General features: G+C 33.3%; 1 protein-coding gene, 1 long non-coding RNA gene and 1 other non-coding gene across 3 annotated transcripts; 2 read left to right on the top strand and 1 right to left on the bottom strand.

Annotated features, from left to right (window-relative positions):
• Positions 1 to 10,808: 10,808 nt before the first annotated feature.
• LOC128219823 (uncharacterized) lies at positions 10,809 to 15,344 on the top strand. Its single transcript, XR_008258671.1, has 3 exons — positions 10,809 to 10,912; positions 11,797 to 11,940; positions 15,209 to 15,344. It is a non-coding gene; the product is annotated as an uncharacterized LOC128219823 (long non-coding RNA).
• Positions 15,345 to 28,400: 13,056 nt separating this feature from the next.
• On the top strand, positions 28,401 to 47,670 carry LOC128219821 (uncharacterized). Its single transcript, XM_052927882.1, has 9 exons — positions 28,401 to 28,467; positions 33,511 to 33,708; positions 34,364 to 34,499; positions 34,777 to 34,926; positions 36,071 to 36,268; positions 37,854 to 37,964; positions 38,404 to 38,484; positions 44,505 to 44,595; positions 44,904 to 47,670. Exons 2-9 carry the CDS (start codon positions 33,658 to 33,660, stop codon positions 45,346 to 45,348), a joined length of 1,263 nt encoding a protein of 420 aa, XP_052783842.1. The 5' UTR covers positions 28,401 to 28,467; positions 33,511 to 33,657; the 3' UTR covers positions 45,349 to 47,670.
• Positions 47,671 to 52,291: 4,621 nt separating this feature from the next.
• On the bottom strand, positions 52,292 to 52,373 carry Trnal-aag (transfer RNA leucine (anticodon AAG)). The gene has a single exon. It is a non-coding gene; the product is annotated as a tRNA-Leu (tRNA).
• Between the last annotated feature and the right edge of the window lie 19,716 nt (positions 52,374 to 72,089).

Here is a 72,089-nt window from a genome sequence, read left to right as displayed (position 1 = left end):
TAACTGTTTTTCTCAATTCTTGCGGTTGTTTAACAAGAAAACTCTCAATAATATAAGTGACAACTACAGAAACAAGCCCAGTAGTCGCAAAATCAGAAATAAACCCTGTTTAGGCCACAAGGCAAGAGCTAAAACGACACTGAACAAGAGACACCAACGTATAGACACCACATCCCACGCCATGATCACTTACATGTAAAACATAGAATGTACAAGCTACACGATACAATAATCTCTATTTAGAGGAGGGTATAAAATTACAATAACCATAAGATCCTTAAGCATTATGAACTATTAACGTTAATACGGACAAATCAAAAGTAATGGTATTTTGAAAAGGGGGGGGGGGGGCGTTGCGGCATTATGAAAGATTGTAAAACGGGGAATTTTAACTTGACATGGTGTCATCATATAAGTATTTCGGCTCATATTTAACGCCTTATTAAGAACAGTGACAAAATGCTTTGCTCTGAAAGACCGTGGTAGACTACCAATGCTGACAATTTATTCTAAATGTAAAAGATATTGGATAAAAATTACACACATGACCAGCAATAAATATCCACGTTTGTTTACATAATGCATTTGCATATAGATAAAGTAAGTTGTATTAGTTGGGCAACTGACCATAAACATGTATTTGAACATGGTTTTAATATGCATGGATAGCCAAATATGTTTGCCAACCAAACATATTCGTAAAAATGTTCACGAACAGGTTGAAAATCTGTTCCTTGCAAAAGTTGCATTCAGATATAAAGTCGTCACTAAAAGCTGAACATTATAAACACTATAAAAAATTTCCGGATCCAGAGCACTATTTGTCAAAAGAACTACCATATCCTTTTTAAAGAGGTGTTTTGGAAACTTAAGATACTCAGGACACACGTTTATGATGGAAAACGGACGACACTTGAATATTGCACGGGAACTTCGATTCTGTCCATTGTGCTCGAGAACAGGAAACAGTGTCGTAGAAGACGAACACCACTTGCTTCTTGTCTGTCCTTCTTCTTATGATTTACGTCGTGAATGGTTCCGAACTTATCTTGCTCACACATTCAAGCTTTTAATTGTTCACTAATATTATGTGCACTGATGCTACTAGTGATATTTTCTCGTTAATATGTTATGGTTTGTTATGTTAAGCTATTTCCGAAGCAATACGGAAAAAAGATCTGATGAGCTGGAAAAAAAGCTTACCACATTATATATTTTTATATTATAAAATTAGATATAACTCGAGTTAAATAAAAGAACCATCTACAAATTATAAGAGCATCTACAAATTGACCATAGATACTTAAATAAACAATTCATGGCATAATATTGAATATAATCTTAATAAGGACAAATGAACAATGAATACATATCTTATATAGCATATTAGTATATAAAAACCTAAAAACTTAATTACAAACCTAAATATTTAGAATTCCTAAAAATCAAGCTGTTGGATAAAACTGATCAGGCGGGGAATACGCAAGGTGGTTATTATACAAAGTACAGCACATGCATTACACTGATGTAATATTTAAATGAGACAGGATTATAGCATAATATACAGAATAAATGAGTTTAATACAGACAAAAATCACTAAGCTACATGTAGTACTAGCAAACGCTTATACAACTGGAATACATTGGATGTATTCTCAACACGGTAGTAGTAAAATTAATCATAAATATATAGCAGTAAAGTTGAGAGAAGTAAATACAAAATGAATTGTGTCTCTTTTTATTATCTCATATGTTTACAGATCTAAGAATCTAGTGAAACCATTTTTCGGAAAGGTCAGTTGTAGGATAAACATCGTTACCGTTAGAGGTGACCTGGGGTATCAAGAAGTAATTAAAAAATGCATTTTGGTTAAAAATAATTCAAAGTTGGATTGATTTGTTAATGCATCTCTTTGTCTTCAAATGTATTTTTATCTGGGTTACCGTTCGCTTTGTTCCATTTGGAACAGCAGACTGGCGTTCAATGAATGTCAAACAGACTTCTGAAGCAAGGTTTTAAGCGCTCCAAAATACTTTTTGGTGAATCAAATCTTGCCATACGCTTTCTTTTCGACATTGGAATGTATTCAATTCATACGTAAGATGCTAATATAGCACTCATAATCGCCCCGAGATATTCCGACCCATCTCTGTTTTTTCTGCCACGCACCCCCCTACCCCCCTGTACCTTAAACGGAATATCAAGGATTCTTGTACAAAAACACATTCTTTTTATATGTACATACCTTAACCGTCAGTAGGTAATCACTGTCATATGAATAAACATAAGTTCATATATCGTTTCTTGCCTTTCGAAAGAAAACTTTTTAATATCCATTCTAAGTCTTATGAAATTTCGGAGTAAGTTATCTGAAACAAGAATTCAATATAAACAAAGTATTATCCTTCGATATTATGGTGTACACATAAACCAGTGCTTTGGGCTTCCTTTTCTTAATAGGAAAACTTAACCAATAAATATAACCCTAGTGTACAATAATTATGAATGTCAAATTTAGATACAACACGGGTCGTAACTGGAGAAAGTACTGCGATCTGGTTGTGCTAATTATTGTCATTGATAGAGATAAATAGTTGAGACCAGATTTGTTAAATATTGGATAGAAAATGTTTCAGTTAAACATATTTCGATGTGAATTAATTCAAGGGCAGTTGTCTGGAGTAAATAGTGAGAAATGACTGTTCGAAGAGCACGTTCGAGCTGTTATGCCAAAACATACTGTATCGTTCAGGAATAAATCGGTAAGAGAACGGAATTAAAAGTATGACGGCTCGAAGACGCCGGAAAACATTATCCTTATATGGATATCATACTAGCCTGGCGACATAAACATCTACTGTATGTCTAACTTGTATTGGAAAAATACTGAAACATTAAATACCAGATTTTTGTTATTCAATATTTGAAGGTCTGCATAGGAGCCTGAAGTCAATAAAAAGAATTTTCTGTATGATATTTTGGTATTAAATCATGCAATTAATTGCAAAATATAATAATGACCCAATTCAAAGTGGTACGCTTAATTATTTTATAGTTAAATGAACTGTCTAGCCAGTCTAAACGAGAGACAGTTGAATAGAAATTTCATCTTAACATGTTTAATGTTATGTATCTAAACATGTCTACCAAGTCAACGTGCAATGATATACCAACATTTAAGACGTTTTGTTCACATTTTAATCTAAAGTGAAGTATAAACGACAAAACAAAAAGAAAAACGCATTCCTGTGTGTCTGGTCCTCAGCCGGTTTAATGTAAACACATCTACCACGCATTCACCGACTGATAATAATAGATCCAGTCTGGTCGTCCAGCACACACTGCACAAGGTCCCCATCGTCGACGCTCGTATCGTCGGACACTTTCCTTTGATTTCCCTTCCTCCCTTTGCCCTTCCACTCCTTTTCTGAAACCATTCATCTATCCCTTTCCCAGCGTATTCTCATCTTCTCGGCCTGTCCCCGTCATTTGCCTTGGTATTGCCTTCTGTTATAGAATCTTCAAAAAATATCTGAGACGTCAGTTACAACTAAGAAATACTTACACTAGAATGTGTATTATTTACTGATTTGTATTCTATTTTTACAATTGTTATTTCATACGCCCTGTCCTGTCAATAATAATGCTGTCTTCAAACAGTTAAGCGTTGACTATTACCACTGCCGTCGAATTCAAGTGTAAATGCATTTTCCAATAAAACTTGTCGGCGAGAATGTAATATATTTTATGACATTTAACTGATTTCAATGGGGTTCCCCATTTTCTTTTTCTCTGTGCCTTTGACCTTTCTGATATGATGACCCTGCCTTCGAATTCAAGTGTAAGTACATTTTCCAGTTAGATATGTCCGCGCGAATGTCATACATGACATTTAACTGATTTTAATGTTTTTCCTCCATTTTTTTCTCTATGTGCTTTTGACTTCTTTTATGTGTGTTAGGTATAATTTTCGTAACCAAAATGCATTACAGAACAGAAGCTTATTTATAAACTTCAATAATCAGATTATCAATTATTTGTAAGTGTTCCATGAAGCCATCATAGGAATTAGATTGTGTTGGTTCCATATCGTGAAAAAAACCGTTGTTGTATTTTTCAATTATGAATCATTTAAAAAAGAAATCATCTAAATTCCTTACATTCTATCTGCACCTTTCCAAGCGTTGCAATTCCTTGTTTGTGTTCAACAGCTCGCAAAGAATAAACGCTGCGGGTCAATGATGTTGATCAAACTTTGTCTGATGTTCCGTTTTCTAGAAGTAGTTTTCAATATTTCAAAACAATAGCCACCAGCTCAGAATACGATGATGTCATAAACTGCAAATACGATGTATAGGTTATTGCGTTGTTTGGAAATACATCTTTTTATCGGTCGTATATAGACGATTGCCTAATTTACTGAAATTTGTATTTCAATTTTCTAAGCATGAGCATTATATTGCACGTCCTTTCTTCAGATTGACCATAAATGTTATCATATTTGCATCACATATATATTCAGATTAAATTCAGTACTTTATTGTTAATAACTTCCATTGTTAGTTGACTTAAAATCATTAAAGTAAAATATGTTTTTCATCTATGATTGTTTTAGAATGTATACATCATGATTTTTTAGAATGTTCTAAAATGTTATTTATTCCATGTTTATTAATGACCATTTCTTATATGATAATGAACTTGTTCCAAAACCACCATTTTACATATATATACGAGTATATATATAACACATACTTTTGAGATAAAGGGAATGCTCATTTGTCGGACATTGCTTGGTCAGTACTTGTCACAGATAAGAAATATCTTAATGCATTTGAGTGATTGTATAAACATATATCACCTTCTTTAAATACATACAAGTGGTGCTTAGCACATTTTGATTAGTTTATAAGTTGCTTAACATGCATATGTCATAAAATGAAACACGTACTTAACCAAACAATGCGTTTACGGTACAATTGCATGCGGCTACTGATACACGGACCATACTTGACTGATATTAGCTTGTTTATGAGCCATATTTAATGCAATGTTCAAACAAATCGTAATTTTAAATACATGTGATTATATATTTTAAACAAAAACTAACTAGTGTTAAATACAGAAAGAGCTATGCACAAACACAAATGTAAATGCAATAAATATATTTAAACACCCAAAAAGCTGTGGGAATTGCAGGTCAAATGCATATTGTAGCAGGAAAATAATACATAAAATCATAAACAAAGTACAAATAGATAAAAAAGTACAAAGACGAGTGAAAATATAACTACAGATATTCCAGCATTTGATAATAAATAGGCAGCAAGTTAAACATCGTTGTTTTGACCACAACTTATAACTGAGTAGAACGTTTGTTCGTTGAAGTACAGGCATTGCTGATCGGGTAGTCTTGAACTTGTAATGCAAAAACCATAACATTTTGTATCAATGAAGACACTTCCGAAAAAACATGTAAAAACACTGATAAACTCTTTTCATAAAAGGTGCTGAACTTCTTTTTACACCATCACATGTTGCAACGGATTTATAAATATTATGCTTCCTAAATATGTGACTTCAAAACAAAATTAAAACGAAATTTTGAAACTTTTATGTTTTTATTTCGAACTAACTTCTGCACTGTGGAAGGCCCTTAAATTGCTACCAAAATACTGTTGTATCATGAATAGAAAAGCAGTAAAGTATCCAAATTTGATGCAAGAATACTTTAAGTGACACTAAACAGATAAACAGATAACAGTTTCCATTTAAACCCTCGAGGTCTTATCAATGTATATAACGTGACTACTCTAGTATTTAAAGTGCTCACAAACACGGAAGTTTACAACAACCGATCAATGTATGCTAGTTTTTACCTGAGCTCGCGATACCAGGTTTTCATCTTTCTGAATAAAGTTATAAGTGATATGAAGTAACACAAAATGAATCCATTGGATTTTGTAATTGTGACAATTTTATATTGTTTTGGAGATATTTGCAAAGGTACTGTGCTATTTCAATATAACAACTATTCATCTGAAATATCAATTTGAATAAATATATTTATTCATATATTTAAACTATTTAAAGGATAAACATAAACTAATGTATTTATCATGAATGTCGTTTTATTATTATGACTTTTAAATAACAACTCATTCTTAATATAGGAAGCTTATTAGATATAAGTCGATATTAAAATTCACCTTACGGTGTAAAATTTACTACGATTTTTAAGATATGAAAGCATACAAAAACATTATTAAAACACGACAAGTAAACTGTTAAAAAAGGCAAGAAATAATCCATGAATGAAACTCTTTAGTATGTTGTTTTTAAACCTTTGTAAAAGCATCATGTGTTATACAATAAATGAATCAGTGCTGGAAATATGATTTGTTTGTCAAAATAATTATATTGATTCAAAAGTGATGTTCTAAAGTCTCATCGGAATAAGTTAAAAGTTATCGTAATTACTTAAATAAAAGATGCAGTCTCGTTTCAATAAGAAATGTCTAGATCAACATAGTGCTAAAAATGAAATAAGTTTGACTGTTTCATAACATTTAGTTTATAGTTTTCAATCAGGCACTTTCGAATGATAAACATTATCACTACAAACACTAGCAGATGACAAATAATAAAACATAATATTTATACCCCCTCAAAAAAATTCAATTGTGCCTTTTGGCCGTTTTTCATACTCATGTGAGCGAGCGTGAGCACGGCGTCATTTTTCCGTGATTAACATTTTCAAACTTTAAAGATATTCTTTTCTGAGACCGCATGGCTAAGGGTTATTTGGTATGCAGCCTCTGGGGTCCAAGGATTTCAATGTACTTATATAATAAAATTTTGAAAATTATTCTCTGAAATTGCATGGCCCAGCCTTACGTAGTGGTCTTTTACCAAATTTGTTCTAGTTATGTCCATGAGGTCATAGCTGGCCATGCCCCGGTTGTTTTAAGTTTTCTATATATTTTTATAGTATAAAATCTTCTTCTCTTAAACCACAAGGCCAAGCTTTTTTATAATTGATATGTAATTTCATGTAGTTGCCGTTGATCATCCTTTATTTCCACTGACTTGTCATTTTAATCTGGTGAGCGATATAAGGCTATTTTAGCCTATCGTGTTTTTTTAAGTTTTGACGACTTGGCGCGTCCCTATAGTTTTCACTGTATTAAAACAAATAATGCAAAGTGAGGAAAGAGCAATGCATGAAGTCATAGACATTCTTTAGTGTTATAGTTCTTAACATGTTAAAGTAAAACTATATTTTATAAGAGAATACAACGAAATGATAACATGTCATATCTCTATCGATAGACAACTTCTAATCAATAATACAATAAAAACTACAGTGAAAAACAGGCTTTTCTTTAATTATAACGTTAGTATAATGGAAATGTATTCATTCTTCAATTTGTTTTTATTGTGCTATAAAAAAGTGTACAAACTGTTAATTCCTATAAACATATTCTGGCGGTTTAGTGTTCCTATAAACATTATTTCGTGGTTGAATGCACACACTTGTTTTGCTATTTAAAAATGTTTTAAATTGATCAGTCACTATTTATACAAGATAAAGATGAGTATTTACCTAATCATATGGAATTTTCAGGTCAGAGAGTTTTTATTTCACAAGATGAAACGAAATGGAACGAGTTTAGATGCACCTTGGCAAAACCAAAGGTAGTCTGCGGGGATGATGGCTCATGCATCGTTAAGGATGGTTTCGAATTTCTTACCAATGTAGATAATCAAGAATATGGATTTTGGATTGGATATGCCAAAACATGGATAAGTTATGCTTATGTTGGTAAGTACATGCACATGTTTATAATAATATACAAATAACCAAACAATATGTTTATGCAAAACTACAGAAACAAGCACAGTAGAGGAAAGTTTAAACGTTAAACCCCGTTTAATGACACATGGTCAACCCCAAAGTCATAAAACACAAAAACAAACAATTAGGTACCGCCTTGAAACGGTCAGTAAAATGTGAATATACTGGGGGGGCAGGGGGGTGGGGGTAAACTAGTTTGTGTGGTGCACAACATCACTCTTATCCTAACAATCCCGACTAAAGTTAAAAAAACGTAAATGGTAAATCTTATCAAAGTATGCATTAACTTAGGAATCTTAAAAATCAAACAAATAATAGTAAAGTAATAGGTAAACCCCAAGTACAACTATGATTAGGGATTAGGAAGTCCGATTTAATAAGTTTATCTTTAATTACAAGACAAGTTTGTTTATGAAACGGTTTCAAAAAACATAATATTATTAATATATTTGATATATTTTATGTATTTGAGTTCCCGCTTCTGAACGGTCACTGAAACAAGAGTTCACTGAGGATTCATGCGCAGGCAACCTAGCATTTGCCTCAACATTATTCCATACTTAACAAAATTCATATCAAAGGTAACATCAACAAGTATGACAATAAAAACGAAATGCATAAAATAAATACAATTGATATAAACTTGTATAATATATATTATACAGTTATACAAATAACAGATACAGACTTCACATACAAACACATAAATCCAGTCGAGACGACAGTGATATCTCTTCTAAGGTACGATTCGGTCATTCAAACACAGCTATTCGACATAGTGAATGGAGTTTATTCAGGTTTGAACTTATTTAGTCTGATAACTGTATAGGCTGCCGAGTGTGTGTTTTTCGAAATCAAAATAAATGACAGTTTTTATATTAAGGACAATTCTTAAAAATCGTAAACATCAAATCATACTATAAGTTGAATAACACTACTCAACAGGTAGATAATGTATTACCGTAACCAGCGCCAGCTTTAATATATAAAAATAAAAGCAATGTAGTTGGACTCGAAATGAGCACATTATATTGCGAACGTGACTTGAAGCGTCTGGCCGATGCACGTTCGAGCAATCTAGCTTGGTGGACAGAGTGGACTATTAACAGAACTGTCATAGGCAGAACATATTTTGTGCAAACTACACAAATTCATAGTGACAGAACTGCCTGTTTTTATCTCAATCGATATTTAATTAACGTTTTGGCATTATTAATATCATATGTTTTTGATTAATTGAAGATTACCTGCCGCCTTTAGGTACTCTGTTTTTCTATAGTTGGGGTTAGTAAACTGCTTATTTAAAGTTTTATTAAAACGTATTGGTCACTACGGTTGGTTTGATTTGACAGTAATAACTTCCATCTGCAAATGTCTTTGTTTTGAAGGATGTTTCCAATTGAATGGTGAAGCCGAATATTCTGTTTCAACTCTGGGTGAATGTAGACGTACAACAAGATGTAAAACATTCGGTATACAAAAATCAACAGCAGTGAGTAGTTCCGGGACGAGTTAACAAATATTGCTAAAGACTGCTAATTCAGCAACTACAATAACTAGAAGTTTAGTCCCACAACTTTTTAAATTAAGACAAGTTTATTGTGTTGTAGCCTTCCGTCTTTTGTGTGCGGTTTGTTTGGCCTTAACTCAGTAAATTGGATTTGGGTATGTCCCTGAAGATTATGTTATCATTTTTGGTTTGTTATTTAAAAAATGAACATATGATCAGCAATGCGAAACGAATTTTTGCCTTGACAGCCTCCAATGGGATCGTTTGTTTTAAATAAAGTTTCTCAAAATGGAGTCGTGAAATGGTCAGAGTGACAAATGTGGCTAATACTGCATTACCTGATAAACTTGGAAAATATACGTTGTGTGTTTGTCGATAAATGATCCATGGAATGTAAAAACAGTAATATTGTATTAGCTTGTTGCAAGCGATTTCATTATAAAGTCAATCAAACCTCTTCGCAGACGTTTTAAGAACCCGAGTCCTTCGTGAAATAAGTTTTTAAATAAATAGAGAATCATAAACTATTGGGGAATTACACACGCTCCGAAAAGATAGTGTTTTTTTTCGGCATGATTTCATTTTCATTTCATTACAGGTATTTGATATATTTTGTCATCTTTGTTAGCTTCTACTTAGTATAATTGACGAAAATATATCTTTACAATAAGGTACTTTCGTCCATTGGAACTGAAGGTGGGCGTTAACGATCTGCGTTTTTATATTAAGTTGTTTCATGGTCATGTCCCTTTAGGTCTCATTTTCATGGCAAAATGCTTAAAGACCTATTTCTGATGCTTTTACTTTTCGTCCTTATTCAATGTACTTTATGGGTATCAGTTTCATTGTTATTTATTTGCTTGTAAAACCACCGTCATGCTTGAGCCTCTGCCTATGAAATGAGGCCCCTTCTTTCAAATTACTTGGAAAACTATCAATAGTATTTGTTTTGGATAAGAATTTTATAACTTTGTTTCAGGTCCCACAATTTAGGTGCAATTTCATAAGCTATAAATATAATTAACTCAATACACATATACTCATCTTGAATACTTCAAAAATGGTACTATTGCCTATTAATTTCAGTTCATTTGAAATAGTAGAAACAGTATGTTACATTTAACTTTAAACTCTAACTTTGAAACAGATATAACGAACATTCAAGGTTTCTTTCCGTTGCTTTAAATCTTAAATTACATCTTAAATTACATATGTAATTTGCGTTACATTAAACATTGTCAAAACATGAATTTTGAATGTTTGTTATCAATAAGTCTTTAATTTCATATAGAAGAAATAATGACGTCTTTTGACGCTTAAGTCTTGTTGTTGATTGATCGGGCATTAATTATCCTGATGGCCAAAAGAGGCTCGGAAATAGTTGTTTAAGTATGAATTCTATTTCAGGGTTTGCGATGTAAATGTGCCAGTGATAACGCCCCGCGGAAAAAGTCGTGCAAAGAAGAATGTATAGAAACTGATCAATATCCGTGTGGTGACACAGCAAAAAACAACATATTCTCAGTTTACACTGTTGAAAATGGTACTAATTATATTGGATTATTATGTTTGCCTCCATACGAAACTTACAAACGAAGTATATGGTAATACATAATTACAAGATAAATGCTTATTGTACATTTAAAACATATTTATCGGAAATCAACACAGAAAAGTATGTTAGTTTACCGAATAAGCTAAACACATTCTGGGTGAAGGACCTTTTCTCTCCAGAGGCGCAAATAAAATAGCGGTTTGATAGTTATTAATGAATTATTGCATACAATATGCATATCGGTAGTAAACGTGCGTAATTCAGTAAATTCACGTTCCGCTAACGACCGGCTTTTTGGTTTACGCACGCGCTATCAGGGCCCGCATCATAACAATGGACGTTGAGCAACCTGGTTGCTGGCCAAAAATGGATCAACTTTGTACATAAACGACAAAAAAAGTGTATTAGGTTCTTGACATAGTTGAAGTGATATTATTCTAAAATAACCAATTCCGAAATCATGTATCTAGTCAATCCACACTTCAGCAACCGCGAAAGTGTTTTGAGATGAAAAGAGCATCGAAGCAAAAATTCAACTGTCGAGTGCTGATGCGGTCCTGATCGAGCGTATTGATAAACTTTGTCAAAATCACCGCTAATGACGTCACACAATTACCTGTTTAGAAGGTTTATATATTATTTTTTTGGAGTTTATTTACATTTGACAGCTTTTTACCATTAAAGAAACTGATGGTTATATTTTATGTAAAAACGGCACTCGGGCTGTTGACCGATTTATGAGCCCTTGCAGATGGTAACGACCTCAAAAATTATGTATTTACCGTATAAAAAAAACTTTTATAATATTTCTTTGAAATAGGAGATTGCAGGTGTACTTTTACTTGGCTGATATACCAACCTTTATATTTCAGTTCCTCTCAGCAATAATTCACAAGACATTCACAGAAACTGCCTCCTGTTCTACTATCATTACAGTCCTGAAAATTATTATCATTGGGAGAAATGCAATATAGTCCAGTATCCAGCGCTATTATGCAGCAACAAATATTTTTCAGGTAATTCTTTCTATTTTGTATGCCAACTAATATAAAACAAGATGAACCAATTTGCGTAGCCTGACTTTTAATAGCGCTCACTCAACAAACGGGTATATTGGGTTCACTTTACGGTTTATCGGCAGGTTCACAGTTTAAACCAGATGATTCTTAAACTAAAGTAGTCGTTTGAATATTCATTTCAAAAAAATGTTTTATTCGCTTGCAAAAGTTCAATAACAACATAGTGGTCGTATTATTATAATTGAGGTACTGAAAAGAGGCACATGCTACGGCCTTACTTACACTTAACGAGAGAAACAACACAGCAAGACCACACGGTCATTTAGATATTTGTATGTATTAATTTTGTGGTCACCGCCTTGTAACGATCGTCGAAACAAGAGTATATGGGTCCCAACTTCACACCTGGCCCAACACCCATAAATAATGTTTATTTACGATAAAACGGCCTGAAATGAAGACATCATGACAACCCAGTGCGACAAAGGAACATCATAATACATTAATGGTAAAAGCTGTCTATTGAGTCAGATTTTGGTAGCGCATTTGAACAGCCAATAAAACATGAGTTCACTGACAGGGATGGGACGATATGGTCACCTCGCGATACAGTTACACTCGATACAACACGATATGTAGCGAAATTCAAAATACAAAAACAAACACTAGATAAACCATAACAGTTATCATTTGTATAGCCATTTTGTTTCCAAAACGTAAATCTGATAAAACTATTTGTAACATTATTGTGACATCATTGTGACCAAAATAAATATGTAAACAAGTATGTGTTTAAAAAAAGGAATCCAAAGTATTTTATTTGTATTCCTTTATCTAGGTCTTTGTGACTAAGACACATGCTTAATTTACAAGATTCTTATCGATTTCATGTCTTTGCTTCGTCTGTTAAAAGTGTATATTGTCTGCCGGCTTCGTTGTGACACTTCGCTGGAATGTTAAGTTTCCCGCCGCCGTTGTTTATCCTGCCACTTACATTCAAATCGTAAAAAAGGGGCCTTGTAAATGTTAGTTTATTAGGATATTTGACTAGTAGACCACGTTATGTTTATTTACAGTAAGGTGGTCATGTGACCGCGAAATCGAACGTCTTTCCTATTCTGAAATGTCAGAGGAAAAGCTCAAATACTGCTTTAGAATGTTATCAATAGTTCGAGAACAAGCGACCTTAACAACAACTCACCAAGAATATTCCATCACTCTGCAGGATAAAGACATTGGCAAAATATCGGCCAGAAAATCTGCGCCAGGTTCAAAAGTCATGTGCACTTATCCAACCCGCAAATGCTGAAAACGTGCAGTATTTACGATAGTGAATTCCATTTCTGTGGTGAATGACAAAAACTCACTTACAACAGAAATGAATTCTCTCTTTACCGGTGCAGTTTTAAACACCCAACACTTTATTCTTTAATATCAAAATAAATTAAATACATTGAACATGTGGCGATTGTTAGTGAACACTCGTGCTCTTGAACCATAACCTGTGTCGTCTATGACTTGTGGAATAATTGTAACATGATAAGATAATGTTTGGTGACTGATCCAAGTTTATTTACTTTTGAAAGCTTTTTATGTTTTGAATTGATATTGACGTATAAAAACGCAATTACTTTGACTATAAACGTATTGAAAAATACGAACGGTTTTGAGAGCTATTTTAGGGGCACATTTAAACAAGGATACCGAGTGTGCCGATGTCAATAAGGAAAAAAGTTGTCCCCTTTATTTTTAAACATACTTGATAATTTTAAGGTAATTTATAGTGTTTTGATAAACAAAAAAACAGGATAAATATAATACTAGGCTAGTGCAGCAGATGGAGAAAGTTTATATGGCTCGGCTGCGGAATTTAACGGGTGAGACAAAGGCCTCAGTCTTGTCAAATAAACTTCCTTCTTCCACGATACTATCCTAGTAGTCTCTATTCATATTCCAGTGGTAGCCTGATAAAGTTGGGGATTTTTGTGAGCATGATATATTCAAATGTTATCATTAACGTTACAAGTCCTGCAACAAATACATATTGTCACGTACACAATAAGCTGTTGTAAATTTACGGTCTATTACTGAGGCAAAGGCATGACTTTAGTTTTAAAAGTACAAAAAATTGAAAACGTTAATTATTTGTAGGGTGAAATTGTTTTAGAATTTATCTACTATTACATAATATTTAAAAAGAAAACTCATTGGCGCAACCTCCAACCCTCGATGTTCAAGAAACGGTCTAGTCAATGATGTGTGCACGAGGGAAATGTGCGGCTTTACTGATCGTCTTTGGAAAATATATATCATTATGTACACCGTATATAAACCTGTAATTTCTATTTCCAAGCCATGTCTATACCATATTTGCGCATGAAAGTAAGCATACCAACATTTAAATATTGGACTGTAATAACAAATACTTGATTGTAATAACAACAACAACATAAGGGGAAATAAAAACGAAATAAAGGATGACGCTGACGACAAGGAAGTAGAAACAACAATGTATATGCGTAGTGTATACCTATATGATTGTCGTCCTTAAAAAATATTTATTGATGTATGTGACTGTGTTGTCTCCATTAAAAGAGAGTTACTATTATTATAATTATTATGGTAGAAGTACATGTAGTAGTAGTACATGTAGTAGTAGTAGTAGAAGTAGTAGTAGTAGAAGTAGTAGTAGTAGTAGTAGTAGTAGTAGTAGAAGTAGTAGTAGTAGTAGAAGTAGTAGTAGTAGTAGTAGTAGTAGTAGTAGTAGTAGTAAGTAGTATTAGAAATAGCAGTGGTAGAAGTAGTAGTAGTAGTAGTAGTAGTAGTAGTAGTAGTAGTAGTAGTAGTAGTAGTAGTAGTAGTAGTAATAATAGTAGTAATAGCAGTAGTAGTAGTAGTAGTAGTAGTAGTAGTAGTAGTAGTAGTAGTAGTAGTAGTAGTAGTAGTAGTAGTAGTAGTAGTAGTAGTAGTAGTAGTTGTAGTAGTAGTAGTAGTAGTAGTAGTAGTAGTAGTAGTAGTAGTAGTAGTAGTAGTAGTAGTAGTAGTAGTAGTAGTTGTAGTAGTAGTAGTATTAGTAGAAGTAGTAGTAGTAGGAGGAGGAGGAGGAGGAGGAGCAGCAGCAGCAGCAGCAGCGGAAGCAGCGGAAGCAGTAGCAGTAGTAGTAGTAGTAGAAGTATACGACTATTATGACCAAAATCGAAAAATATTGATGCTTACTTAAAAGTGATTTTTGTGTCACCATTATGCAAACACTATTTTGTTATAGAACATAACCCGACGGTGGAAGTACACTATCAAAGTAGCGGAAATTGGGCTCAGGCTGTTGAAATCTGCGTTGTTGCAGGAAAATTCCCTTCATCATTACGAAGTATTAACAATGGGAATTTTACAGACACGGACGCCCAGAACCATTGGACAGGAATAATAAAAAAAGAATCTATAATATCTTTGAGCGAAATGCATGGTATGTACATCATTCTTTCTGGGTAAACCATCTTATATTTTCATAATGTTACAACGATTTGAACGTATGGATGGATGCAGCGATTTATGTCTGTGATTGTAATAAGAGCTGTCCTGATGAACAACTACCATGGTTCAGATGTTGTGGGCTTTTTTTCGTTGCTGGCCGACCGACTGTATGCATATTGTTCGCCAACGTTCCCTTTAGGGAAAAAAATGTTTCCCACAACTGCTTTTCAACAAAACGATCCTATGAAAGTCATTTGACGAAACTTTTCCGTTAAGCACAGATAGAAAAAAGAGTTTTATTTAAACTTATACAGTACTTTGCAAACCGTATTTCCCTTTCAACCGGAGTTTAATGTACCTCTTCCATAATAAATAACGTTTTAACGCTAATGTTTCTACAGTGCCATACAAAGAGGATATCTATAAGAGTGAATTAATTAATATTAATCGAGTAAAATTTTTACTGCGATTTTGTTCAGACGTAATTGAAAAAAACTTTTTGGATCATTTTAGAAGTGGTTTAACAAATTATTGCGATTACAAGATTCTTTAAGGACCTTTAAATATTTTACGTTTTTAGAAACTCTTTTAGGTGCATTTTACTTACATCTAAGAAAAACATTGAGTGTATAGTATCAGCGCACCATGACAACAATGCAGATATCATGCTCAACTGAGGCATCATTTATAGATACAGTATATAAGGTGAATCATACAGTCTAGGCGGGAGTAAAACGGTACAATACCTTCGCTTCAGACATTGACTTAATGAACACCTGTTAACGGTTATAAAGAAACGATATGCAACATGTTTCTTTCCAATGGTGACTTTCTTTTAAAGCTACACTCTCACAGATTGAACGTTTTGACAACTTTTTTTTATTTTTTGTCTCGGAACGAGCCAATTTTTGCGAATCCATGGAAACCAGTTATATAAGACTGCTGACAAAACATAGATCGCAGATTTTTATATTTAAGTTAAAAAAATAATGTTTTATGCATTTTTCTTAAACCGTAAGTAGCGGTTTAAAATATAAAATATTAATTTTCGAACGGAAATATGAAAATCTACGATCTGTTTTTTTTTCAGCAATCATATATCATTGGTTTGCAGATATTTACGCAAAAAAATGCTCTTTCCAAGGCAAAAAAATTAAAAAAAAGTTGTAAAAATGGTAAATCTGTGAGAGTGCAGCTCTAAATGTTATTTAGTTCACGATTCAGGTTTTCATACATTAACATTTTCACTCTGCACGGTTTTCTACTTTATAACTTGTCTTAGTAATTATGTATAATATAATGGCAGAATCTCGTGAGCTATACAACATGTCCGATGTGTGTAAAACATATACAGTGTTAGTTAAATAATAAAATAGAACTACAGGGACAAGTCCAGAAGTTTAAGCGAAGACCCTTTGGCTACTTGGATGATTTAGAATTGACCTTCACCTTATAGAACATAGGACGTTTGGGATAAATAGCGCTGTAATATTTTCTTTTGAAATATCAATAATTTGGTATGCTTTTGTTGCGTAGTTATCTGCCTGCCGTTCGCAAATTTTGTTTAAAATGAATTTTAAAACATATATTAGTATACTGGTCAGAGAGTGCAAAATTATTTAACTCGTGGACACTAATGCATTATTTTACTTTAATACCTATAATAATGCATAATAAATTTGGCAGTACTGCTAAATATTATAAAATAAAGAAAAGGTTGGATTATATAACAATGTAAAATGGGCCAAAAAGCAATACTACTAATAATTTAAGCAATAGTTTTGATTCATATGCCTTAAAGGTAAGCCTTTATTTTGGGTATATATTGGGTTTGTTTTAAAAAAATTGTATGATTTGTTCTGCTGATATTTGAAACATAATTATTTATGTCATTATTATTTGAAATGAAAAAAGTATATGTGTTAACTTTAGAAAGTTTTTATATATATATTGGATCAAACGTCGTATAACAGTTACTGATCCATTAACTTACAGATATTAGAACCAATCCTCCCTTGACGTTTGCATATGTGGAGAAGAATAACCAGACATTTCACGTCAGTTTTGCTCAAGAAGGTGACTTGAGAAAAAGCTTGTGCACAGGAGGTAGGTATTGATTAAGCATGAATATCATTCGTAAATACTTAATGTTTGTGTAAGTGTGTGGTTGTTTGAATTTTGCGTCATTGCACATGTTTTGCATTTCGGACAATATAGCCATTTTAACTTTTTATTTATAATATCTTTAATTTTGGGTCAATTTGGAAGTATAAAACATTACCCGGAGCTTGATTGTTAATACGTTTAAAGTCATAGTCTAAGTCTGGTCCTGATTGGAAATCTAGATGTTCTGCAAAGTGGTTAAAATCTGAAATAAAGTAATTGCGTTTAATCTTGAGGTCTACAGCCCGCGGCGAGGAAGTCTGCTTCTTGTTAGGATTCTTGTTAGGATTCTGATTCTGGTAAAGATCTGACAGTCATCTTTGCTCTCGTATAATAGAACAAGATAATTGACAATTAAGAAATAAATTATTGCTAACAATAAACTTTTTTTCATCGGACGTGGTTGTTTTCACTTTGTAAATATATGATTGAACGGCTTAGTGTATAGGACGCGGATTGGAGCGAGTGTGTAACAATTGCGTTTTCATAATAACATTCGAAGCTATTAAAACAACTAAATTGATGTTTTGGATTTCTAGTTGTGAAGCAATGGCAGGGTCAGATATTTGAGATATTGACATTTTCGGAATACACTAAACGCTCATCATATTTCTTGATAACCTTCTTGCACCATTCTCGTATTTTGAATTTGCTTTGATATATAATCGTACAGAGAATATCTTAAAGATCAGTTATTCAAACAATTCTCGGAATATATTAGTTCAATAAAGACTAAATTAGTCATGTCATTCTTTATCAACCTTTAATTGCAACCCGTTGTATTTTTATATTTTATAACCTCATGTATGTATTAATCAAAAGTAGAATTCGCCTTTCAATGTTCTTCTTCGGACCGATTGCTAGTTAAAGCACATTAGAATAAAGTTATAGTTTCATTCTTTAAAAACAAAATTAGCAAAACGCGGCTGGTGTGGTACTCAAACCAACATAAGCAACACCACCACAGCATGCAAACTATTGGTTAAAAACGAAACCAGTCCTTGCCGTTTCTATATCCAATATTCAATATCAAAACCGAGGTGTACAGATATATGGTGGATAATGCAAGTGGCATACACGGTCAAAAAAGTCTAAAGAAACAAACACACTTTCGTATTAAACAAAACCTCACTTAAACATTCCTTATGTAGTCATTAGGTTGACTACAATTAATGTATTTGGTACAAGAAGTATTTCAATTTGTAATTTCGACTTTAAATGTTTGCCAAAAAATAACGCGGCTATCACGATAGAAAAAGGCGTCTTACATTTGTTTTAAAATGAATTCATTTCCTATTTTTATCTTTATTGCAAACAAGCAGTTTTATAGATACGCAAATCCAGAAAATCTACACTGAATATATGCTTGATACTGCGTCATGGTAAAGCTGTTGATACTCTACATAGATGATATTTTAAATTGCTCAAACATGCCGTTGTTTTTTGTAATATTTTGATAATTTTGATATTGTTTCAATATATATGCAAAAAGCTACAGAAACATGCTCAGTAGCAAAAAGTTTAAACATAAACCCGGTTTAGTGGCAATGGGCAACGCCAAAGTCATAGAACACAAATTCACAGACAAGAAACATAGAACAGCACACAACTCTACAAACAGCACAGTGCAGAAATACTATATGTATATATATATAAATAATTGGTATGTTTATCAGGAATTGTTAGGTACCGCCTTGGAAAGGTCAGTAAAATGTAAATTTACTGGGGGTTTAAACCAGTTTATGTGCACAAACCACACTCTTATCCCAACAATTCTTAATAAAGATAAAACGCAACAGATAAATCTTTTCTTATCTTATCAAGTCCCCTTTTAGCTTTTTTTCGGAGATGGTTTGGTTTGGTTTAAAAAATGCTCAATTATTGACGGACTAAACTAATAAAATATTATGTTTATAATAAAAATACTACTTTAACATTCGACTTATGGTTGACAATACAGGTAAAACTATGACCTTAATGTCATCTTAAACAATAAGTCATATTCAATTAACTTACCAATTTTCGACGAAATCATTGTCCGGGATGGATCACTGGTAGACGTTGCATCAACTCACCTCAATATTATGTTATTATATTACAGTTTACATTTAAGTAAACACATCTCAAATCTCAATTTATTACATGTGGACACTGTGTAAAGAGGGTGAAATAGTGCCTGTGGACGTTTAAGACAGTTACAGACCAAAACACTATAATTTAAAAACATCCTTTCTAATTTATCTCTTCTTACAAACCTGATAAGTAGTAACTTTGCATTAGAACCCACTGATACAAGCCTACTAGCATTACATTTTACCGAGATCCTGTTACACAGCATATGATTTAGCGTGCTTTTTTAATTTTTAGATGACCCATCGGCAGGACCCACTACAACGACGCGACAGACACAATCTTCTTATTCGAAATCAGGTTATAACTTTTCGATTTTATACAGTATAAGTTATTGTTAAGTGTCAAATGGCACATCGGAGAGACCTTCAATATCGGCACGAGAGACACAACCAATTTATTATAAATAAATCACAACACCCGTCAATATATATAAATTATTTTGAAGTCATATGTAGAGCAAGCAAATAAATTTGAACATGTCTTCGCCGAGTAAAAAATAAGTCAGTGGTTTTGTTAATACGGCCGAGATTCTTAATTAACTATATATCATGATACATTTGAAGTATACTGGACGCCCTAAGAATTCACATATGGGAAATTGTTATACATTTTTTATATAAACAATGCAATGTATATACAGAAACAATAGTCATACTTTAAACTATTCTTATGCAACAAATTTAAACGAAACATTTAGTGTGGTGTTTTTTTCAAAACTCGAAATGTTAAGGTAAAAAGGATTTTTGAGCGTTACATTCGATTACTTTACTTAACGAAGTTATTCCAAAAGCAATGGTTAAGTTTGTAAAACAATTAAACGGCATTTAAATACCTAGCAAAGTGTCCAGCAATGAGAGGCAATACATATATGTCGGCTTTGCATAGGTCCATTAAAACGCCTCCGAAAAACATTGACAACACAATTGAATACGGGGCGCGATATACCATTCTGTAACAGGCATTCAATCTGTATGACATTTTAAATGTATTATTAACTTTTGAATTTTTCTATCTAAGACGCTTTAGCACGTTAGAAAAGCAATTGAATTTGGTGAATTCAAGTGAGTGTTTTGAATATCAAAATCTGAGTTCACGAATATGTATAAAGATAATGTTCTAAAAAATAAATAAAAGAGAAACAACCGACATGTGAAACAAAAGATCTGCTAGATTCATGAGCACTCCGCATTTGCTGAGTCTACTTTTGGTATGAATCGAATGTATAATGAGCTAATCACACATCAAGCATTTTGAATGCATCATTATTATTTTTGAATACAACTCTATATTTATATATTGTTTCCTAAAACCAACAATAAAGAAACAAAAGGAGCAAAAAGAAAATATGGTATGTTAAATTTGAGTTGATTGTGCACGATTTAACTCGCACACTTGGCAATCACAAATGATTGTGATAACATAAACGCCCAAATGATATTTTATATTTAACAGGATCAATGGCAGGTCTTGCTGCTGGTTTGTCCGTATCTCTGGTAGTGCTTGTTGTTGTGACGATCATTGTGCTGGTGTTCTTGAAACGAAGGTCGGTTTATTTAGTATATTTGTAAATATATATATATATATATTTAACCAGATGAATTAAAACACGAAAGTTTAAAATATTGTTTCAAAACACCACGGATTATAGCTCAAATCTTCTCAACAGTTAAAGCGACATGTCTTTATCTTGCTGCTTATATGTTTTAAAGGTCCTAATCCCTTGCACTTTTCTAAATGTTGCACTAAGAAGAACGTAAACATCTTTCTCTTAGTTGTGACACGGTTATAATTGAATGAACAAATTTTAAACATAATGCAATGAACATGGATTTTAATCTTGTTAAATGATCCAACGTATATTTGTTTAATTTCCATGCTATAGACAAATTATTTCCCTCGTTTAATTTTCGAAGAAAAAGACGTGTCTTAAGTATCTTTGATGTCGTCGTCCGCAGCCGCGTTGTTATCGTAACCTTCGGTCATAACTCAAAAAGAGACTAGAAGTCGTCAGATGTCATGAAATAGTCTATATGATTGCTAAAATAAATTTATGTATCCGACTGATACCATATACAATCATAAATGATAAGTAAATGCTGACTTTGTTTGACTTTAAAGGGGACTTCTAACAAAGTGCTACACACCAAAGGATGAAAAAGACAATCACAACGAAGACCCAAGAACAGAAATTTCATTCGTGTCAACACCGATATTTGAATCTACTACAAACACAATGAATGAATTAACAGACTCAATTCATTCTTATTTTGTGCTTGAAAAAACATTTAATAGGGAAACCAAGGAGAAGACCGAACACTATGCAGAGCCACATGCGACCGATGTTGACCATTATGATTTGACCGAAATGTCGCAGAAAGATAGTAATAATGATTACGACACAACCGATGGCAAAAAGGGCCCAGCCAAGTCTGGAATGGCTAAGCCAAATAACAATTATAACAAAGTCACGTTACATCAGACTAATGAGTACGATCATATTAGTGGAAGACCGCCAAAGTCGGACAGACAAACTGAAAATGAATACGACGTATCGAATAACCTTATCGACGGAAAACGGAATGATAATTTTGGAGATGACAGTGATACATACAACCACTTGAACAAACATGAATCGGAGAGCTCTGGCACCGATAACGTCTATGGAAAGTCACTAACGGATGGAGATAGTGGATATGATACTTCCAGTGCTCTAAAACCTAGTAGGAATAAAGATGCAAACGATCAGCAAGCTGATTATGCCGTGATAAAAAAGAAATGGTAGATTTATGTGCCAGTTAAAAGCTATGTATGTACATGACATAATCAGATTACATGAAATATTAAAGAAATCAACATTGTCAACTTAACCAGGACATATGTTTCCGACATATACTAACCAAAATGGGCTCCTAATGCCTGTTTGGAACGAAGAGACAGTCAATTTTTATCGCCTTAATAACAGCTTCAGGCATTCAGTTTCAACTCTTCAAAGGGTTTCCGTTTATACCACGCGGATATTGTGTATTTTAACGTTTCGGTTAAACTGTTGGCCTGAAGTAAAACCAATGCAACGTGGTCATGTATGGACACCTTATGTTGTAATGAGTCGTTTCTTTAGTTGTAGATTCCGCGTTATAGGTAACAGAGTATGCCAAATTGCTGACGGCGGCAGCCACTGTTTATTTGATGTTGATAAACATGCCGTATATGTTGCACTTGTATAGAAGTTAACATCCTGATTTTCGGCGGAGATAAATTTGCGATCATTTAATGCTTTAGACGTTCTAAGTTTATTTGTAAAGAGTATTGCATCGCTTTTACATAATTGAGATTAATGCTTTATTATTCTATCCAATTTTGCATTTGTGTTTTTTATCGCATGTGTGCATTCTGTGTTTTAATAACTGTTTCTTATAGCCATAAACACTTACGTCAATTATTAGCAAATAAAGTAATGAAATTGTTTGTTGGATTTAACCATGTTGCTGCCAAGTTAAAACCATCAACGATGAACCCATTCGTCACCATCTTTGTATAAGGTGAATGACTTATTGTTGTCATTTCTGAAAAATATACGAATTAGATTTCTTTCTTTGGTCACCGTACATATTTAAGTGACACTCTTATTCAAAATCATTACATACACATGTATTACGAACATAAATTTTAACTTATAACCCTTTAACTATTTACTAAATAATGCAGTTATGGAAATTATTAATTACTGATAACAAGATTGTAACCGTGTATTCAATAGCAGACAGCCCAAAAATATTAAATGATTGGTAAATGCTAAAAGATTTACAGTGGTCTACTGTAGTCCCATAAGATAGTAATTCTGTGTTTGCTCATTTCTTTCAAATTAAACTCGATATCCTTCATAAGAACCATTGATATTTGACATTGATTTATCCTTTTTGGAATATTAAAAGAATATTATTCATTGTGGTAAATCTTTTTTGGGAGTAAGTGTTCATCTCTAACTATTAGCGCCTATGTAACTATGCCAAAACGAAATGCCCTGGCCCTGTTTCTATAAGATACCTTAATCATATACCTTATTCTGCTATAGCGTGCTCGGGAACACCCGTTACGTTACAGGTAGATTCTACACGATGACTGTTTTATTGAAACGCAGTTTACGCCAAAAACGGGTTGCGTCTAGAAATTTGCGATCTTAAACCATATGAGCTACGTACTACAGGTCATGGTCGTAATGTCCTCATTCTGATTGGAAACAGGCATAATTAGATGGAGAGCGGCCGGACGGAGTTTAAGAAAACAAATGTTAGTTTCTTATTGATATTCCGTTATCAGTTTGCTTTGTATTATTAACTTTATTATTCATTGTTTTCAAGTCGATGCTGTCTCTGATAAGGCATATAACATTGAAATATGGATAAATAGACAATACTAGGCCTTGGATGGAGGAAGTTTATCTGGCAAGGCAGAGGAATTTACATTACATTACAATGCGCTTCTAAAAGGGTTTATTATTATATTTTTCTACAATCTGGATTATCCTTGTATCATTGTATTATTAAGTTGGGCAGAACATATTAACAGGAGTCATCCTAATCGGGTCTAAGCACTTTAAAAACAAAAAATAATATCATGAACTGGATAATCCATGTGACCTAGATTAAAGGGCTAGGAAAAACTCTGCCTACCAATAATTTAAGGATTGACATATAATGTTTAGATAGTCTAAAAATATTTTCCTTAAGAGCCTTCATAAACACAACTGTTTCAGATGAATGGGTTACCTCAAGACTCAATAACCTCCAACGTACTAGGTATTCATATTGTGTCAGAATTAAGATTATGAACAAACTGAATTTAATGTCCATAAATTGTCTTTATTTGTTTTTATTTACATTGCAAAGTATTAGATTTAGGAAAAAAAAACGATAATCATCCGTATGAACCGATCGGCGCTATTTCGGATTTTCTTTTTTTTAATTTCATTGCTCCATTCTTATTGGACAACCTCGAAATCATTCGGCAAATGGTAAACAATTCACTATCAGTCTAAGCCAGAGATAGTGGCGTGATATCCACAACGCCGAGGAGGCCCTGTATCTGAACTTATTTGCAAAACATATTTGCATTCTTGGTTTCGACATGACCGTTCGGAAGGATATATATATTTTGCTGATAAACAAAAAAACTGCAGCACAACAACAATCCCAATCCAATCCTTCATCGAAGTTTCAACGGCTGTTTTACAAACAAAGGCACATTGGAGTTCATCTTGTTTCACGAAATAATACTTTAAAGAAGAAATGATTTTTTTCTGGGTATTCCTGTATAAACAAACAACCAAAATGGCGTCGTAGATTTGTCTAAGAGACGTGACGATCCTTTGTTGTGCTGACGGCGAATGTTTCGTTGGCACTGAAGACGATATCTGCGTTATATTGTACTCGTTGTTAAGAGAGTAATCAGCGGTTAAATTGCGGCAACCAGAAGGGGATTGTGTATTCGTGGGCAGGAAAAATAACTCGGGGGGTAGGATCAAGCGTTGGTAACTTTGCAGTGGTGGCTGGTTGTGATAAGGGGTTCTGAGTGACATTGTCTTTTGATGTTGGCAGTTGGCACACACCAGTAGATACAGTTATGTGATTCGAAGACGCATTTTTACGCTCAATCGTTGAACGCGGTGATTTGTGAACAGTGACGTATAATCAAAGATTTTCTTCTGTTACGCAGAGGAACGCAACCAGACCGATCAGCCCTGGCGACATATTCATCAGACTGACATTCTACTGTGATGATATCTGTCTTGTCCTATTTAAGTGGGTGGTGGCAACCTTGTTCTAGATACGTAAATAATTCCCAATACAGGGAAACGAGCCGTTTTGTGTGTTCAGACAAGCGTTCAGACTTTCTTATGTGACGATGTCGTATTGCTTCTTCACAGTCTGCCATTGTTTTCCAAAATTTAAGTATCGTGACGAATTCCTTTAAGGACAACATGTCTCTTAATTAACAAACACACTTACTATTTGAAAATGAATTTAATGAATTGAGTACATTGTAGCACTCGGACGTTGACTTATACATATATGTCGATATACAATACTGTTTATCATTAATAATATTCAAACATCATATTAAATAAATATATTAGTTAATAAACGTCAACATGTTCTTCCATGAATATTATTCTGTGACATAATCAATTCAAGAAGCAAGTAAAATTGGCTTATACTAATTGGCACACAAGTTCACAAAAACGATAATCTTAAATAATACAATTTGCTGACCCAGACAATATATAATATCGAAATTACTACAACAGTATAATTTATAAAATTGTATCATAAATTTCGACCCATTCAGTCAAACCTTCTGACACTGAATGACTATTTAGCGCCTAAAACCACCCGTGTAGAATCAATTATGAAAAATACATTATATTCTATGAAAATGATAACGGAGATAGCCTTTCGCCTTGACGGACACCGTACTGAGATTCAAAGACTGCAATTTGTATTGGTGTTTAACTCCTGAATACACATTTTTATACGAAACCTTTATTACTGAAAAAAGATTGCTCTTAATCTTTATCTATACAGTTTATTCCACATATTGTCTCGTACTATAAAGTCAAACGTTTTTTGTAAAATCAACAAAAGGCAAAATAACAGCTTGTTTTCATTAAGAACATGGTAAATTAAATTTTGCAATACAAAACTATTATATTATCACGGCAACATTTTAGCTCTGAATCAAGCTAGTGCCTCGATATATATATGGTAATATCCGGCCAAAGTTAAAATCCGACTATTAATTATAGTTATGAATAGTTTTCCAACAACATTTAAAAATATGTTCACTCGGAAATGCCCAACTTCATTTAATATATAACCCTCGGTCCACTTTTCCGGAATAAACCCGGTTATCAATGCTGAAACTAAAGCTAATTTACAAACTCCAATAATCAGATAATTGAAGTTTTCCATGAGTCCGTCAGAGAGAGTAGTATGTGTTGGTTCTATGTCTTGTAAAACAAATTAACGGATGCTGTAGTTTTTAATTCATGAAAATGAGATATTTTAACCATCTTCCACCATTATATCTGTATTTATCTATTTTGTATAAAGGTTTCAATTCCCTTGTTTGTGTTCAACTTTTAGCAAAGAATAACCGCTGTGTGTTGATTAAAGTTTGTCTGATATAGAAGTAGTTATTTTTATGTTTCAGAAAAAAGCCACCAGCTCATTATACGATGATGTCATAAACCGAAACGCATAAACTAACGCGTTGTTAAAAACTGGATCTTTTTGGGGTCGTATAAAGACGATTGCGTAATTTTCTGCTAGTTGTATTTCGATTTTCAAAAATACACATTACATTCCTATCCTTTCTTCATTTTTAGCCAAAAATATTATCGCATTTGATACATGCATATTCATATTAGGTTCCGTACTTAATGTTAAACAATATAGTGCCATGTTTAGGTGATTTAGATTCATCATTAAAGTAAAATGTTTTCCCTCTATTACTGTATTAAAATATATTCATAGTGCTTATTAAGATTTTCTGAAACGATTTATATATTCCATATATAGAAGTTTCAGAATAAACAGATTCCTACTGAAATTGAGAGAACGTTCTGGTCCAGAACGACCATTTCTTATATTCTATTCAACCTGGTCCAGAACTCACAGAAGCACCATTTTACATAGTACATGCATAAATCAAAAAATGAAACTCATACTTAAACCAAACATTGCATTTACGGTATAATTGCATTCGCCTACTGATACATGCACAAACGAACCATACTTGACTGATTTCAGCTTGCTTATTAGCCATAGTTAACGCAATGTGCAAACAAATCGTTATTCCTAATACATGTGCTTATACGAAACATGGTAGGCACAAACAAAAACTAACTTCAATTAAATACAGAAAGATTTATGCAAAAATACAAATGTAACAGCAAAAAAGCAATTAAGCACCAAAAAAGCACCGCTAGCGGATGCCAACGCTCGTCTTTTTACCTCATTTTTTTTAAATATATCTGGGAGTTGTGGCTGGAAAAAAAATAACATGAAATCATAAACAAAGTACCAAAAGATCAAAAACGTACACAGACGAGTAAAATTAGAATATAAATATAGATTCCCTCATCATTTGATAATAACATCAATGTTTTGATCACAACTTATACCTGAACAGGCCGTTTGAAACGTTGAAGTACAAGGCCTTGCTGATCGGGTAAGTCTTGAACTTTTGATCCAAAAATATATTTGTTTTGTATAAAGACACTTCCGAAAAACATGTTAATGCTTTTGGGTTGAAAATCTTTCATAAAAGGTGCTCAACTCATTATTACATCTTCACATGCTGCAACGGAAGTGCGAATATTACGCTTGCTTCGAACTTTTGCACTGTGGAAGCCACTTGAATTGCTAACAAAGTAATGTGGAAGAATGAATTAAATTCCAGTTAAGTTACCACATTTGATGCACAGAAACATCTTCAAGTGACACTTAACAAACAAACAAAGATTCGCTTGAAGCCCTCGAGGTCACGTCGATGTATACAACATGACTACTCTAGTATTTAACGTGCTCACAAACACGGAAGTTTTCAACAACAAGTCATTTTATATTAGTTTTCTCTGACATTGCGATACAGCTTTTCATCTTTAAGAGGTTATAAGTGGTATGAAATAAAACAAAATGAATTCATTGAATTTTGTAATTGTGACAATTTTGTATTGTTTTGGAGAGATTTGCAAAGGTACTGTGCTATTTAATATATAAATAACAATATAAACTCATTCATATGAAGTATCAAATGTATATATATATTTATATTTTGATGTATTTTAAATATTAAAACATAAACATACAAAAATGTATGCATGAACGTCGTTTTATGATTATGACTGTTAAAAAGAAAAAAAACGTTCTTAATATATGAAACTCAGATAGAAGTCCATATTGCTAATATTTAAACTGCCCTCACGGTCTATAATTGACTATGATTATTAAAATATGAAAGCATACAAAAAAGACCATTTAAACACGACATGTTGTTAAATGTTAACAAAAGGCAATAGTTATTTCATGACTGAAAACTCAAATATTAAGATATATTTTTTTTTAGAATTTCAAAGTTTGTTGCTAAATTTGTTTGTAAATGTGATACAGACCATCAGAATTTCTAATTTTATGAACCTTCAAATATCTGTGAACTCGATGAGTATCATATACATTATTGAAATCAAAAAAATGAATCAGTGCTGGAAAATGCATTGCTTCTCAAAATAATTATATTGATTAAAAAGGAATGTTCTAAAGTGTCATACAAATGTGACGTCGATATTGTAATTACTCAAATAAAAATATGCAGTCTATATCAAATAAGCATTGGCCATATGAACAAAGGGCTTAACATTAAAATAAGTTTGATTGTTTCGTAACTCTTAGTTTAGAGTTTCCAATCAGGCATTTTCGAATGATAAACATAATCGGTAAGATTTATCGAAAATTCTTTACATTCGGTAACAAACTTCCTTCAAATATGGTATATCATTGGGTGATATAGGTTGATCCATAGTACAGATCGGCTGATGTAATGACTTCGTTTCATACTATATGGCGCATTTTCGTATTTCATTTTTTTTCAAAAACTTTTAGTGGTGTTGATAATTCAATATTTTTGAGCGGAGATTTTAATGCAAGAACAAAAGATTATTTAGACTATATACCTTTAGATAATTTGAATTATATTTTTGGTGAAGTAGATTATGAAGGCAGTTCTTTCAATATGGTCCGTAGAAATTTAGATAGTGTGCAAGGTAATAACTTTGGCAAATCTTTGGTGAACCTGTGCTGTATCTTTGACGTTCATATTTTAAATGGCAGGTTGGCAGGTTACAATGAAGGCCACTTTACTTGTGTCTCTAATGATGGTGCTAGTGATTTAGATTGCATGATCGCGTCGTCGGAGCTATTTGAGAAATTAGTTGTCTTTAAAGTACTTGATCGACACGAGTCTGATCATTTCCCGATTAAATGTAAATTTAATATTGAATATTTAGCAGCAAATACTAATGGTGACTGTATTAATTCAAATATAGTTTTATCTTACGTGAAGAAATATAAATGGGACGATAGGCATAGTGACTCTTTCCGCAACAGTATAAACACGCTGTTTAATGAAAATAGGCGTTTAATAACATATCTTATAAATCAAGATATTAACGCGGCGATTGATAAAATAACCGCCTTTTACTATGAGGCTGGAAATAGGATGCTTTTAACACCGAAAAACTTTCAATCATTGCAGCCTCGTTGGTGGGATGAGCGTTGTGATTTTCTTAAGAAACAAAAGTATGTGTATTTACGCAAATTTCGCTCTTCAAAATTAGCGTCTGATCTAAGACTATATAAGAACTGTAAAATGTTTTTAAGAACCATTGCGGTGTAAAAATTCTTGAATTACAGACACAAAATAGACAAGAACTTATTAATAATCGAAATAATCCATGTTTTATGTGGAAGAAAATTAAACAGGCTAAAACGAAGCAGTCTTTAGATACTAGTATAGAAGCCAGAAAGTGGTATGATCACTTTCGTAGTCTGTTATATGATGATGGAGTCATGCCTATTTCTGTAAATAAAGACATGCACAATACTGATATTGATGATAATGATTCCAATACTCTAAATGAGCCTATTACACACTCTGAAATTGAAAACGCGATCCGCAAGTTAGTTAATGGCAAAAGCTGCGGAATAGACGGAATTCCATCTGAATTTTATAAAGGCACAATCGATAGTATTGCGCCTTACTTATTGACTTTGTTCAATATAATATTTCAATAAGGGGATTTCCCAATTTCATGGGGTCAAAGTATAATATGTCCTATACATAAAGCGGGGCCCACACACGTTCCTGGAAATTATCGTGGTATTTCACTTACCAATACTATGTATAAGATTTTTTCAGGTATCATAAATAAACGTTTATACGAATGGGCTGAAAATAATAACAAAATACTTAGATGAATCACAATCCGGATTCCGATCTGGTTATTCAGCCATCGATAATGTATTCTGTCTCCAAGCAATGGTTCAAATATATATATATAAAAAGGGGGGTAGATTTTATTATTTATATGTCGACTTTCGTAAGGCGTTTGATAAAATAAATCACCAGATTTTGTTCCAGTCGTTACAAAAAAGGGTATCAACGGGAAGTTTTTATATGTTCTAAAGCAAATGTATAACACATTGTACTCTTGTGTTAAAGTACCAAATGAGGTCTCTGACGGGCAATCTAATAATAACGCCCGAACAACTATTACAGAATTCTTTAAATGTAATATAGGGAGGAGACAAGGGGATAAGTCAAGCCCGACCATTTTTGCATTGTTTATTGACGATCTATCGACGATGTTACGAGAGAGATGTTGTTCCGGAATATTTATTACAAACGAAATTAATGATATTATATGTTTGATGTTCGCCGATGATGTAGCTAGCTGTGCGGAAACAGCGAACAAATTACAACAACAGTTAAATGTCATTGAGCAATTTTGTGCAAATACTGGCATGGAAGTCAATTTAGACAAAACTGAAATAATCGTTTTCAGAAATGGTGGACCGCTAAGAAACTACGAAAAATGGTTTTTTAATGATAACCAAATAAATACTGTATCTTTCTACAAATACATGGGGTTACTACTTACTCCACAATTATCGTGGAGTGCAGCACATGATAAATTATCTGCACAAGCACAAAAGGCAATTTTTTCAATATATAGCTATAAGAAACACTTTGGAGCTTTCCCAACAAAGGAATTATTTATACTTTTTGATAGCATGGTTAAGCCAATTATATGCTATGGATCGCAGATTTGGGGATATAAATATATTGATACCATAGAGACGGTTCAAAATAAATTCTGCAAGAGACATTTGTATGTTAAAAGAACTACAAATACATGTATAACTCTGGGCGAATGTGGACGTCTTCCTCTGTGTGTTACTTATTTTGTTAACTGCATTAAATACTGGTGTAAGTTATTAACTATGTCTAATTATAGATATCCTAAACACTGCTACAAAATGTTAAAATCGTTAGATGACGCCGGGCGAAATTGTTGGGCATCCAATATTAAATCTTTGTTATTCACGTAGGGTTTTGGATATATTTGGATTGCTCAAGATGTAGGAAATATAGATCTATTGATATATACTTTTAGACAACGGTTGATTGACTGTTTCGTCCAAAACTGGCATAACGACATTAGTGAGTCCTCAAGGTGTCATCATTATAAACATTACAAAACATTATTAAATACAGAAAGGTACCTACATCTGGAAATTCCATTAAAATATAAGATTGCGTTTGCTAGGTTTCGCTGCTCCAACCATAAGCTGAATATTAAACTTGGAAGATATATAAATACTCCGCAAGATGAGAGACTTTGTATATATTGCCTGAATCAACATTTGACAGTTATTGATTGTGAATATCATGCATTCTTTCAATGTCCTAAATTCGATATTATTCGTAGACAATATCTTTTTAACTGGTATTCATCTGGTAAAAGTTTAAATGATTTCTACTCTTTAATGTCTACTGAAAATGATAATACAATATTGAAGTTAACAATCTATGTATACCATCTGTTAGATATGATAAATGTGTAAATCGTATGTTGCAACTACTTTACTATGTTTGTTTGTTTTTGTACATTTTGTGTATTTTGGGCCGGTGGCCTTTATTTACTTGAATAAAATGAATTGAATTGAATTGAATTCAAAAGATATTTCTGAACGAGGTAATACATCATAGAAAAGAAATACGCATTCTATTTAAGTTTCTATGTTTGGTAAAGAAAAATTCTAGCGGTGCTAACAAAGTTTTAAGTACTATTTATAAAACACAATACTTACAATAAGTTTGAGCCCTTGAATTGTACCTCTGAACAGGTTGTTCTAGCTTACGAAGTGCTCAAGGTGAGCTATAGTGATAACTTTATGTATGACGTGCGTCGCCCGTCGTCATTTTTTTTATTAAAATATCTCTAAAAATGCATGGGCTAGACCAATAATATTTATTATACAGTCTCATGCTATGGTCCTTTACAAACTTTGTCTCTGTGGTCAAAAGAGGCCTCACCCCAGGGGTTACAAGTTTTCTATGACCTCATGTAGTGGTCCTTCATCAAAATTGTAAAACATGACTACCTAAACAAACAATGACTTCCTTCTAAATCAATCATTATAATTATCTACAATAATAAAGTTAATATGATGGAAAGGTTATTGATTATTAAAGGAATTCTAAATATATTTTTTTTAAAACAGAAGTACATTTAAACTAGATTTTTGTCTTAGATAAGGAGAACGAGTTTAATTTTAAGTGTCTTTACCTTAGTTATATGTGTATGAACTCCCAGCATCAGTTAAGAAGGCAATTATTTACTCTGTAAGTAAGGTTTACTCAGCCGAACTTTTAGCACACTCATTTTATTTCCATTAAACAAGTATAATTGTTTAAGGAGGGTTGTATGCACTATGTTTATAAATTTGGATCAGTTTTGTGATCTGGCGAGCGGATGTGCATAAACATGGTTGAATAAACAAAGGTTTTCTTCGTCAGTTTGGTAATATTGTGCAAAAGTATACAAACTGTTTATTCATATATTTATACTCTCTTGGTTGAAAGCATAAATTTGTCAGGCTTTTTAAAATTGTTTTAAATGAATCAGATACTATTTATATTAGATATAGATCTACATGCTTAACCTTGTGGAATGTTCAGGTAAGGGAGAGTTTGTTTCGCAAGATGAGACGAAATGGGACGAGTCTAGATGCACTATGGCAGAACCAAGGGTAGTCTGCAAGGATGATGGCTCATGCATTGTTAACAATAGTTTGGAATTTCTTACAAATGTAGAAGATCAAGACAATGGATTTTGGATTGGATTTGCCAAAACATGGATTAGTTTTTCTTATGTTGGTAAGTAATTGCATGTATTTATGTATATATATATACATACATGTATAATAAAAACAAGTCCGAATGAATAAGTTCGGTTTTATGTACAAGACAGATAAGGGTTTGAAACAGTTTAAAGAACAACATAATAGCTTTAATATACTTGGTATTATTTTAATATTTTAATTTAAATAATAAGTATTCTTTGTTTTGGATAAGGACACGATAACTTTGTTTCAGTTTTTGCAATTTTGGTGAAATATAATATTCTATAAGTGTGATTAATATAATACATATACAATCTTTAAAAGGGTGATTAATGATAATTATTCACTGTTAATTTCAGTATCATTTGAACTAGTATAAACATTGTGTTGCATTAAGCTTTAAATTCTAACTTAATAGCAGATTGAACATGTATTATTCAAATTGTATTCCGTTGCTTTAAATCTTAAATTACACATACAATTTGGTTTTTATTAAACTGTGTTAAACAACGAAATTTTAATGTTTTGTTATCAACAATACCTTTGATTATATTTTGAATAAAGACTGGCCTCTTTTTGACATGTATGTCTTGCTGTTTAATCTGACAGATGAGGCATAACCTATATGACATTTCCACGATGGCCAATGTAGCTCAAAAATAGGTATTTAAGTATAAATACTATTTCAGGGTTTGCGATGTAAATGTGCAGGTAACAATGCCTCGCGGGAGAAAACGTGCAAAGAAAAATGTGAAGAAGCTTTTAAATATCCATGTGGTGACACAGCTGACACGAACGTGTTCTCAATTTACACAATAGAAAATGGTACTAAAACATTTATTTATTATGTTTACCTCCAGTTAAAACAAACAAATGGTTGCTTGCATTAAAAGAATATTCAACGGAAATCAGCACAGGAAAGTCTGTCAGTTTACATCATAAGCTATTAACATCCTGGCAGAAGGACCCTTTCATCTCAAGAGGCGCAAATGGAATAGCGTTTTGATAGTTATCAATAAAATATAACTTGATATTGATCATTCAAAATTAGATATTGCACATGATGTACTTCGAACTTGATTCATCAACCTTTATATTTCAGTTCCTCCTAGCGAACATTCACAGGACAATAACAGAAACTGCCTACTGTTCTTCTATAATTACAGTCCTGGATATAATTATTATTGGGATTCATGCAGTGCCACTTTAAATTCCAACCCAGCGCTATTATGCAGCAACAAATATATTTCAGGTAATTATTTATATTTTGTATACCAAATAATAGGAAATAAGACAGGTCAAGTTGCGAAGCATGACAATTTTTAGCACCCACTCAACAAACGGGTTTATTGGAGTCACTTAAGGTTGGTCGGCAGGTACAATAGGTTCAACTGAATAATCCTTTACTGGGTATATAATTCGGTGCGATAATGCCCAAGAGAACCTCGCGAAAATGAATAATTAAAAAGGTAAGATCCCTTTTTGTATTAACCATATGGTTTAATGACTTTAAAGTGTACCTATTAGTGAACAACTGTCGTTTAAGAGTTGTGTTCACTATAACATTTGATTTTTGTGTTAACGGCATGTGATTTGAGCAGCGAACTAGCTCCGTTGTTCGAGTGGTATTACTTTTAAATGTTAGTATTGTTGCAATAAAATGTGAAAAGTCCCTTGGTATTAGGTAAGGCACCAACCATATTTTATCCAATATTGAAAGGATTTCGGCTAATAACATAAGATTTTGTGTTTCGAATACTTATATTTATTAGACCATATCTATCGTTGCACTTATCTATCCTTAAAAGATGTATAATATCTTGTTTTTATTATTGTTCATCGCTTGCATAACAGCCACAAGCATAGTGACAATTCATGCATTATAAATTATGCGTTTGAAAATCTATATCATCAAATATTTTATACGTTTGCAAAAGTTCACTGTGCAACATTGTGGCCAAATCAATATAATTGAAGTATTGTAAGTACTGATGTAGTCGAGTATTGATTGATTGAGCTCATTAGCAGCCAATTAACGAAGACCCAATGAGGCACAAGGCTTACGCCTCATGTACACAAAACGAGAACGACAACGTGCACGACAACACAGAAAGTCCACATGCTCATTGAAATAGTTCTGAAGCGATCCCTGTGAAACTTTCTCCGTCGGTGTTAGTTGATCTTTTGTCATTGATTCGAGGGCAATGTCTGTTTTGTTAGTGGCGAAGTAGAAGTAGCAGTAGTACTGTTGTAGTAGTAGTGTTAGTTGTAATAGTAGTTGTATATACGCCGTATATCACGCCGTAGACCAGTGCATAAAACCCGAATCGTACATATTTATGCTTACTAAAGTATGATTTGTTCGTTTTTATGATGCATGAACTATTCTCTTATAGAAGATAACCCGATGGCGAAAATACACAATCGATCTGATGTTATTTGGGCCCAGGCTGTTGAAAACTGCATCGTTGCAAGAAAATTCCCTGCATCCATACAAAGTATCAAAAATGGGAATTTTACAAACCAGCACGAGCAGGACTACTGGACAGGAATCATTAGAAAAGAATATATTATATCTTTGAACGATATGCTTGGTATGTACATCAGTCTTTATGGGGTAACCTTTATATGTGTATTTGTGTTATCAAATGTTACCAACAACTGCTTTTTAATAAAGGACATAACTATCACTTTAAACACATACAAAAATGCGTTTTTTTATATTTTAAACATGAATACAGTACGCTTCAAAGCTATAGTTTACTTCCAACCGGGGTATATGTTAAAGAACAGAATCGTGACTTTTGTGGTGAATTTTTATATCAGAATATTTGAATATGTAATCCAGATCGTATTCACAATTTCAAATCCCCAAACAAACGAGCAACACAGTTAATATATAAATAATAGAAACATAATAACGGAAAAAGTAACGAACTTGATGCTTAAACAATTTTTTCGCGAAAAGGGTCTCCTTTGATGGAAAAACAATGGCTCAACCTTCAAGCACGTTCTTTTCTAACAGAAGGAAATTTTTAGTAACCAAACCTTTCGTACCTTACATGATTTGTTTCATCCTGAACTGTGTACAAACCTCTAGTTGCACATTATGTACGAGTTCGTGGTTGAGAACAATTATCATGCATCAGACTAATAAACTAGCTATTTTATAAATACATGTATTGTCGTATCTTCTATTCTTTATTTTGTTATATACTACCATACAAGTACATGTTATAGTCTTATAACAAAACCCACTTGAATGTTCGTGTTCTCCGTTTTCAGGCCCTCACAAATTCGTTTAGTACTTTAGGCAGGACTGCCCTTACAAATAAATTAAAATCATGTTTAAAAAAAAATGATATAACTTTCAACATCAGCAAGCCACAGTATATTACTATACATGAGATAAACGTAATTATCGTGCCTTAAATATTTTCTATAGTGACATAGTATTATTGAGATTCTGTACCGTATCACAAATACAGGTATAAAAACCACAAACAGACCATTTACACATCAAAGTAACTATACCGATTTATGATGTAAGATAATTCTAAGGTTTCCTGTAACTGCATTTTTGGGAAAACGATTTCAAACCGTGTGAACTATACATCAAATAATGTAAAAAAATCATTATTTGTAAATATCCGTCAAATATTCAACAAGATACTAATACTATTTTTTTCTATTTTTTTAACTGTAATAGATTTTAAATTATAACCGAACAGTTATAATTCAGACCCAAACAGTGTTCATAACAGAGTCAAGCTAAGTACCCTATTTTTGATATAATTTGTGTTGTCTTCTCATTTTAAAGTGTTCTTATTTTTTGTTATTGTTTCTTTAATAGAAATGTTTTTGCACCTTGATAATAGGGTGTCTAGCTGTTATTGAAAGTGATATCATGTTTCAAAGCGCCATATTTAAGTTGTTGAATACGTTTGAAAGTCGAATTTATTTAAGGAATGAACTGCGAGGTTGATGTCATTATCGGGGTATGAACGCAATTGGAATGGCCAAAGTGTGTGAAGTCTAAAGGACTCCACGCGTACTTCGACCAGCCCAATTGAGTTCATGTTAATGTTTGAAATGAAAGAGTATATGTGCAAATTTGAGAAAGTCTATGATAGTTTTGATCAAACGTCGTTTAAAATATACTGATTCATTACCTTACAGACAAAAGCACCAATCCGCCTTTGACGTATGCATATGTGGAGCTGATAAACCAGACTTTTTACGTCAGATATGCTGACGAAGGTGAATCGAGAAAAAGCTTGTGCGCAGGAGGTAAATATAATGGGATCGTGTTAAGCTCTTATCATATTAAGTTTATACTCAAAATAATTCTTTTATTTTCGACGAAGTTTCACTTTCGGTTGACAATACAAATAAAACCATGACATTAATCACATCTCAATAAATCATATTTAATTACTTTATCACGTTGTCGACGAAATCGTTCAGCGTTGCATTTGGTCTAAGATATATAATTAGTACGTCTGTGACAGTTACATACCAGAAACATTATGATATACATTTTAAAATTCTTTCTAATTTTATCTGTGATAACAAACCTGATAGGTAATAACTATAATGTAGAAACCACAATAACAAACCCACTTGCCTAATATTTTTAACAAAGATCCTGTTCAAAGGCACACGGATCAACGCCAAGTTTTAACACAGTATTTACTTTAACGATAATGTTTTGTGTTGTAATTTTAAGATAGCACATCGGCAGGACCCATGATAACGACACGGGAGACACAATCATCCTATTCGGAATCAGCCACAACACCAACCAAAAGTAAGAAAGGATATAAATTGTTTGTTTTTTGTTACATTAAGTACCAAATAGCGTCAACAGGTTTTCTACAAAATCAAGATTAAATGTCACGTTTAGCTCGTTCAATAAGATGGAACATGAACTTCTTTATTAAAAAAAAATGTTAATTATAAAATCATGCTTTCCGGTGGGTTGTAGAAAATTTACCAGTGAAATGAAATTGATATTTCACTGTTTCAAACAGTAAATATATCAATTCGATATTGTTAACTGTTTGGTAATTTTAGCGCCCTCACGTACAAATCAACTTGAGCGCACATTGGGCTGGGATAGAATTTTAATAAAGTCATACTCGAAATGAGGTTTAAATCGCATACAATAACCGCGGTTTCTGAAAAATGACAAATAAATGTAATTTTATATCATTTTTAAGCAAATAAGAAAACATAGATATCAGAGTAAGACCGCAAAATATCTCAGATTGTGATCACCAAAAATAAATGTTCTCTTGAAATATAACTGTTGATGCTTTTGGTGCTTATTCGGTGAAATATATTGCGATCTTATACTTATTTTTTTTTATCCATATCATGAAAACAAAATCAGGAATAAACGTATGATTTGCTGGAATGATGCTAATCAAGGAAAACAATGTTAACAAGAAATGATACATTTTTTAACAATGTTGTATTCCATATCTGTTATACTAAAAAACGTGATGGTTATATTAGACCGAAAAAAGGTTTAGGATATGATCACATCTTACCTTTGATTTCAAAACTATTTTGTAGTAATAATGCAATGTAAACTACAAGAATTTAGCCCAGTAGCCTTATATTCAACCAAGATCCAGGTAAGAGGCACAAGGATACAGGCTTTTTACAGTGTATATGGCTCATCGAAAAGACCTTAAGTATCGACATTAGAGACACAACTAACACATTCTGAATCAACCACAACATCGTTTGTCAAATAAACAAAAGGTTTACCTAGAAATCTAACTTTATATACTCTATTTGGTTGCCCACATAGAACCTATCACGTCTCGTATATATAGGACACATATCTTTCAACGAGTTGAGGATATGTGGTATTAAGCGAACCATGTTTTATATGACTACAAGTATCAGATTCTTTTGAAACACTGTATTCCCGAAATTTAGTACTCGGAAGATTTTAAAACAATCTTTAATTCCGCTTAAAAATATAATAAATCCTGAGATTAAATCCTTTTATTAAAATTGTCTTGTCTCACATGGTTAAATAACGCCATAATTTTATACTTGGTTCATGGCGTCCTCAAAAAATAAATACATATGGTATTAAACGTCTTTAAAGATGTTTAAAGGAAATAAAAGGAACTGTTTCTTTCTTGTGCTTGAGATAGATATTATACTACGTTTTTTCCATTACATGAGATAGAAAGAAATGAATTACTGGCGCTCCACGAATTTAGCAATTGTTTGTTCCATATGCCTAGTGATATTTTTACCAATATAATTAGATAATGTTTACAACAACCAATCGTAATGGTTGTATTAAAACCTTTACAAGGTGAAGTATGTGATACAATGGTATATTTATTTTACAATTAAATGTGTCTCCGGTAAATTTGTAAATATCATTGTGTGTGTACACTTTCGTCTTTTTGATTTCAAAGTTTTAAATATAATTGATTAAGAAGCCTAAGACATTTCAATGTTAGTTTACAGTTGCATTTAACCAATGAATGTTCTAAATGCGGCAATGCCTTGATTTTAACGATTGTTTGTTTACTAAAAGTGAAAATAATATTGTGTTAAAACTTACAACTTGAAAAGCTTTGGTTCAAGTGGCATTATCAGAATTTCAAATGTTTAATGATATATAAATTTTTGACTGAATTGATATTCATTCTTTTATAAAGATCCAGTAGACACAACAACTTAATATTGAAAGCCATTCTTGAACATTGAAATGTTGGTGAATAAGGATTTGTCTCGAATGTGTAGACGCTTACAACATTAAAACCACTGTCAAGTGTGTAACCAAGAGTTACTTAAAATTTAGTCTTAGGCTTACATCAAGTATAACTACTTGCAAAAAAAGACTTATAATCCGTCCTGAATGGAGTAAAGTTCAAGCTTATGAACATATACTAATACAACTTCCAAGTCTCCACATTTTACTGTTATGTTTACTTTATAATCTATATTATATATTGTTATAATACAATGTTAAAAAAGCACGATATTGCATGCTTAAATGTGAAATGAAAATGTCAAAATATTAAGCATACAGTCGAACCCCGTTGGTTCGAGCTCCCAGGGACAGGCGATAGTACCTCGACCATTGGGGAAATCGAGCGAAGCAGCAGTGCTTAGCTTCAGTATAAAGAAAATAGTCCTTTACATCCAGTTCAAACCAATGAGGAAATTTAGCCAAGCAAGTACTAGCCAATGGGTTTCGACTGTATTTGTTAAGGAAATTTTGTAAAATATTCTTACAGCATCTTAAGAAAAGAACATAATACAAAGGTTATATTGTCGCAACTAATACATGTTTAAATATTGTAGTTTCAACATTGTTTCAACATTCGATGCTGCAACAAACAATTGTCAAGTGTATTATCAAAAGTTACTTGAACTTTAGTCTTAATCTTACATCAAGTATAACTACTTGAAAATAAGACTTATAATCTCTCCTGAATGGAGTAAAGCTCAAGCATATAAACATCTTATACTTAACTAATTTCCAATCTTCAAGTCTCCATAGTATAGTGTTATGTTTATACTGCAATATTGCAAACTTAAATGGAAAATGAAAAAGTAAAAATGTTTAACATTCAGTCGAACCCCATTGGCTCGAGCTCCAAGGGACTGGCGTAAGTACCTCAAGCATTGTGGAATTCGAGCCAAGCGGGGATGCTTAGCTTTAGTAAAAAGAAATCGGTCCTTAACATTTACTTGAGTCAATGATGAAATCAAGCCAAGAAAATTCAAACCAATGGGTTTCGACTGTATTTGTTACGGAACTTTTGTCAAAAAAGTGTTAAAGCATCTTCGGAAAGAACATAATACAAAATATACAATTTCGCCATTAGTACATATTTTAATGTTGTAGTTTCAACTTTCGATGCTGCGAGTTTAATTCTTATTATGAAATGTTGTATGTCGCTTCAGCTCAACTTTCATATAACAAAAACAAAATGGCCCTATGTCGCTCACCTTATTAAAATGACAAAAATAAGTGGTTATTAAGGTTGTTTAGCTTGCAAAAAAGTGAGTGGTTGTCGATAAGTTTGTGAATGATATTGAATACAAAGTAAGTAAGTTGATAGTCGGTCAGTTTTGAATCCAGGAGCATTTTTTAACAATTTTGGAAAGAGCCACTGCAACAGAATGGTCTGGGAAATGTAGTTTTAATAAGATTTTAATTTAAAAAATAAGTCTCTATAATTATATAGAGAACCTGGTAGCACAAGGGCAGTGCCAGTTTAGACCCCAAGAACATAATTTGAACAAACTTGGTAAAGAACCATCCTAGGACCCCCAAGGCAAGGCACACTTTGACCATAGGAACATTATTTGAACTATTTTGGTTAATAGCCACTTCATGGGGATAGATAAAAATAATTAAAAGTCTTTGCCTTGTGATTTAGAGAAAGTTATTGTTAATTAAGTAAAAAGGAACCCAGGGACTGCTTTGACGGGGCCTCTTTTGACCACAGGCCAATTTATGTACAATCTTGGTGAAAGACCTCTACATGAGGCTGCATTGGTTGATGGTCATCGAGTGGGACAAGTGAGTTGTCTACAGTGTTCTCCACAACACAAAACAAGACAATTCTCACGCTTACTATCATTTAAGTGAGAGTGATGAAGTATTCATTTTACATCAAAAGTCCATTTTCATACCATTAATGTCCTATTTAATGTGCATGTCCTTAAAACACGCTGTTTTTATACATGGTCTACTTCTCATTCTGTGCCATAAACAATGATAAAATTAACTCTAAACACCAAAACATGGAAAATAATCCAGTGAAAATCTTTCCTTCGGCCTCTCTTTTAGATTAAAAATTACGCACACTAACACGCGTGGAAATAGTGTAGAGATTTTAAATTCGAGTTACAATACACAGTACAATGAAAACTACAGGTATAATCAGACTATTAGAACCTCTGTTTTTCCTATTTCCTTAATTTACAAAGTTCAGGAAATCGAAGTAGCCATCCACCCCTGTATTGTCACTATTTGCTTTTGATAAACGTTAAATATCTCGAACTCTTGCTTTTACACACTTTTTTTTCAATACATACTTCATTTCATGGACATTAACCATAGACAATTACCTAGTGACTAACAAGAGTTGCTTTGGTGTAATTGTGTACGATGATTACTCATAGTAGTTAAAAATGATATTTTTAAGACGCGATCTGTTTTACATGTTTTATTCTTTTCCATTCAAATGTCAGTTAAAGCATATCGTAAACGAGTAACCCAAACCTTTAGTGATACTTTTTGTACGAATTTAGAATAAGTTGGCTTATTAGTGCATTTATTTATACATTGTGGGCTTATTAAATTTTGTTTTCTTTGCTTTATAGTTTTCGTCAAGTTATTAAAGTACAAAATGTAAAATCAGAAACTACTCTTTCGAGCAGTTTTAACTATTACCAGTTTCTTAAATGTGTCTTAAATGTGCTTACTGACATAATTAATTACTTAATTTCCATTCATACAGTCCATGTCGGGATATTTATTTCGTATTTAATGTTTGGGATTTACGCATAGTTTTCTCAGCGACCTACGTACGCCTATACCACATAAGGTCCTACAAAAAGCGTGACGTCAACCAATAATGTCATAACAACAGATACACATTCGACAATGATGAAGGGGGCATGTTTATAGAGAAAACTATTTTCATGTAGCGACCTTAACATTTTCATTTTAGGGGGAAACATGATTATCTTAAAGTCATATAAAGAGCAAATATCATTTTTAAGCAAAACATTTAAAACATATAATAAAATAATCGAAGACATAAGTATGTTCCAATAAATCTTTACAATCAATACCTGACGTGAATAACTATATAATTTTATGTTATGGCATTCAATTCAATGGTTTTGTTAAAACGGCCGAGAATCTAAATTAACTATAAATCCTGATGCATTTAAAGTATAATGGACACCCTAAGAATTTACAAATGAGAACTCAATTTGTTATACAAAAAGGTAAAATAGTCATACTGTAAAAAATCTAACATAACACATTCTGAGGAAACATATATTTTTATTTTTACAGAAGTTTCGAAATTTAAAGGTATTAAGCACTTTAGAGCGTTTCATTCGACCACTTTACTTAACACAGACGTTCCGGAAGCAATTGTTAAGTGTGAATTTAATATATCTTCAACCATGAAGCGTCTCGATAATACGTAGCAAAGTGGTTAGCAAGGAGAGACAATACATATATATCTGCTTTGCATAGGTTCGTACAAAGGTCTCCGAGGAACATTGACTACACAATTGAATACCGATATACCCCTCTGTAACAGGCCTTTGATCTGTGTGACATTTCATTAATGTTTAAATTTAAATTATATGTGTATCTTAAACGTTTAAATGCGTCAGAAAAGCAATTCAATTTGGTAATTTCTAGTGTTTGTAATATCAATATTTGAATTTACGAATGAGTGTAATAATAATGTTCAACATTTTTTAAAGAGTAACACCCGATATATGGAATAACAGAGATGTAGATTCATTAACAGTCCGCATTTTCTGAATCTAATAACAATATATATGAGCGACCCGTCTTTTTTGGTATGCCTGTAGTGTTTATTGAGCACAAATCAAGCTTTTCGTATAACTGTTTAAATACAACTCGTATATTGTTTCCTACACCAACAATTAAGAAACTAAAAGAGCAATGAACAAAAGTTGTATGTTAAATGTATATTTATTGCGCACGACTCAACTAAGACACTTGAAATCACGAATGAGTATGACCACAATATCATCCGAATGTTGTTGTTTTTATATATTTCACAGAATCAACGACAGGTCTTGCTGTTGGTTTGTCCGTTTCTATGGCATTGCTGATAATTGTGACGATCATTGTGCTTATGTTCTTGAAAAGAAGGTAAGTTTTTTAGGTATACTTGTTCAAGTGACACAATGAACTTGTCTGTTTAATTTGATTTCATTATTTACCGTGTATTTGTTTACTGACCCTTATAAAGAAAAAGTATATCGCCCTTTTGATATTCGAAGAAAATGCGAAGTAGTGTCTTCAGTACCTTCGATGTCGTCGTCCACGTGTAGATCCGCGGTGTCGTTGTTAGCTTCGGTCATAACTCAAAAAGGACTAGAAGTCTTCAGAGGTCATGCATTAGTCTATATGATAGCTAAATGATAAACAAATGCTACGTTTACTTGACTTTAATACAGGGGACTTCCAAAAAAGTGCTACACACGCAATGGTGAAAAGGGCAACCATAACGAAGACACAAAAACAGAAATACCATTCGTGCCATCACCGATACTTGGATCTTCTACATACACAACGAATGACCTAATAGCATCAAATCATTCTTATTTTGTGCTTGAAGAAATTTATAAGAGGGAGACCAGGGGGGAGACCGAACACTATGGAGAGCCAGATACGACCGATGTTGACCATTATGATTCAATCGAAATGTCGCAGAATGATACTTTTAATAATTACGACACAACTGATGGCAAAAAGGGCCCAGCCATGTCTGCATTGGCTGAGCCTTATAACATTTATAACAAAGTCGATTTACATCAATCTAATGAGTACGATCATATTCAAAACGGAAAACCGCCAAAGTCGGACAGACAAACTGAAAAAAAACCCCGATATATCCAATAACCTGATCGATGGCAAACGCAGTTATAGATTCGGAGATGACAGTGAAACATACAACCATTTGAACATACATGACATGAAGAGCTCCGGCACAGATAACGTCTATGGAAAGACAAAAACAGATGGCGATAGTGGATATGATACTTCCCGTGCTCTGAACCTTCGCAGGAATAAAGATGCAAAAGATCAGCAAGCTGATTATGCCGTGATAAAAAAGAACTGGTAGGATAAAATTGCCAACAACAGGACATACACGAACATGATCTGATCATTTAATTTCATCATATTCCATGACATACGAAAGAAATCTACGTTGCATGCAGCGATTGTCAACTTAACCATGACACATGTTTCCGATCAATCCCATTCTTGTTTATTTGCCAAATATGTAACTAACGTTTGCAAACTATGCTCATCAGTGAAGCAACACGTGATCGTAATGCATTTTAAGACCGTCAATTTATATCGCTCCAACGACAGCTTCGGGCATTCAGTTTGAACTATTCAAAGAGTTTCGTTATTTACCTTGTGGATTTTGCGAGCATTTTTAACGATTTAATTATTCGCCTTAAGTGAAACACTACGCAACATTTTCATGTATGGACACCTTATGTGATAATGAGCCCGCCTCTTTAATTGTAAGTTCCGCGTTATACGTATAAGAACACGCCAAATCGCTGATGGCGGCAGTCGGTGTTTTTTGTGTGAAGTTGATTTACAGGCCGTGTATGTTGCACTTAATTCAAAGTTTACTTGCAAGTTTATTTGTAAAGAGTCGTATATCGTTACATAATTAATATAAATGCTTAACCATTCTATCCAATTTTGCATTTGTGTTTTTATCATATTATGTACGGTTGGTGTGTTGAAATAGTTGTTTCTTATAGCATTTCAAGTGCAGTATTTCCAGTCCACCTGAAATCTCAACAACTATCGGCCAATCGCAATTCTTCCTTCAATTTATAAATTGTTTGAAAAACACAACGCCAATCTATTGAGAAACTATCTTCATAATTCTTACATATTACATGATCTCCAATCCGGTTTTCGTCAGAATCACACATGTCAAACAACTCTTATACGATTAGTTGATTCTAGGTTGAATGATATTGATTCTCGTTAAATTGTTGGAACTGTTTTTCTAGATTTTCGTAAAGCTGTCGATTTGTTGGATCACGGTATTCTTCTACATAACTTGAAACTTATATCATTTCTCTGTTTCCAACCTTAAGCTTATAACTTCATACTTACTAATGCGTCGTCAATGCGTAAAAGTAGGAGATTTGTTAAAAGTGGTGACCCACAAGGCCCCATTCTAGGACCTCTTCTCTGTTCGATATACATCAATGTTATATAGTTTCATTCAATAATTCCTGTATTGACCTCTTCACGTATGATTCCACTTTGCACACTTCGGGTTTTAGAGTGAAAGATATTCAAAAAACATTGAAGAATGATTTGGATTCAGTAGTTTCTTCGTACTTTAATAATAACATGTCAATTCATTCAGGAAAATCAAAATGCATGCTGATTAACAAAGGTTACATAGCAAATGCCATCTCCCTGACAAGGCTAATAAATAATACGACAATTAAACATGTTCCAAGCCATACAGTTCGTGGAGTTATAATTGAGAGTCAATAGAATTAGAAAGAGCAAGTTTTCAATGTTTGTAGGAAACTGAATTCTAAAATAGCACTTCTAAAACGAATAAAATACCTCCTGAGCTATGACAGGCAAACACTATTTTACAATGCGTAAATGCTATCAACAATGGACTATTGTTGTTTTATATGGAGCAGATGTATACATTCAGACATATATTAAATTTATATTAATCAGAAAAGCTGCAAAAATATTTTTTACTAAAGCCTGTTAAAACGTCATCCAGTCCATTGTTCAAGGAATTAGGCTGGTTATTGTTTGACAAAAAATGTAAATTTAATTTAAGTTTTTGCATGGTCTTATTTCTGAATACTTAGGTGAAGTAATTCCATTTACCAATAATACAAACTACCCATTACGGCCTGCCACCAATAAGAATTTAAAGTTCCCTTTGCTATAAGACTAACTATGGTAAAAAGTTATTTACTTATTTTGCTTAATCCGTATGAAATTATATACCGATGTTTAAAACACAATTAAAAAAACACATTATGACAAATCAAAGATTTTAGTGAATGACTGTCTGTTAAAATTGTTAATTTAAATGCGATTTATTTTTGTCTTTTTTAAATTTGAACATTGTATATAACGTGTTTGTAATCGTTTGAATGGGCAAGGTATACTTATACGTTTGTAAAATGAATGGAAGACCACATTGTAAAGCAGATACTAAGTAACTTAATGTGTTATCTTCATGAAATAAACGTTTTATTATTATTATTATTATTTTATTATTATTATTATTATTATAATTACGTCAGTTTTTAGCAAATAAAGTAACATAATTGAAATTTATTGGCTTCAACCATGTTGCTGCCAATTTAAAACCAAAAACAATAAACCCTTTCGCCAGCATCTTTGTTCCAGGTAAAAAGTGAATGTTTTTTGTTGTAATTTCTGATAAATATATACATTATATCACTCTTTATGGTCATCGCCATCTTTCAGGCCCTATATGAATATGCCAAAGAGTCCGGGCACTGTGTCTATGAGTTGCCTTAATCATAAACCTCACTCTGCTTAAGAGTGCTCGGTGACACCCGTTACTTTGCGGGTAGAACCTACACGATGACTGTTTTATTGAAACGCAGTTTACCCCAAAAAAGGGGGTTGCGTCTGTAAATATGCGATCTTAAGACTTACGATATGAACTGAATCAGGTCCATGATCGTCATTCGCTCATTCGGATTTTGATGAGGCATAATGCGATGGACAGTGGCCAGACGGTGTTTGAGAAGATATATTTTTTCAAGTAGATAAGTTTAAAAACTGAAGCACAAGAACGATGCTTATCCATCTCTTGTTAAATACAAATTACACCGGCTGTTTTCTTTACAAAGGTTTTGGTGGTCGATTTCTGCGTTGTATTGCACTGGGGGCTAGAAGGAAAATCGAGGGCTATATTGCGGCGACCAGAAGGGGTCGGTTTATTCATGACGATGCAGAAAATATAAATCTAGGCGTAAAATCAGGAGACGGTACCTTTTACCCACTGTCGTTCGCAATAGTAAAACGCGTTTGTGATTTGTGAACAGTGACGTATTATCTTAGATTTGCTTCGGTTCGCAGAGTGAAGGAGAGTTACTTAAGGAGAGTGAGTCAAATCGGTCATAGATAAGCGTACAGTAGCGACTTTGTCTACGAGGAAGAGTTTCGCGGTATCGTGGCGTCTTTATGGTTTCAGAGTATGTTATTAGAAGTGACCAGTCGCTAAATAATATATAATATTAACTAAAAGTCTTGGTTTAATCTGTTGGTTTACTCGGGACAAAGATTCGGGCGCAGTTTTCGATTGCATATGTGATTATAGCTTTCGGTGTGATCGAGCATTCGTTGAAATTCGTTAGTGTAATAGTGTATGCATTGAGCAATTGCGCAATTGGCGAAAAGAGAACATGTCGTTCATTCTAATGGCTAAGAAACTTGGTTAACAATATCAAAGTGAGACCGAAGATGATGTTTTTGATGTCGAGAAATTGAGGATCGAACGCAAGTATTTTTTTTTAGAAAGGCGTACACTGTCGCTGGTTATTTCAAACCCTTCAAACTTAATTGGGTCTTTAGCAAATACAAATTCGTCTCGACTCAGTGTAATGCCGTTTCTGCAATATCTGTATAACCACTCGACCTCCACGTCGTCCAGGCATTTTGTCTTTTGGGGTAATTTCAATATCACCTGCTCAAAACGACTTGGATAACTGTCACTTGATGCTATCTAAGCTTGTAGTGTTGTTGTGTAGCGATATCTGCCACAAGGATTAATGGAAATGGTCAGATACCTGTTTTCATATGGTCATGCTCTGGCCACATTCCATCATCCACACTGTCTTCTTTTTTATATGTAAGACCGGCCTGGTACAATGACGAAAGTGTGTAATGTGTCTTGCAGATAGCATCTACAATTAGTTACGCCGAGATGTGCCGTTCCTTAAGCGCAGACAAGCATTCTGTGACACTGAGTGACCGGATTACCCAGGAAACCGGTTTAATTTACCAGGTCTTCCATTTTAAACAAACCATTCCTTCACCGCATCGCGCAAGTGAAGGAGGACAACTTCCGAGGAGTGATGAGCACCTCGTTTCGCATCGGGTCCATCATTAATTTCATCGGGGAACCAATCATGAAATGTGCCGTTCTCCTGAGCACAGACAAGCAGTATTTGACATCAAGTGACCGAGTCACCATGTTTAATTATCATACATTACGTCTAAGACAAACTCTTCCTTCACTGCATCGCGCCAGTTCATACGTATACGTACTTGAGAGTGATGACCATCTGGTTTCGTATCGAGGTTCATCACTAACTTTGTCGGTGATCCATCCTTTAGTGGCAGTGCATGTGATAGTGATATGCACGTGTATTAAGCAGGGTTCCTTCTTGTCCCATTAATCGCTTTTTCAATTACCATGTTCACAATTTTAAGTGACGTTATCAATTCAAACAGTGTGATGTCATAAATATAATCAAAGGCTTCTTCAAAATTGCCGATTGAACGCAAACAGTGGATATTTTAAATACCCTTTCATTTAATTGCGTGTTCAACTATACAAACGTTCGTAAAATGTGATTTAACACTAAATATGTTGGTTTTTCGTTGATTCATTCATAACCAGTGAAAAACCTTGTAACTCGGGCTCTTAAACATTCAGAAAAATCTACTGGACAAACATACGTTTAGACTGATAACGGGACGGACACACGGATCGCCGTAATGATGCCATCTTAAAACCTTTTTCGTGAGCTATAGCTAACAGGAAAATAAGTGTCACAAAAAACAACATTGGTATTGATTCGTGTGTGTAGGTTGTCATAATAGATGCGTTCAAGATATTTAATCAAATTAATTAGACGTATATAGAACTTTTCATTTAGTTTGAACTTATAGAGTGTGGTCTTGTGTTGTTATTGAAACCGGAGTGCATGGAGGAAACCTACGTGTCCGTTTTGGTGACCACATACCAGGAAAAGTCTTTCCTAGAACGAAGCTACCGTTTATCCCAAAAGTAGGAAACAATTAACTGTCAAAGAAGAAAAAAGAATTAGGATCGGGAATAAAACTAGGGTAGGACGGGAAGTCGGAAACAGATATTATTTGCTACGCCTTATGCATTTACATTAAGTTTGTTTCTACCTATGCTGACGTTCCAAAAGGTAACTTGTGTTAATGTTCAAGTATGTGATATGGCTTACAGTCAATAGCAATAGCACGAGTTCATATATGAAGAAATTAGTTATTAATGTTTCAACTTTCTCTATACGTAAATATTAACATGAGTATATAAAAGATTTATATGCGAGAAACCATGTTTGAAAGTAGTAATTTTAGGCAAAGGTTATTTTTCACTTTTACATTTTTCTCAAATGGCATGCTTTGGGGCCGCAGAAATCCAGTATTGTCCGCTCAATATTTGTTATTCAGAACGCAATAATAGTGAAAGTGTCCAGTATGTATGCACACGCCAGTGGAGGACAAACACACGCATATATAGATGTACACCTCTGTGTTACATTGAAACTCATTTTAATTATTTCCGAAACATAACAACAGCGCTCTTGTTGGGAAATAATTATAAAAAGTGTGTATTAATAGTACGATTTTAACTACAGGGGCATCAGTAAACATACAAATATGAAACATCGACTTTATACAGCCAATTTAAACTATACAAACATTGTAACAAGTGCTAGAATTATTTAAAGACTAATGCTATCATTTGACATAATTATAACAATTATGCGTTTCTGAATGTGATAAAAATGGTGAATTTATCTCAGACTATTGAAAACATTAATCGTTGCAGAATTTTGACTTTTGCAATTTGATTAGTTACGTTTATTTTGCCGTATAACTGAATTGTAAAGGTGTGTTTTAACATTGAAACGTCAAACACATTAATGTTTTATTTGGTTTATCAAAGGTGTAATAGGAAAAGACAACGAAATGGGTTTGCTATTTTGCATTGCATTGATCATATCTGGGCTGCCTAAAGTAATTCACGGTAAGGTAGTTCCAGTATGTTACAATGTATATGCATCTTCATATCTTAATTGGAAAATTCCAAAGTCAGATGATTCCTTTACACCACCAATTAGGTTAACACTCTAACCTGCACTCTCACAGATGGACACTTTTCAATTTTTCTTCTTTGAATGAGCCAATTGTGTGTTTGTGTCTGGAAACCTTTGATATAAGACTGCTGACGATCGCAGTTTTCATATTTACCTTCTAAATTGTATGACTAAAAGCGTTACTAACGCTTGAAGACAAAATAGGTTTTCGGCATATAAAATAGTAGGTATGAAAGCCTGCGATCTGTTCTTATGTCAACAGTCTTATAACTTATGATCGGAAACAAGGATTGTTTACATAAATAATTTATTCGTATTTAATATCGATTCAACAAAACCGGTAGCATTTTTTATCATCATTGTGTTATTTAGAATGTTATTTTGAAACAACAATAATACAATAACAAACAACAGGAACAAGCCAAATTTGCCCAACTCCGTATTACCCCAAAGTGTATTGCAAAGGATGTTTGTTCTACTCCTGAAAAAGGATAGTTCCTCAAAACGTAGTTAATCACGAACTTTGGCCCAGCCACGTTTACACTGTGGAAAATCCTGCAAATCATTTTTCATAATTTTCTAGTCATTCTTATTTTAAGACATTCTTTGTCCCCTGTGGTATTAATATTACTTACGTGGCTGATATATTTTTTAAAAATAGTTCGTATCAATAACGTAAGGGAGCTGTTTTTCGCCGGCAAAACATCTAGTGGCAGCGGTGGGATTCGAACCCACGCCTCCGAAGAGAATGGTGCCTTAAACCAGCGCCTTAGACCGCTCGGCCACGCTACCTGTTATCATGGCCACGCTACCTGTTATCATACTCAGACTATTATCGAGTGTATGTAGTATATATTAACAATACGGGTGTTACAATCGCGTAATTTTAGATACTTCGCCGAATAAGATAAAACTACACGATTGGTTAATGTTTAAGGTAGTGTGAAGAAATAGTAGTCAATTTTTTTAGTATAAACCCGGTTATGGAGCACAAGGCTACGACCCAAACGAAAGGCACAAAACTTACAAACACCACAAACAGATCATACATACTTCATAATGGCCTTATCAGAAAATGATTGAAGTACCGCCTTCTAACGTTATTTAAACAAGAGTTTGATTGAACAAAGGTTCATGGGATTTAAACAAATGTATGTGTACGCAACCTCACACTCGTTCCAATATTTATCAATAGTTACACAAATCGATGAAAACCACAGATTGTTGACAGAAAATATTTTTCGAATGTTTTTGAGCATTAGAAACTCAATTTGAAAATCTAAAAAGTAAAAAATATTTTCAGTTTGAAAGATTTTCACAATCGTCTTTTGCTTATTTCACATGACGAACTTGATTTTAGTGAAAAAGTCAACTATGACATCTTAGGCGACACTCTTGAAACTTTCCTTGATGGCAACAAGTGGAAGGAGTGAGTTGTGATTGTTTTTATCTTTGAATAAGAAAATAAAGTTGCTTCAAAATTGTAATTAATGAAATGTATGCATGAAATATATGTCCCTTGCAATGTTCAAAGCGTATTCATTCCAAACAGGTACGGATCGTTAAGCCCTCTCAGCTTTATCGGTGGGACTCAAGTCTTCAATGGACCCTACTTTTCACAAGGAGGTTCCCAAGGACATTTCGAGAATTACATTGCAAGATTGAAAGTTTTGTAGTATGACTTTAATTGAGTTGGTTGCACATATTTAAGTAGCATTACGACGCATAGATAGTAGTATATATCAAAGATCATGAAACATCTAGCTTTTTTTCTTTTTGTGCTTTATTAGTCAAAGTTCACGCTTGTAAATTAAATATGCACAGGTACTTTTTGTGTTCATTAACCATAAAGTATAGCCTGACAGTATGGACTCCATTATATAAGCCATAAAGTATAGTCTCTGACAGTATAGACTCCATTACTTTTTTATTTTAAAGTGGAAGAAATCAAAGAACAAGGCCAAAGAGCTATTGAGCTGATAAGGACATTGCACAATGATTCAGTTGTAAGTGCCGTTGCCTTCCGCTAAAATCAAAACATGCTTAAAAACATTTGATTGCGGTTAACACATGTTTTTGATGAAGGTAAGTTACACTTGTCGTGTATGACTTATCAAAGTCATTTGATAAATGTTGTTGTTCTTTTCTACTTTGTAGGCAAAGGTCCCAGGCCAAATTGATCAACTTATTTTTGATAAAGCAGAAAACTCATATTTCCCGATTTCCGACTACCCTCCGCATAACCGGTCGCATATTCAAAGCCTAGCTGAAAAGTAAATAAACATACTTGGATGTTATAAGTCGATTAAGACAATTACTAAAACCAATGAAATAACTTATTCTTTATGTTTCTACATACTTGCGTTATGAAACTAAAGATAGGTTTGCAAAGCTGTTTCAATATTGTCAGTACTTTGTCCATGCGTATATTTTTGTTTTAGGTCTACCGTTTTTTAAAGTGACACTCTTATTCAAAATCAATACATACACATGTATAACAAACATACATATTTATTGATGAACCATTAACTACTTCCTAAATAATGCATTGATGGAAAATATAAATAATTTATAACAGGATTGTGACCGTGTATTTAATAGCTGAACACGCCAAAATATTAAATGATTTGTGAGCGCTAAAAAATTCACTGTAATCTACTATCGTCTTATTAGGTAGAAATACCGTGTTTTCTGCACCGTAATTTCAAATTAAACTCGGTATCATTCATAAAAACCATTTATTTTGACATTTATACATCCTTTTTGTTATATTAAAACAATTTTATTAATTGTGGTAAATCTTATTTGGGAGTAAAAGTGCATCTTTAAATATCAATAGTAAAAATGCAATGAACGCCAGTTACGAAGACACTTCGAACGCTTATGTTACGTGGTGAATATCATGCATACCACAACAGACCCTCACTCGCTATGTTATAATAACTCAGCTATGCATGCCCCCCACCCCCCACCCCCCCCCCCCCCCCCCCGCGGTACAAAAAGAATTTCTGTATTGCAACTCAATAATATGATGAATTTTTAAAAACAATAAACGAAACTTACCTAGTTTAAGTTTGATTTTCAATTATTTCAGTAAAGAATTGAGGGAATGTTTAACTGAGATCTGATGGGAATGTGCGGAACACTTTATTACGTGTTTTACTTACATCCGTAACCCAAAGTTTGAATGTGGTTTCTCAATTCCAAACCTTCTATGAGTGGGAGGGTGTGGCAGTTAAGCTTTCCTTGTTCTTTGAATTACCTTTCTCTAAAAAAACAAATTATGTGCATTTTGCCCAAATCAACAGCCGAAAAAATGCAACTAACTTGCCGGTAAATTGTGCTGCTGTAGAAAGTTATTGCAGATATACGAAGCTTTAATATGAAATCCATATTATGGAACAATGGCCTCCTAGTGAGACTTCCACCTTAGAGATGAGAGCACGAATGTTATATTCGACATACATGTTGATGCATAACAAATCTGTAAAGTTTAAATGAATTCCAACGATAAAATAATAGTCTATTTTGGTTCAAATTTAATGTTTTTCGACATGGAAATGACACATTTTTGGTTACAAAGCAAACATTTGTATCTATAAATGTGACATCATATTGCGACTATTAGACGTAATTTCAAAACACGAGTGTCTGTATATTCGCGAGGCAAACTCGCTTATTGAACGTGCTTAGTAGATAAGATTTACAAACACACTTCACTGAGTATATCAGAGAACAGCGCCATTGTCCGACTTATCGTCAAAGAGTACTATTTGATTGTGTTTCTATGCCACACTAGGTACGAGTGAAAAATTAAGAAACACAAGTGTCGAGCACTGTTCGATGATTTCGTTCTATGTTTGTTCGTTTGAAATTAAGTGGTATGGATTTCTTGGTAATATTTCTGATTTTTTTCGAATATAGACGGTGTTAGTATTTATCAGGTGTATGGAATATAAACACAATATAAATACTCTAAAGGTAGAAAACATTGATTGATGCACACAAATATCATTTAAATTTGAATGCATAAGTATGTTTAACTCGTTTCACGTTAATTATCAAAACAAAACAGCAAACAAATGATTTGTGTACTGATGAAAGATTGACTTTATAAATGGGGTTTTCCATTAATAGCTACGTGGTCACAAATTCCCCAATTAAGAAATACACCAAAATACCCTCGAAACATGTCGCCAGATTGTTGCAATTTACGGTCATGTGACACGCTGGAATTTTACTAGCATAGAATGCGATATTTTGTCGTTTGTTATAACTGGGGAATCAATTCTCGGTCATTCAACCAACAGAAATGATATCGAAATGATACGGGTCTTAAAATAGTCAATCATGGCGGCGCCAATATTACAAACGGATTGTATGTGTTTTAACCGTCAAGGGACATAGTTTATGTTTTAGTGAGGAGGTGTAAGCGACATTATACCGGTCCTGAAAGTTCAATTTTAAGTTCCTTCAAAGTGTTACTAAGACACGATTCAAAATCATGCATTTCAGTACATTGTTCACGTTATCGAATAGGTCTACTTTAGCGTTATGGTAATTGGGGTAATCTCCGGCGGCCTCGTCACATTTTTAATATCTTGAAGCCTACTCGAAGCTTTTCGGAGATAGCCGAGTTGTTGCTACGGCCACGTCGCTATCAATAAACACCCATGCATTAAAATTATAACGTTTTTCCTATGTATTAATCTATGTTTTCCGCCTTCAAAACACAATTGATGCCCGATGGTCTGAATTATGTAAACTGCATTCTTTTACATTCAAATCCTTTCAGTTAAGGTTCTCATATAACTATTGAACATAATATTCAGCATTTTTTTTGCATACGATTAATTTTCCAGTAATTTTGAACTTTATCTATAGAAAGATTTCATAAAAAAGCTGTCCTCATTCATTTGGATAAAAATTCTTTAAACATATTCCGAGATATGCTTATTTAAATAAAATGATATAAGATAAATAAAATGCCGACAAAGTCAACAGATTGCTGGTATTTATTGCGCCTGCGCTTGTTTCATACTTAATGTCCTGTATCCAGCGTTTTATAAGAGATTCCAACACACTCATTGGCATGACGCCGTTTTCCAGTACTTGTAGATGGAATTCCTGTATGTTAAATTTTGAGCCTGAAAGTTAAAATCAAATACAGCATGTAAAGTATTGCTTTAACTACAGAAATTGAGCAATTGTACCAATACACTTTAAGTTTAAACAACTCATCACGCGTAATCAAATTTTTTGTAATGCTCATATTTTATAATGGAAAAACGGAATTGGCTTTCATATGCCATTGCAGTATAGTTTTGAAGGTATTCTATTGCTTTCTCACGTGACCAACTGTTGAAATTATTATGAAACATACTTAATAATGTTATGATTCATTAAGTACGTCTCTGGCCTAATACTTAATGCCTTGAATAGTATTGTCGTTTTTCTTCGCTTTCAATCTTCCTATATTCGATACAAAGGATCATTATTGTTATAAACAATTTGGTTTAGCTTAAGCAAAATTAGGAGGCGTATAAACCTATAAACCATTTTTCAACGAACATTTCAAAACATGTTTTGTATATTTTTATTAATTTTGTATATATTTCATGAAACATTTGCATTACAAGAATGACTCAGTAAGAATTATTTCTCTGCTTACCGGTAGTAATGAAGGCCAGTGTCCACTACAAGTGCCTACCCATCCTGGTGGAGGAAGCAGAAGGTGAGAGAACATAAACGTCAAGATATTGTTTTATATGCGTGTTATATTTTTGTTGAAAAAGGTTTGTATTGTTTAACACAGATGAAATGTTCTAGTGTTGTTGTTAAAAAGGCATTATCATTTTTATTCTGCTGTTTTCTTTCTTCAATTTTTAATTACAATTAAGGGGATTACTCATACATTTCGTAGTCATCTTCATACAGACCCATTTCTTCTCCAAGATATTCCGAATACAAACCCCAGCCCTGAAGAAGAAGCACGTCAGCTAGTAACACGAGGGTAAAATCTTCTACTGAATTGCAAACCTGGATTCTTTAACTTGCATTAAAATATAATGTTTAATTTACCCAAAATTGACGAACTTGAGTTTGTTTTAAAACATGTTCCAGGAACAATATTGAATTATGTTTCAAACTGCCGTAAGCATCAGAAACCTGCATCTGTTTTAATCATCCGCGTTTCATAACGGAAGCCTAATTTTATTTGTTACTGAAGGGTTTTATGTTTATGTAAAAAGAGTGTAAGATTTGTATATATATATATATTCAAGTTAAAAGTTTTACTCTCAGATTGTTTTGCTTTGCGGTATTCTTTTTTCACATTTTAGTATTTTACTTCACAGCTAGGGACTTTTTCCACACGTATTCAAACCAAACCATAGACCGCCTAAAAAATTCACTGCGCGACTCCATCTGGTTCAGATATGTTGTCGTTTACAACGAATCGATATAGATCAAGTGTGACTTCATATGTATGTGTTTACACAAACAAACAAATAAATAAAGCAAATAAAGACGCGTTAGCGGACTGTGGATGCTTGGAATAATACACATTTTTGGGGCGTAAACATGTGAGGACGCCCGGAAAATGAAAGGCGTTCGTATAAATTTATGTCCAATAATCTTTGGCAAAATGGAATTCAGGCGTTAATCAAATATGGTTTGTTATAAGAAGTTATATGGTTTGTCTATTAATACTATTGTGGAAGTAGTTCAAAAGTAATGTAGTTTACAAAATACTGTCAAAAAGGGTAAAACAAGCGTATAATCAGCTAAATAAGTCAACAGTTTCATCGAATACATGGTAGAATATTTGTCTTAATGATATCTTGGCTAAGGGCTTCTGTAGAAAATGTTCTTCGACAAGCTACATACATTTTGCCTACATTTCCACCTTAACAAATGTTGCATGAACGCATACATTTTTCAGGAACAAAGAGGTATGGTTATTTTGACGGAACAATTATTTTATTCATTATGTCGATTCGAAAGACACTTGCAACAACATAATTAAATATCGAATTTAACAGATAGCATGTATTGTTATCATGAAAGAAACAAGATTACCTCTTGATATGCGGAATAATATGGAAACCAGTTGGAATGTTGTAGTAATAATACATCGGGTCTCGTCAAAAGTCAGGTAAATCTGCTTTCATTGAATAACTATGCTGTTGTGAAAAACAAATATAATTATATGTAAATGTAACAATACATGATCACAACGCATAACATGCATAATGTAATCATTCTTTTATAAATGTTTAAATATACATAATATATCTGTTGTGTCTTACTCGTACTATCATCGGATGTATTGAATGATTATAAAACGGCTTAGTTTAAACATTATTTATCTTCACAACGATTGTTAAACAAGTAATTGCAACTTATATTAATCACTCTAATTGGCAGGATTTCGAGAGGGCAAAACATGATCAGACATAATTTATTACATTTATTATTTATGCTTTTGGTAATTTAATAGAGGCAAGTGTAAGCATTTTATATTTTATGTATTGAAATAACTCATAAAAAGTGTGTGATACTTACTCAGCTGATACCATTTTGTTTTATAAAACAACAACACTTTTTTTTAAAGAAAGATTTTCATTCTAAAAAATACAATGAATAGATAAGGCATTAATGAGAATCATAACGCTTGCTACTCACACTTCCCTAGGCCTGAAGAGATTAATGGTGAATCTGCCAGGAGTGGTTTCGGACGCCGATGAGTAGCCACCACCAAGCCCGTCGGTGGAAGAGGCTTTTATTCTGTTAATGGGAAGCATAGACACAATAATGTATTTGATTTTGATTAAATAGTTTGTCTTCAACATTTGTGAAATAGTGTTGTACTTTGTTGTTGCTGTATATTGTCTTTGTATTTGAATGAAAACCGGTCCGATAAGCTAGAACGTGTCATATGTGCATAATCCTACTCACTGATGACAATATCAACTAATCATTTAACGAACCATGATTTTTGAATTACGTGTAGACACAACACCAGTATATACTCAACAGAGAAATTGTAATGGTGATTAAGTATCAGTAAACATATATTATAACTGTCTTACCTAGGAGATTTTAATTGGATAATAAACATTTTGGTAAACCAGTACCAAAGAAGAACTAATCAGTATCATATAATCGGCTGATCTTGCTTATAATAATTAAACAGTTAAACAGAAAATGTTCTATATTATAGTTTTTTGACAATTGAATTGTTTTGGCTTGTTTTTACAAAGGTCTGTCCAAATACGTATCTGCCAGTTACAGAATGTCGTTTGTTCATAATACTTTAAATGGCTCAATATCAAAAGAGTGCAAACAAATGTAATCACTGGTGACATAAACTATTGGGTCCATTTAAAATCATTTCATCGGTGATTTTAAACCGAATATTGAAAAGCCTTAGTCAAGAGGAACATGTGGGATGTCCTTTAACAGTTTGCCAAGTTTAGGGTTTATCCTCTTGAAGACTGTGTCATTGTGAAACTCCAAAATGTACGTCTGCAAAAGAAACATTTAGTGCTAGTTACATGTTTCACTACAGGTGGATAAGTCTAAATCACTATAAGTTATGGCAATAAAAAATCATTGATAATCAACTAGTGCAGGACGATTTTAAATTATGAAATACAAACAAGTTTTATGAACCCTATCTTTATTGCTTCTTTTCGTTAATATTGATTTGGCTTATAATTTAATTTCGCCAATGGGCGTATAGTTACGGGTATAGTTATGTGTTTTCATACCTGGTTGTCTGAAAAAGCTCTTGTGTCGTTTTCCAGACTCTTGAAAAACTCAGAAACTGACCCTTTAAAGTCTTGCTTGTCTAAGATCTAAGAGAAAAACGAAAAAGAGTTATATTTTCAAAAGCAGAACATATTAGGAAAAGATGTATGGAGTCGGGACAACAAACATATTTCGTTACCGGTGATCCTTTATGTGTTTTGTATTAAATGGTGTGACAGGTTTATTTTAGCGCTAGGTAACGGATTTTCATCATAGTGCTAACACTGTCACTGCTCCATTGCGATAGCCCATACCCAATTGATTAACCTCTTGGGTTATGTTCAAGTCTGTAAAATAGGTTTTTACTAGCTGATTTCCTTTATTATTACAGGGTATTGTTTAGCGAAGAAGGGGTTTGCTCCTGGAGCGCGTTATCCCTATTCCACACCCTCTAATTCGACATCATTGATCTGCCTTAGGTAGTTATCACAATCTAGCAAGCACGCCTCGATTTGTGTGCAAGTATTGTTTTGTTTTTATACATAATACGCTTTGTTTTTCGACTAAATTATTGATAATTATGAGGTTAAAAAGTCTCACATTGGCTTGTCTCAGCAATGACATTCGCATCATTTTATTAGTTTTAGTTCCTTCGACATTATGGTAATGACAACATTGCCCCAAGCAACACCATAAGCAATGTTCTATTTTCAAGAAGCATCAATTTGTATCCAAAGATCTGACTTCTCAAGAAGAACTAACTACACCTTGGACGACGAGACAGCTATAGCACCACAAACGTAAGGTAAAGGCTTCTACAGAGTTTCGGAAATGTACTAAATAAACTTTTTCTTACCTTATGCATAGCCGACATAATTTTGTCGACTTCCTTAATGCCAAGGTTATAAACTTCTTCGGGGGACATCTCAATCGAGAGATGCCATTTGAGACATGCCCTGTAGTAGTCATTACTGGAGTCCCAGGCATACACTTCCCATTGCGAGCGAGCGGCAGGCATATACTCCTATTCGTAAAGACAACGCGTTAGACATAGTGCGATAATTGGCGAAATATAAATAAACAATTATTTTTGTTTTAGTTTTGAACTGCGAATTTAAACAAATGTAGTACTTAGCAATCCGTTATGTAGAAAAGCATTACATATTATCCGAAAAATACCGAATGTGTTATATTGCATTGGTGGAATTGGCCTTTTGACAATGCACAGAAGTACATTCAGTTGTGTTATTATACTTATTAAATATTTAGATGTAAAACTGTATTACATTTGATATGAAGGTTTTCAGGTCCCTCATTGCATCCATGTAAGCTACCACTGCTTTACTTCCTCGACTTCTTATTTCATCTCTGAAAAATAAACACTTTTCGTGTAATATAGATTATATTCTTATTCTGATGCGTTTTAAACATAATTTTTGGAGTGATTTGGTAAATTGAAGTTAAGACAATTTTGAAATTAAACAAGGAATTCATATAATGTTTCTAAATTCAAAGACAGGCTTGTCTATCAGTAATTTGCATGTATGCAATAGCCAAGCCTTTGATATGCTCATCATTGTAGGCATCACCAAAACATGTTTGTGCATACATATATCACAAAAGACATGCTTGTCAATGCATAGTTCACCAAAGGCAAGTTCACTTGTTAAAACTCCATGAAATGCTGTTTTGCTGGCCATTCCAGGATGGTCAGCCCTAATTAATATATATATATCTATTATTAATGTGTTGTCTGACTGTGTCGTTTTGTACGTTGTATTTTTTCTCATTTAGCGTCTTATTGGTCTAAGCTTTGTGCTCTAAGCAGGGTATTAATTGAGTACTTAACTGCTAGGCTTTTCTCTGTAGTATCCGTTGTAATTATAATGCATGAACGTATCACTAAGTTATCGCTGTTATATCAATGTGTGTATCAGCAAAGGCATCGTTGTCAATGCCTTGCAAAACATGTATTTTGTGATGCATGGCTTTCAAAACATGCCTTAAGTGATGCATCCCTTTCCATGCATGCCTTTAGGGAAACTTGCCTTGACAAGTATGCTTTTAGTGATATATGTGTTGACAAACATGCCTTTAGTGATATATGCCTTGACACACATGCCTTTAGTGAATTTTGCCTTTACAAATATGCCTTAAATGAAATTTGCCTTGACAACCATGCCTTTAGTGATATATACCTTAACAAACATGCCCTTATTGATACATGCCGTAACCTTTATGCTTTCAGTAAACATACATTAAAGTGATTTTAGATAATAATTTTGCTTTCGATAAAACCAATTATATTTGATATTGAAAAGATTTGTTCTTACAAGTGAGTTAATAAAAATATTTTTTGTTATGGTGTTTTGTATTTTGGAGACATGTATTGCTAAAGCCAATATGTCTACACGCCTATCAACAAAGGAGCAGTTTTTTCAATATCTTTATTCCAAATACAGGATATATGTAGAAGAATTAATATTTACTTACTGTTCAGTTTGATTTTGAATATTCGAGTTGTTTTACAATTCGTCGCCAAAAATCAGGAAATATGAGGAATTTTCTGATGATCAAATGTAAGTCGATCAATTTGGCCTGGGACCTTTGCCTACAAAGGTAAGAAACGTTTCCAATTTGATTAAATCATGGCTAATACATGATGTATGAATATAAATAATGCTGATAGCAATGGTTTACGAAAGACATGATAAGATTGTCTTTATGATAGTTTAAAAAGGCATTTTGTTCAGGCAAGTCAGATATGCATGTAATATCTAGATTAAAGTGTATTTAAAAGGAGTAGACACCAGATGGTTCCAAAATCGGCAAATACGAATTTCCTCAAATCAAGCATAGAATTGTCAATACGAGCTAGAATGCATATATCTTTTCATTATTCCCTTTTAAAAACAGCGCATAATGGTTTCCCAGTTTAAAGTGAGTATATTTAGCATATGAGAGTCATGTGATTAGTACAGGTGCATATACCGACGCTATTTTTATGTAAAGTAAAGAAAATATGATTTACATGGTAGACAGACGCATTAAATTTTCGAATTTGAAAAATACGCAAAAGCTTCCAAAGATGCATATGTCGTTAGTTATGTTATACAACGGTAATAAAGATTCAACGCACACAACGATATCAATTTTATGTTTGTTTTTGACAATTTTCTTCTTTTCTTGCAATTGTATCTTCTGGTGTTTAGTCCCTTTAAAGTCGATTATAAACAACATAAACACCACCTGGACTGTTTTCAATATAATACTAGGTACTACCAGTTCCGTAGTTCAAAAGGCACAAACTAAACTTACTATTGAAACATTATGCAACGTCCTGTTCAACGCAATAGCTCTTCGCCCGAGTTCCTTGATTTCATTTACTTTTGAAAAGGAAAACACCGACTAAACATTTTACTCAAGACTGCGATTGAATCATCGTCAGTAAATAGTTTTAAACCCGTATTGTTGGAGTTTTAACAATCTGGTTAGACCTGCATCTGTGAAGTCAAATTTAAAAATGAAGCAAACATTCAAAATGTTGCTTGAGCGGAACCCTATAATTCACAAACATAGAACAAAAATGTCACCTGTGTTTGTACGGCGCGCAATCTGGCAATGTAATTCTCAAAATCACCACGGGAGCTCCCATAGGAGAAATATGGTCCATAGTAAAGTTGAATTCCACCAAGAAAACTGATTGGGCTTAATGCTCCATACCTGTCATATTGATATTATATACTTGGTTAATGTTATTCATTTTGGGAAACAGTACAAAAATGATACTGAAGGTAATTGAATATTTTTAAAAAAAAGTCATTGTATACAGATGTGTAAATTAACATAATTGATGATTTGATATGACGTAGTCTATTAATTTGCAGTTACACAGGATGATACACCGAAGTTTGTTTGTAATATTGAATGTGAAGTAATCACTTCAAACAATAGAAAATCATCACCTGAAGTTTTACTACTCAATCCGTTTTAATTTAATATTTTTAAAAAAAATCGAAATGCGTAAGAAAAGCATCAAAGTGCGATCGGTTATCAGCTTTGAATTATAGAACAATGTTCCACAGTTGCTGTTTGACATGTAATCTATATATACAACCAAATTTAAATATGAACACATTTGAAACATATAACATAGTTAATATGCTGTACTACGCATTTCCCTACACAATGTATAAACTTTCGGTGCATAAGCGTCTTTACTGAACAGAGGAATATTTTTTTAATAAATTAAGAAATGCCCCAGCCGGGACTCGAGTCCACAATTCCTGCGTCAGATGCGCCTTGGTTGGTGGCATAGCACAGTAAATATATACATGTATATATAATCGTAAATAGTTTACATTCTTATTGTTATTATACTTTTGTGTTACAAGACCCTTTTTTTCATAAATATACAATGTTTATTCTTACACCAATTCCAATATATCTAAGTACATGATAAATTATCAGGAGAACGGTGTATCTACCCGAGCAACTCTAACCATGTACCAACACATATTTATTGCAATATTAAACAAGAGAAGTATGTCAATGTGTTCAAAACTGAATAGATAAAGTAAGGTTTACAATGGATCATAACTCACTCTGCCCACTTGTTTCCCTCCAGAAACGTTTCAAGGGTGTCATTTAAGATGTCATAGTTGACCTTGCCGCTTTGGTCAAGATCGATTCGTGAGACAAGGAAAAGTCGGTTTCGAAAAGCTTCGGTATCAATCTGAAAAGGAATCTTAAATTCTGATATGTTCTTTATTCAAATTCATGTTCAGTTAATTACCGTCTTATCTCCTAAATAGTAACTATTTGTTTATATCAATATAAATTATCCCTTACTATTGATTATTGAATATGATGCAGATACGTTCACTACCTAAATGTAATATTCGAATATATGGATGGTAGTAATTGAGTTTAGGAAAGAGTGCAAGGCATTTTGTTTAAGTTGCTTTGATGTGTAAGATTAAGCGATCAATTGATAATTCAAGCATGGTTGAATATGCAAATTACACACCGTTTTATTTAAGGATTCAATCAATATTACAATAGGGGTTAATCGGTTAAACATTTTACCCTCAGAGAAATACTTCGTAATTATTTAAGCACAAGCCAAATGTTTTAATACACAGATGAACAATCAATTAAAGTGAATTTTCTCTAGGATAACACCACTCTAACGCTGACAATAACGTTTTAAAGTCAATCTTACGTAGTATAAATTCGCTTGTTTGAACAGCAGCGGTGCCGATGACGTCACTTGTTAAACGACGTCATATACATTCTCCTGAGATAATACGTCATTAACGAAGCACAAGTCGCTTTGTACTATCATAGGTCTTTTTGCACATATTATTATGTCAATCGGAATATGAATGCAATTAAAAATATATATTTTAAACAAAGGAAGCTCTCCAGAAGTGTAAATGTTACATACATGTAGCCATGTACGTGTCGTACTACATTGAGTCTTGAACAAGAACATCAGCAGCCGATTTTATAACACTGGTTTATTCTTTGGCTTGGTAAAAGGTTACCAAAATGTTTATTGATTGGTCGAAATGATCCAATTATTACTATCAACCAATCGAATCACTTAAATCTGCAAACTAACCAAAACATAACCAGTGGATAACTTATCAAGGTGTTAAACAATTGGCTTCAGATAAGTTATACCAAAACCTGACTGAAATATGAACGTACTCGTCTTGTTTCGAACGTTGTTATTTTGTAGGATTCCATAAGATCATCGTATTTGCTAAGTCCCTGGAACGTAGACGTTGAAGGGTTGTTGCGCATGCGCCATGACCAGAAATCCTCTTCGAGTTTCTTGAGGTCTTGTTCAGCAGTTCCTGGTTAATGAGCATGCTTGATATGACATCGAATAGGTGTATTGTAATTTTGTCGTAACATTTTTGTTGTAACTCTTGAAATACACGATTGAATCAAAGAAAAATAATTGGCTGGTGAAAAGTTATTGATATCTAAAATTTATCTGTATGTAGCAAGGTGCATATTTCAGTATTTTATCAGTTTGTGTGTTTGGTATGGTTCTATATCGTATATTGTCTTGTATTGTTTGTGTATCGTCGTGTTTAGTGTTGTGCTACGTGGTTATTGTCCTCTTTGCGTTACTGTCCGTCATTGTCCGTCTATGTCCGAGTGCGTCAGAGCGTGAATACTGGTTATGCGAGTTTGTCTATATTAATAAGAGTTATTGATTGGTTCATAACGCCTTTTCCCGTTTTTTCCCGCTTCATTGCACACGCCCTTATTTATACATACACATATATCATTCCGTTCTAAATCATCATCGACGCAAGTCAAGATTGCAATTGTAACAGTTGTTACTATATTTGCTCTTATCTTTGAGCTGAAATATTTAACTTATTTAATATTCGCTCTTATCTTTGAGCTGAAATATTCTTTCATATGAATTATTATTAGGCGTGCCTGGTAAGTTTATAACTCATAGTTCTTAGAATGTTTTATGTATTTAACCGCGAAGTCTCCCTTGATATATTTACCGATCACTGTCCATTGTCTTTGTATTTTGTGTTATTAATAATATGAATATGATTAGCATATACTTTTATATGTTTTATTATATGTTTAAGTTTCATTCGACAACGTAAATAAATATATTCGAACTCCGAAGTTGAGTGGTTTTGTCTTTGTACACACACACTACATGTATCTTGTATGTATGACATCCGACAAAAAAGAGTATTGATTTGGTTGCCTTGAATTGGACAATATTAAACTGGGTATAATAACAAGAATAAATGGAACTTCATGCTGTTTGCTGCAGCTGTGTTTAACATGTAAATGAAATGTTATATAAGCAAAGTGATAATTCTTAACTAGTTTCTAACTCAAACTCGGTGCCTTACCAGGCATATCAATCCCCTAATCAAAGTACCTTCTTTTCGTTTTTTACAGTGATACAATGTAAGCTAGCAAAGACAAATCCAGTAGGCGAAAATTCAAAAATAAATCCTGTTTAGAGGCACACGGCAAGGGGTCAAAGGTAATAAACGAGTCAACAGACACAATCCATATATACACCACTTCCACAAATACAAAACAACAGACGGATCATTTAACTATTTTGTTTGCAGGGTTCATAAAATATGAGACTTTAGAAGTTTAAAAATGATGCAGTGCACAGAGAATGACTAATTATTTGTTAAATGTAATGCAGAGTCAGCGTGAAATGAGGCGTTTGTTATTTCGCCAACTTTGTTTTACATAAAGTTAACCTATATAAGTGTATGTAGGCTTAATTTAGTTAAAATACATGTCATTTTCACTTCTAATGCTGTATTTGTTAATAATTTTTAAAATATAAATTTAATGAGATCTTAACATTCTATCCAATTCATGAAAATAAATATCGGCTAAGATTATAAAAGCTATCACTCTAACCGCGACTGCCTGTGCTGTCCGTTTGACATACATGGTGTCGATTCATGTCATTGCATGTTGATAAAGCACAAAACATATATACTGTTACATCAATTGAGGTTTAGAATATTGAAATGAAATTGTATTTACCATGAATAAACGTAGGAAGTCCGAAAACGATCAACGTAAAGTATAGTATACTCATGTCGTCCTCTTCAACCTGTCATAGAAAATAATGAAATTTCTCTTAAAAAGGGAACAAATAATCTTTTTCAGCTTAAAAGTAAGTTCGTTTCAATTACAAACCCTATAAAAAGTACAGGAAGTAAATTAGTTCATAAAATGAAGTTAAGGAGAAAAGCGTGAGGAAATTATTAGTGTCACTTTTTTCTCTCTTTGTTTTTGTCATGGACTCTTTAGTTTATTCTAGTACAGTAAGTACAAAAACATATACAAAACGTGCAAAGTAACATTTTAAACACTGAACCAAATATCTATGATTTCAAACAAAAGAAAAAAAAGAAAGAAAATAGACATGCAAGTATATCACATAATGTCAGTAGGCTTAATGTTGAACTATTATTCTAGTTTAATTTTATTATAATGCAATTACAATAGAAAACGTTATGCAACTTAATCGTTTCTCATTATTATTGAGCGAAAACATATTATAATTTAATGTCAAATTGTCAAATAAAAGTTTTACATATGCACAGATCAGAGACGCAATTCATTAAAATATATACTCGTCACTCGCTAATATAGTATTTTTTACGTAATTACTAGTAAGGCTTATATCCGAAATTTCCCAATTAAAATATGAACCAGGAAGCTTATTCTTGAATGTATAAATGTTTGAGCGCCTGGACAAACATCAAACGATGACAATTTGTGTAATCGATTGAACGAACCTCTCGTATTCAAACCGGCAGTCTTCGCGTCATTTTGTTTGAGAGCTTAAACACTAAATCTGCTCAGACCCATTATATGAGATAATCTCTATTTGTCAGGGTTCCCAATGTCCAGAGCTAAAGCAAGTTAAATTTTCCAATCTTTAAGAAATTGAAATTGGAAGCTTACTTTTCGTATCACTTGTTTAACGCTGGGGCTGTTTTCCGTAACTGACTTTGATTTCACTTTATTATAAGATTAAAATCCAAGTGTTCTGACTTGACTGTAAAAATGACTGGCCAATGGACTAAATGGAATCACCGAAGCGTATTAGAACGATATCGAATACGGCCCCTGTCAGCTTAGTTTAAGGTATATTAAAATGAAAAGTAAGACAAATCCTATATCATAACAAATTCGGCATGGAATTTTGTCTTGATTTCTTCAGTGTATGATGGCATATGTTTAATTTCTCAGAATACGGAAGATGCACTGTGTGTATCTCTTTTCACCTAACACCATGACGATGGTCTCATTGAAAACATCTGCAAAGATATGCATTGGAACTGGAAAGGAAAGTGAATCTTTTGAGACGAACATTGTTTTAATTTTTATCATGCGGAATAAAACAACAACAGCCATAACGTTTTTTGCTGTTATACTTATCTAGAACATGTGAGTTGTGGCTTGTAAGGCCGCTAAGTGACGTAAACTGAAGTCGGTAGTCAACTAGTTGGCTAGATTATTGTTAATAAAACTCGTAAAGTGTCTGGCATATTTACAGAGGGCCCTATATACTGATATTCCAGAGCTAGCATTGCTAGTCCCAAATATAGGCAAAATGTAAGCTCCAACGTTAACCAAGACACTTGATGGTTATCTTTCACGACCAGTACTACCCCAACCTTGACATAAAATGGTAAAATGTCAGGAAAAAACTCCCTGACGGTTATGCAAGGCTAAAATGAAATACAGTAAAACTGCAATCGCTCGAGGATGCCGGGGACCGAGCCAAGACCTCGAGGGAACCGATGTTTCGAACGACCCGAATTTCAATTTTCAAGTCTGTTATGAAATATCTTTAAGTGTATTTTAAGTCGTCAAACCGACTGTTTACTAAGACACCGATTATGTGTTGCGTTGTGGAAATCGCTCATATGTTTAAAGGCTGTCGTATACTATATGTATACTAAATGTTACATGTAAAAGAAATATCAATAAATTAATAAATAGAAATGTATATTTTTACAAAATTGCCATATTGCAAAGCAAAGTGACAAGAAGGAATTCTATTCAGAGATTCCGATGTTGGGTCGATATGGTTGTGTATATTCATATTTTTATTACTCATTTACATTTCTCAAAATTAACTTCTTGTCATTAACTTCTCATAATTATCTTCTCAAATGCCCTTATCAACTACTAGCGGTCATGCGTAAACAGTGATAAACGTTTTTTCACACTTATCAAATTGCCTTTCAACTGTCATTGCAATTTTTACAACTTAGGAAAATTTAAACACTTAGCAAATGTTTGTTTATTTTGGAACACGAAAAGGTGTGAAATTATGACCTCGAGGGAGCCATAAGGTTTTGTGCATGATATGTGTACTTGGGACCGACTATATTGCTCGACTCTTCGACATATTTAGGTTTCGATGCAGCGTAGGTATATTTTATATGAAAATAGAAGGGAAAATGTTCAGGACCAAGCTCCGACCTCGAGAGACCGCCGGTTCTCGAACGACCGCTTGTTCAAAGGACCGCAGTTGTCCTTAAACCCGACCCCTGCCTAATATTTCTGTTTACAAAATAACTTTGACAATATTAAATGATGTACTGCAAACTATATCCCTATGTATAGGACATAAAGCCGAAGCCAGCGATAGGCTGGGAAAGGCAACACATCTAGTGAACATTTATTTGTTCGATAATGCCTTTGGTATAAAATTAAATAATCTCGTTACTATTCAATACCAATAGTCAATCAACCGACCTAATTTTTAGCCGCAATGAATTTACAGGGATATATTTATCCTCCAAATCCAATTCAATTTGCCATTGACTATAGTACGAACTATTTCAATGAATGTGTAACAAAATGTCTGAGTGAGTCTAAATAAAATTCAAGCCCGACAGTGTAGAGATAAACTCCGTTGGCCGCATAGAGCCGTTAGTACTTGGGTTTGTATCGATGTCAAGCACAGCGTTGTTTTAGTTTGCCCTTACCCGGAACCGTCCATCTCTGCTTAGGCGTTTTCTTATAGAGCTTATGTCGCTTCGGGGTATTGTGTAGTCCGCCACTTTATGCGATCTAGAATTGTTACCTATATTATGACAGCATTTCAGAAAGCCGCTCTACAGTAGCGTTTTCCATTTGGCGATTTCATTTGCTATCGCCTCCCAAAGGGCTCTCGTGAAATCATTTCCGCCTAAGAGTAGACAATAATCTTTTGAGGAGAGCATTACAGGACCAGGGATTCTACCGAATTTGTCAGTCTCGCCCAAGTGATTCCACTGACCATCTACCGAGTAATTGGTGAGGATAGTCGTAAGTTTGACATTTCCCAAGAACTGCCTTTTTGCCGGCCCGTCGCGGTATTGAATTACCAATAACCTATATGTCTGTATGATGACAAGTAATGAGGTTTTATTGTGAAAATCCACAGTTTTTCAAATATGTTACATGCGCTTTTTTGTCTCAAATTAAGTTTATGTTCTTGTCTTATATATAGCTTGGAAGAGTCGGTCAATCAGCGCCCAATTTTTTAACTATCTCGGCTGAAACTCCATTGCTTGCAAAGTCTGTAAGGGTGGCGATGCTTGTAATTCCAAGTGTAATTTGTGGGCCATATTGGGTAGTTTTAGACCTAATAAGCCGCACAAAGACGTGGTTTGATTATCTTGAAATAGTTAAGTCGCCGCCACGAATTCGGTTACAGGCGCATGCTCGACCGCGAGCAACTAGCGAACTAACAATCCAGCCTAAACCTAAGATCGATAATAATTTTAAAGCTAAACGTTCCGAGTAGAATACAGTATGAAAGTCTAACACGCCAGTGTTTAATAAACTTTCAGTAAGGTTGCGTCTAGAATGCTTTCAGTTGCTTTTTTGAATATTTCAGTTCTTTGATATGAATCGGAAAAATGAAGAAAACATTAACTAGTAATATCAGAAAATCCCGTCTTCGTTTAATTAATTGTGAACATGTTGCTTTCTGTGAATGCCTGATAAATAAATGAATAATTATGTTGAATCATAAAAAAGGCGATATTGTGACATTTTATCTAAATACATGTATATCGTTATGTTATGAATGTAATTAATAAATACATGTACTTTATAATAAAAAACAGCTGCAAAACGAATATTCTCTTTGCATTATTACGTTCCTCTTTGCATTCATGTATTTTGATATTCATGCTCGTCTGTATTTATTTCTTC

Source organism: Mya arenaria, chromosome 15 (assembly GCF_026914265.1).
Source record: "Mya arenaria isolate MELC-2E11 chromosome 15, ASM2691426v1".
Taxonomy (NCBI): domain Eukaryota; kingdom Metazoa; phylum Mollusca; class Bivalvia; order Myida; family Myidae; genus Mya; species Mya arenaria.
This window is presented reverse-complemented; position numbering and strand designations above follow the sequence as displayed.

What these genes read in the sequence shown, in the direction of transcription:
- LOC128219821 (XM_052927882.1), top strand. Translation starts at nt 33,658, where the DNA reads ATGGATTTTGGATTGGATTTGCCAAAACATGGATTAGTTTTTCTTATG. An exon ending in GATTAGTTTTTCTTATGTTG is followed by an intron (nt 33,709 to 34,363) that starts GTAAGTAATTGC and finishes ATACTATTTCAG; the next exon opens with GGTTTGCGATGTAAATGTGC. An exon ending in CTTATGTTCTTGAAAAGAAG is followed by an intron (nt 44,596 to 44,903) that starts GTAAGTTTTTTA and finishes ACTTTAATACAG; the next exon opens with GGGACTTCCAAAAAAGTGCT.